At 36.7% G+C, this 71,548-nt stretch overlaps 4 protein-coding genes and 1 long non-coding RNA gene across 26 annotated transcripts; 4 read left to right on the forward strand and 1 right to left on the reverse strand.

Moving 5' to 3' along the window:
* Nucleotides 1–1,899: 1,899 nt before the first annotated feature.
* Nucleotides 1,900–2,696, forward strand: LOC116146650. Its single transcript, XM_031432065.1, has one exon. The coding sequence runs from the start codon at nucleotides 1,931–1,933 to the stop codon at nucleotides 2,534–2,536; it is 606 nt and encodes a 201-aa protein (XP_031287925.1). The 5' UTR covers nucleotides 1,900–1,930; the 3' UTR covers nucleotides 2,537–2,696.
* A 522-nt stretch (nucleotides 2,697–3,218) lies between these two features.
* On the reverse strand, nucleotides 3,219–29,627 carry LOC116146644 (the record flags this gene model as incomplete). The annotated part of the gene is given in 58 exon segments (XM_031432062.1): nucleotides 3,219–3,311; nucleotides 3,655–3,805; nucleotides 3,892–4,123; nucleotides 4,226–4,436; nucleotides 4,756–4,874; nucleotides 5,372–5,518; nucleotides 5,613–5,755; nucleotides 5,930–6,347; nucleotides 6,505–6,569; nucleotides 6,726–6,770; nucleotides 6,935–7,000; nucleotides 7,404–7,469; nucleotides 7,558–7,629; nucleotides 7,738–7,809; nucleotides 7,924–7,998; nucleotides 8,086–8,157; nucleotides 8,367–8,438; nucleotides 8,554–8,625; nucleotides 8,871–9,014; nucleotides 9,445–9,517; nucleotides 9,639–9,653; nucleotides 10,111–11,096; nucleotides 11,421–11,644; nucleotides 12,252–12,347; nucleotides 12,575–12,626; nucleotides 12,759–14,244; nucleotides 14,361–14,722; nucleotides 15,132–15,272; nucleotides 15,471–15,538; nucleotides 15,701–15,888; nucleotides 16,044–16,117; nucleotides 17,656–17,773; nucleotides 18,235–18,445; nucleotides 20,551–20,693; nucleotides 21,021–21,300; nucleotides 21,634–21,784; nucleotides 21,899–22,130; nucleotides 22,234–22,444; nucleotides 22,765–22,883; nucleotides 23,338–23,520; nucleotides 23,625–23,823; nucleotides 23,994–24,370; nucleotides 24,581–24,645; nucleotides 25,147–25,188; nucleotides 25,412–25,477; nucleotides 26,020–26,085; nucleotides 26,173–26,244; nucleotides 26,353–26,424; nucleotides 26,534–26,608; nucleotides 26,695–26,766; nucleotides 26,886–26,957; nucleotides 27,081–27,152; nucleotides 27,473–27,544; nucleotides 27,644–27,715; nucleotides 27,799–27,870; nucleotides 28,245–28,311; nucleotides 28,404–28,607; nucleotides 29,624–29,627. Coding segments are annotated over 58 exon segments (9,489 nt in total), but the record flags the coding sequence as incomplete, so codon positions are not given.
* Nucleotides 29,628–35,576: 5,949 nt separating this feature from the next.
* Nucleotides 35,577–36,483, forward strand: LOC116146647. The gene is made up of 2 exons (XR_004130554.1): nucleotides 35,577–35,714; nucleotides 35,893–36,483. It is a non-coding gene; the product is annotated as an uncharacterized LOC116146647 (long non-coding RNA).
* A 23,623-nt stretch (nucleotides 36,484–60,106) lies between these two features.
* LOC116146640 (15-cis-phytoene desaturase, chloroplastic/chromoplastic-like) lies at nucleotides 60,107–63,618 on the forward strand. Of its 5 annotated transcripts, none has more exons than XM_031432056.1 (5): nucleotides 60,107–60,346; nucleotides 60,490–60,618; nucleotides 62,074–62,162; nucleotides 62,542–62,603; nucleotides 63,031–63,618. In XM_031432056.1, the coding sequence occupies exons 1-5, from the start codon at nucleotides 60,277–60,279 to the stop codon at nucleotides 63,080–63,082; spliced, it is 402 nt and encodes a 133-aa protein (XP_031287916.1). In that variant the 5' UTR covers nucleotides 60,107–60,276; the 3' UTR covers nucleotides 63,083–63,618. The 5 variants fall into 5 exon arrangements, 3 of the variants coding, with proteins under 3 accessions (XP_031287916.1, XP_031287917.1, XP_031287915.1); XM_031432057.1 differs by having other exon boundaries at nucleotides 62,542–62,573; XR_004130536.1 differs by having other exon boundaries at nucleotides 60,486–60,618; nucleotides 62,074–62,573.
* A 171-nt stretch (nucleotides 63,619–63,789) lies between these two features.
* On the forward strand, nucleotides 63,790–69,109 carry LOC116146641 (15-cis-phytoene desaturase, chloroplastic/chromoplastic-like). 18 transcript variants are annotated; one of them, XM_031432058.1, is made up of 4 exons: nucleotides 63,790–63,979; nucleotides 66,327–66,446; nucleotides 67,862–67,885; nucleotides 68,660–69,103. In XM_031432058.1, the coding sequence occupies exons 1-4, from the start codon at nucleotides 63,884–63,886 to the stop codon at nucleotides 68,738–68,740; spliced, it is 321 nt and encodes a 106-aa protein (XP_031287918.1). In that variant the 5' UTR covers nucleotides 63,790–63,883; the 3' UTR covers nucleotides 68,741–69,103. The 18 variants fall into 18 exon arrangements, 2 of the variants coding, with proteins under 2 accessions (XP_031287918.1, XP_031287919.1); XM_031432059.1 differs by having other exon boundaries at nucleotides 66,327–66,353; XR_004130548.1 differs by lacking the exon at nucleotides 63,790–63,979 and adding an exon at nucleotides 67,317–67,437 and having other exon boundaries at nucleotides 64,855–66,446; nucleotides 67,862–67,909.
* The last annotated feature ends 2,439 nt before the right edge of the window (nucleotides 69,110–71,548 follow it).

Genomic DNA, 71,548 nt, shown 5'->3' on the forward strand with positions numbered 1-71,548 from the left:
GTCTATTAAACTTATAAAATATTGCATGGATCTCAAAGATTAGTTAAGTATTTACTCGAACATTTTGATTATAAAAAAAAAGAAAAAACTCATATTTTATTATGACTTAATAATAGGCGAGAAAAAACTCAACATAAACATATACTCCCAAAATAATAGTCTCTACATATTGTACCTATAAAAAGTTTTTTCTATGTCGGCATAAATCTATGCAATAAATCATCGTATTCGTGCAAGTCACGTGTGTTGATGTGAAAGATAGAAGCCTTTAGTATCCATTTGCTTGTTTGTGTATAAATCAAGATTTTAGATTTTATAATTGTACACTAAAAATTGGGTGCCAGCCTGCCGGGCACACTTTTTTCTTTTATAAAAAAGAAAAAAAAAGTATTATATTTAAAAAATTAATCGTCTTACCTTGTGCTCTAAACAATTATTATTATANAAATCTATGCAATAAATCATCGTATTCGTGCAAGTCACGTGTGCTGATGTGAAAGATAGAAGCCTTTAGTATCCATTTGCTTGTTTGTGTATAAATCAAGATTTTAGATTTTATAATTGTACACTAAAAATTGGGTGCCGGCCTGCCGGGAACACTTTTTTCTTTTATAAAAAAGAAAAAAAAAGTATTATATTTAAAAAATTAATCGTCTTACCTTGTGCTCTAAACAATTATTATTATACTATAATTACAATAATGAATCAATAATATATCAATAGCAAAAATATTATGTTTATAACCTACTCTTACAACCCTAACGTGACAGTATAGTTGATATTATCACATCAACTGAAGACTTTAACTAAGCATGAATGACTGTTATTTAGAGACGAATGATCGTTTCTTAGAGACGAACGACTGTTCATTTATAAAAAACGACAATTCTTTATGAAGAATGACTGTTTCTTCGTAAGGAACAATCATTCTTTTATAAAGAAAGCCGTTTTTTTTTTATGAAGAAACGGTATTTCATTCTTAAGAAACGACCGTTCTTATCTAGTCAAAGTTAGTTAGTGTCTTGAGTGTAGTGGGAGTTGACATGATAATTGTTAACTCAACTACCATTAGGGTTATAAGAGAAGGTTGTGAGATTGGATTGTGGACATAGTATTACTCTATGAATAGAAGCCTTAGATAGTAACAATGTAACATCAATTAGTTCATTATCAATTCAGCTAAATAAGTGGGCTAGCTTTAGTCCAAGCTTCTTTAATGTATTGTGGACTTGGACCACTATAATATTCCCTCTTGGGCCTCATGAAAAGTAATCCAATTATTTGGGTCTATCAAAAGTCAATATATATATATATATATATTTGCGATCCGAGAAATAACAAAAATTCTTTTACGATCTATTTTTTGGTGTTGAAATAAAGGATAGAGATACAATTAAGTAAATACTCATTCATGCCATAAACTCTAACTGTATACTAAGTACTAACAACTAACTAATGATAGAAGAATTTGTATTATTATTAAAATCATAGAGAGCTTTGTTATTTGATTAAATTTCAAGGGGCCGAGATTAAAACCCCAATATTAAATACGAATTAAAATTTTGTTAATTATTTAATTTGAAATGTATTCACAATTATCAAATCATCCTGTTGACATGATAATATTAAATATACCATTTAATACGGGTATTTAAATGTATTTCGTATTCATTTGGTGACAACTGACAACCATATCTGAGGGTATATCCGTCATTTTAAACTCCAAAATAAAGCCGTTACAAACTTACGAAAGTTGCCACGCTCCCGTTAGTCGATTCACCGACCACGGGCATTTTCGTCCAACTATAGTTCTTTAAGATTTCTCAAATTTGACCGTTAGATTCAAAAAGGGGTTTAAAAATACACGATTTCTCTTTCTCTTTGTCTAATTTCTCTCTCTCTCAACGTTCTGATTCATTGATTCACATTCATGGCTGAAGATCAGAGCACAAAACCATCACTCATGGAGTCACGACAACCGCACCCTCTTTACCAAATCGCCGAAACTCCAACCCACAAACTCCTCCTCAAGCAATGGCTCAAAGAAGAAGAGCTAATTCTCAACAGAATCTCTCTTAAAGAGACTCAAATCGACTCAGTCCGTAAGGAATTAACACAACTCTACATCTTCTTCTTCCTCTTTCACTCAATCTCCCTCATTCTCCTCTTCAACGCCTCCAACGCTGAAAAGGGTTCCTGCAAAAGGTCATGGATTCCCTCCTTGTGTTTACTCCTCTGCTCTCTGGGGATGATCTGGGCTGTTAGATACAAGTCTGATGTTGAGAGCCACTTGGAGAAGCTCTTGGAGAGAGAAAAGGAGGATGCGAAGTTGTTGGCTAAGTGTGTCGAGGAGTTGAAGAAGAAGGGTATTGAGTTTGATCTTTTGAAAGAAGTTGATGCGCTGAGGAGGGCTAAGAGTTTGAGAGTTGAAGCTAAAGCTGTTAGAAAATGGTCAGCAAGGGACTTCGTTACAATGTTTTTCTTTAGTGTTTCTTGTGTTGTTCTTGGCTTGACTAGAGTCATTTTGTGTAGTTAGATTTAGGGTGTTAGCAGATGGATTTGGGGTTTTTTTGTCCATTAAATTGGGGGAGAATTGGTTTTGGGATGTGCCCACAAGTGCAGAATATTCTGTTCTGCTTTTGCAATTTGGTAATTTATATGGATAACTATGAAATAATATAATGAATATTTGTTTTTTGTTTGATTGCAAATGTTAGTTACTGTAATATTCTGTATTTCTCCCAATAAACTAAAACACCAACCAAATTATTCAACATTGATAGTTCCAATCAGAACAGTTCTGGCAGATTTTCATAAGTATATTCACAATCAGTTTCCTATATTTTGACTTGAGTTTGTTCATCTTGCATGATTTTTTTAGCATTATGAATTACACTGTGTGAAACTATTATGGAAAAAAAAAAAAAATGGAATCTGAAATTGAAAGCAGCAATTCAATGAAGCGGGCTTGAATATCACTTATTGATGGAGTTTTTATCCACTGTACTTGAACTTGTTGAGGAGATGTAATGGCTAATATCATCACATTCTTCTGTTGTTTTATTATCATTTTTTGTTTTATCTTCATTTTTTTATGTTTTTTTTTTTATTTTTTTTGTTTTTTTTGTTTTTTTTTTTATTTCTTTATTTTTTTTATTTATTTCATTTTTTTTTGTTTTCTTTGTTTTTGTTTATGTCTTTGTTTTTTTATTTTTTATTTCTATCAGGCATTTTACTTCTTCCTTGCTGAATTTAGATAATTTTGAGTCCACCAGTTCTAGATGGCGATTGTTTTCATATAGGTGCCAGGCCTGGGAGGAAAGACAGGAATTATGGTATGGGTGAGATCAGGAAGAGAAATAGAAAACAAAAAAAGGTAATAGCATACAAATCAAATCTGGCCTAGGTTGATCCACAGCTTTGCATACAGGACTTGAACCGTGCTGCAAGGGATTGATTCTTTCAAATTTGTTTATCAAGCACTAGGATGAGTTTACTTGGTCTCACATAATTCCTCAACACACTAAATCAAAATCATTCCTGAATTTAAATCAAACCTTTTACAGAAAATATGGACTGTGCAGTAAAAATCCAGTCTTCGTATGCTCTAATTGAATCGTAAAAGGGGGAAAAAATAGTGCCAAAATGTCATACCCAATCAAGAAGATACATCTTGCCTTCATCCAAGCTTGAATCTGAGTTTGGCCTCCCACTAACAACCTCCAGAGCCACAACTCCAAAGGCAAACACATCAGACTTCTCTGTAAGATGTCCACGCATGGCATATTCCGGTGCAAGATATCCACTATGTTAGTGTAACAAAAGCAACATTCATTACAGTACATCCAGTTTAAGAAGGAAATGAAAATATGAATCTTCAAAAATTCTTACATTGTCCCTGCAACACGAGTGCTTATGTGGGTCTTCTTCTCATCATAAAGTTTGGCCAAACCAAAATCTGATATTTTGGGGATGAGATTACTATCAAGTAGAATATTACTAACCTTCACATCTCTATGGATGATTCGAAGTCTCGACTCTTCATTTAGGTAAGCTAGACCTCTTGCTACTCCCAAACAAATATCATAGCGTGTCGACCAATCAAGATCCAAACTTCCATTTACTGCTCACAGAAGTCATAGGAAAGTTTGAACTGTGATTTCTATACTCAATAATGCTCGACTCCAAAAGGAGACATAGTACTGATAATATGCTATAAACATACCAAATAATGCTTGATCAAGACTCTTGTTTTCCAGATATTCATAAACAAGGATTTGCTGTGTTCCCTCATAACAGCATCCATGAAGTTTTACTAGGTTACGGTGCTGCACAGCGGATACGATAGCAATTTCTGCAACAAACTGGCTCTTCCCTTGGTGGGATGCTACAGACAATTGCTTCACAGCAATCACCCTTCCATCACTGAGTGTTCCCTATTGAGTATAGAGTTCAAGTTAACAGGTGAGAGAAATCTGGAAAAACTAGATCAACTTTGGATATTTATTATTTATCTTTTTTCAATGCTCCTATTACTAGAAGGCTCAACTTCATGGACCAAACACTATATTTTATGGATAAAAAAAACATAAATCAAAAGTTTCATAGCTGTATAAAACCAAAAGATTTATGTTTCGTTGAACCTATGACAAAAAGTAATTCTGCAACCTGTATTTAGTTCTGGAAAAACAATTAATGTTAAGGCACTGAAATGTGCTCAGCACTTGTTTGGCACTGATGAGAACAATGACATACCTTATAAACTGGTCCAAATCCTCCCTCTCCAAGCTTATTTGCAGGATTGAAACCTTCTGTAGCAGTCCTCAGTTCAGCATAACTGAAAGAGTATGGTCTAGCATCTATCCCTAGAAGCTCTGAAAATTCAACAATTAACATGGCTTACTGTTGTGAACTTGTTAGATAATCAAATACTTCTGGGAATCTTTTGCCAAGTTAAAGCCGAGAAAAGCTGGAAAGAACATTTGCAATTGCCTAATCAGGGCATAGTAACGTTTTGAGTAACATGAAAGGGCCAGAAAGCAGTTTGGTAAAAAGTAATTGCAATATAATTTAGCAAAACGTAGTTGACCAAACTGCTTGTGTATGTATATTGAATTATTTTGGTTGTTTTTAAGATGCTATTGAAAATAAAACTTATTAGAAAGGTCAAATGTATTGTAAAACAGCTGAACTTTAATTTCTTACTTATGTTCAATCCTATTTATTGCACTAACTTGTACTACATTTAAGAACCTACTAATGGACCTCTGTTTTGTAAATTGAACAAACATTTGTTAAATCCTTTGGTCCCTTTTTCTCTAGGAAATATGATAGATAAGGCGTTAGTGATAGCGAAGATCTTTTTTTTTACTGTCATCATCAGTCTGTTGCCTTCTTCTTCGGACAATGAAGAAAACTGCAAGAAGTAACAGAAATACAACCCCAACACCAACTGTAATCCCCACTATTAGGCCTGTTCTGTTCTTCTGAATTGGAGGTCTTACAGTAGGTTTGAATTCTGTATTGAAGGTAGTTAACTCAATATCTTACATAATCTAAGAAAATCAACCAAAAGAGGAAAAAGAAAAAAAGGAAGTTGGTATTTCTTTAACCTGGGGTAGCACTGATGGCCCAAATAGAAGGTCCATATGTACCTTGATCAGGAATACAGCAAGTTCCTTTCCCAGCCCAAAACAAGTGGATTTCCAGGTAGTTTTCAGATACCTGAGCCTTATATTCTCTCTAAAATGCTCTTCTAGGGACTAAACTTATTATGTCAAAGTCATTTTCAACATGATTTCCTTGGAACAAACAGATTTAAAGATTGAAATGAAAACCTGTAACAGTTGACAGGAGAAAGTTATTGGGAAACAAAATACATTTAAGGTCATTCATCTTGCTTTAACTTCATCATAAACAGATGTGATACATAGGTGAGCTTCGGCTAAAATAATCTGAACGTGTAATACATACCTGAACATATATATCGAAAACATGCCTTGCCAAACTTTTCCATCCGGTAGTATCAAAATCATATATTTCTGCAAATTGGAGAGTCACAGTGTAGTTTCAGTTTTCAAGGCCTAAACCATAGTACCTTAGAGATGAAGCAGAGATTTGAGCTGTTTGAAAAAGTTCTGAGTCCTGAGTATTTGTGACTTCAGAGGTATAAGAACTTTTATACGTTGGATTTTCTCTCCCAGTAAAATATCCAATATTACTAACTCTCTGTCTATCTGCACTCACATAGTATGTAGCTGGACCAAGATTCTCATCATCACTCTCATACAAAATACCATTATAAGATGTAATTTCTTTACCACCACATTTAACGGTGAAGCTAGAATCTGCATACTAGTACAGTGACTTAACAAGGTACAAAATCAAGAATATGCATGTCTAAATGTTTAATTTATAATTGTTATGGTACTCCTCCTAGATATGACCTTATTACTATTAATGTGTTTAACTCTTGAAACCACAAAATATAGAAGTTGTACTTACAGATTGGAGAACCTCGATTGCAAGGAAAATTGCGTTGGAGACAGTTCAGCCCATGTGGCAAAGCACTGAAGGAAGAGGAAGAAGGAATATCGAAATTATGTTAGACAGCTGGAACTATCCACTAAAGCACCCATTTCTATAAGTTGTCCATTATTATTAATTTTCACTGTTGTTATAGAAAGTTTCAAGCATTTCAATAATACATAGAACCAGAGAATCACCTGCTGTTAGAACTTTCTAGGTTGAAGTTGTTGGCAACTAAGTTACTGCACATTGTACCAATAACATTCTGAATGTTAGTTTCATCATAGTGTAAATACTAAAGAAAGATGATATACAGTTAGTTTCATCATAGTGTAGGTACTAAAAAAGGTGAAATATAGTACTAATTTTACAGAAATTATATGTTTAAAAGAATTTAAGAACTTACAGTTGTAAGTTTTCATGGCTGATCCAAGAAGGAAGGCGGCCAACTAGATTATTGTAAGATACATCTCTGGAAGCATCAGGTGAGGAGACTATTAGTTACTCAATGCAGCTGCTAGTAAGTATAAAATTCAGGCATTATCCAATTCACATGAGTGTTTTTGATAAGCTTTTGACACCATCTAAAACTGCAAGTTCCCCATGTTTTTGCAAGAATCCCACAAGTCTATGTTACAAGTTTAGCTAAGCGTGTTAATTTACATTATCCAAAGAGAAGCAATGCACTTGAAATTGTGAAGATTAATCAAAATGCAAGTTTATCCTTTTATGTGAGTGACTTTTGCAGCAAGCCAGGGTTCCCAACAAAACTTGTTAGTAACTATTAACCTTTCCAGTTGATACATCAATTAGTAGAGCAATTCCTTTCTGGTATGTTGAAATGAGATTGATGCACATATGTCAAAAGTACTTACATATTGAGTAGATGTTGACTTTTTTCTGCAGGGAGGGTACCATTTAACTTGTTATTTCCAAGAAACCTGAGTACAAAACCAGCAGTACATTTTTCTATATAATGAGAAAATTCTTGGAGGTAAATGAAACCACAAAGCAAAAATGGTGGATTACAGGTGAGTCAATGAAGTCAAACTGAAAAGTGAGCCAGGAATCTGTCCACGTAGATTGTTAAAACTCAGATCCCTGAAGAAAAAGTAATACAATTACACAATTGTAAGATGAAGAAACTAGCTAACAACCAAAAGTAATGGAGGGAAAGATAAAAGGTTGAAAGGGGAATAAATAACTTACAGATGCACCAATCTCTGGTAATCGCCAATGTTAGATGGAATTGAATCGGAAATTTTGTTATTCCTTAGTTCTCTGCAGTATATAAAACCAACATTCCAGATCAAAGAAAGAAGAGGAAGAAAAACACAAAAGGTATACATGAGGTAATTCAACACAAGATATTAGAACTTGACAGTGTTGCCTTACAAGTAAGTTAGTTTTTTCATATTTGTTAGAAATGCCAATGATGATGAGCTCCCATTGGATAAATCGCTTATTCTCCTACATTTTCATTTTCCAAGAGATTGTTAGCATTGATTATTGGGAAATTCAAACATGATCAATGAAATGTTGTAGGTGAACACTCACAACTCAGTCAGCTTTGTCAACTTGGAAAAGGAGGATGGTATCGGGCCTTCAAATGAGTTTCCTTGAAACCTCCTGCAATAACATTTAGGAAAAGAAAATTTTGAACTGTATTGACGTAGCATTCAAAGTAGAATGTACCTTTAAGTACCCAAATATTCTCAGTCTCAAACATTATAATAAGAGTGTTTGATTCTAGATTCACAGTGAAGAAACTTGAAGCTAAAATAACTTAAGAGTGACTGAGAACAAAATAAAGAAAAAAATTAGGATAGTTTTCTTACAAGGTTTCAAGATTTGATCAATTTCCTATAAAGTTAGGGATCCTTCCTGTAAATTCAATGTTAGAAGCCCACCTGAGCACAATAAAAGAATTTGTTTAAGAACTGATCCAAGCCATTTTTCATCAGCAGGATGTATATCTGTATTAGAGAATTTGCAATTACCAGAACAAAATCAAAAAGTTCTTACAGTTGAACCAGGTTCTGTAGATTAGCAAAGCTTGAAGGAATCTCACCACTCACTCCAGAACTGTCCATATATTTGCCCAAGCAAAGACTTTTTTTTTTTTTAATAAATTTCATCACAATTCAGTAACTTGTCTACCATAAAAGCCATTTCCAAGTAAACGAATTACACAACATATTGTAGTAGAATCTTATGTAAAGTAACAGAAGAATGAATTCCACCGTTTGAATCTTGTGCAAAACATAATAGGGTAGAATATATGCTCAATGTCAGTAAAATTTTGCATTGAAAATGAAACTGAAAAGTCTACAACAACTTACAATTTCTTTAGTTTCTTCAAATTACCAAGCTCAGGTGGCAGAGGACGAGAGAGTCTCAATGCTGACATATACAGTTGCTCTAAATTTGACAAATTACCAAGCTCAGGTGGCACACGACCAGAGAAGTTGTTTGTTCCAATACCTCTACATCCTCAAGAATATAGTTCTTCAGTTACAAAAAAGAGTCCATTCAGATAAATCATTAGAATTTAGAAGTCACATAGTTAAAGACGGGGACAAACTTTTGCTAACTCAGCAACGTTTTTTTTTGGGTGATTTGGCAAGAAAGCAATAAAAAGATCTTTGAAGATAGATGTGAAGAATATATAATAAAAATATATTCATACGCTTCGATTGGGAAATAGTTTTGGGTTGATTTCATGCTATTGGCATGGTTGCTCGAGTTTTCCATTGCTTTTTTGAGTTGGTCAATCTATACTACATAGAATTCTATGATTCATTAAATAGATCTTTAACTTTTGTTGACAACTTGTTAAATCTTTGCAGTTATTTCAATCATATGATATCTAGATATTCTTAAAAAAAAAAGAAAAGGGATATACTTTAAATTTACAGTGCTATTAACTCAGGAAGCATGCCAAGTTTTTTTTGGAAGCTGCCCAGATAATGTATTAACGCTAATGTTCCTGATCAGAATGGAACTAATTAACATCAGTAAAAGAAAAATTGTAGTAGCTTCAAAATCAAAATTTGTTTATCCGCTGCTTACAGGTATTTAATTGCAGTTAGATTGTGTTGCGAACCTACCCAGAATTCTCAGTCATTCACACACACACAGCTCATAACAGAAACAACAGCAGTTTATTGCAACATTAAGAATTCCAGAATAACAGAATAAGTGTATTTCATTGATGACATCAGCATTACACCAGTATGGTTTGTATCTCAATACCAGATCTACTGAATTTAGTTGGTCACCAATGGAAACAATGAAAATAAGAGGAACCAACAATAGAACAAAATAGAAACAGATATGCTGGACTTCGAGGGCCAGCTACCTCCCCTTTTCCTAACTTCTTTCTCGATGCCTATTTACCCTTCTGCTGCTCCTTTTATTCATTTCTTCTACTAACAGAATTTACCCTTCCTCCAGTAATCTTTTGCCACCTGTCCCACTACCTTCAATTCACACTTTAGTTGCTTCTTTTAGTATTATTGATCCCCTGGTGCTCCTTCCCACGCTTCTTGTACACCCGCACTTCGCGTGTTGTATCAATACCCTCCCGAAGGAGAGCCACCTTGTCCTCAAGGTGGAATGAAGGAAATTGCAGTTTCAGGGTGTCATATTCTTTCCAAGTATTCTCATGGTGGGGTAACCCCTTCCACTTAACAAGAACCTCTCTTTGTCCATTGAGTAACCTGCGGAGCTTAAGTACTTCCTCCAGTTCAACCACTAAGACCAGGTCCTCATTTAGTGAATCCGGAAGAGGCTGAATATGTTGTGGTGGAAAATTGGCCTTCTTGAGTGGAGACACATGAAACACATTATGGATACGGGCAGTTTCTGGTAGTTTTAACCTGTAAGCTGTGGAACCAATTTTCTCAAGGACTTGGAAAGGGCCATAGAACCTGGGACTTAGCTTTTCATTGCAGCGGAAAGCTAGAGATTTCAGACGGTAGGGCTGTAGCTTCAGGTAGGCAGATTCTCCAACTTCAAATTGGACATCCCTTCTCTTCTCATTTGCAGAATTTTTCATGCGGTTTTGAGCTTTGTACAAATTCTCCTTAAGCTCAAGTAAAATGCTGTTGCGGGTCTGCATTTGTTGATTAACTTCATCCACCGGAGAACTGTGGTCTGTGTATTTCAACAACGCTGGAGGGTCTCTTCCGTATAAAGCTTTGAAAGGGCTCATACCCGTGGAGCTGCTATATGTAGTGTTGAACCAGAATTCTGCCCACGGAATCCAGTGAGGCCACTGCCGAGGCTGATTTCCCACAAAACAGCGGAGGTAAGTTTCCAAACACCTATTAATAACCTCCGTTTGCCCATCCGTCTGCGGATGATAATCCGAGCTCATATGAAGTTTAGTTCCAGCCTGTTTGAACAATTCTCCCCAAAAATGGCTCATGAACACATGATCGCGATCCGACACAATCGTTCTTGGAAACCCATGGAGCTTAACTACATCTTTAATGAATGCTGCTGCCACGTCCTTTGCTGTTAAAGGGTGTTTGAGTGTGAGGAAGTGGCTATATTTAGTGAGCCTGTCGATTACCACCAGGATAGTGTCCACATTGTGCACTTTTGTGAGTCCCACTATAAAGTCCATAGAAATGTCTTCCCAAACCTGAACTGGAATAGGGAGGGGCTGTAATAATCCGGCAGGTCGCAATGCTTCATATTTATTCTGTTGACACACATTGCAGGAGTTCACATATGTCTAGATATCCCTCTTCATTCCATCCCAATAAAACACATTCATCAGCCGTTTGTAAGTTCGAAAAAATCCAGCGTGACCTCCAATCGGGGATGAGTGGAATTCATGCAAAAGTTTTTGAATATGAGGGCCTTGTTTCGGAACAACCAACCTGTTGTGATACATGAGGTGTCTACCCATTAGCTTGAAAGGAGGATGGCAATGAGGGTCGACCAGGAGCTTTTGTGTGAGCTGCCGCAACTTGTCATCTTTTTGGATGGCCTCTTCCAGTTCATCTAACCCACCGAAAAAGCCCACTGAAATGGCGTTAATCTCCACATTCTCAGGCCTCCTGGATAAAGCATCAACGGCTTTGTTCTCTGGCCCGGGTCGATACTGTATTTCAAACTGTAACCCGAGCAGTTTTAACACCCACTTCTATCGGTCTTCATTCAAAAATCTCTGTTCAGTAAGGGAATGGAGGTTTTTCTGGTCAGTTCTGATGAGAAAGCGTCGGCCTAGCAAATAATGTCTCCACTTCTGGACTGCCAACACAATAGCCATCAGTTCTCTTTCATAAACCGACTTGAGTTTCGAATTGGTGGACAGACCTTTACTGAGAAATGCAAGAGGCTGCCCTTCTTGCATTAAGACAACTCCCAATCCAAACCCCGATGCGTCCGTTTCAATAACAAACTATTTAGAGAAATCAGGCATCCTTAGCACTGGTACACTACTCAGAGTAGATTTCAGAGCTTCAAATACTGACTGCGGTTGCTCACCCTAACTGAAGGCATCCTTTTTTAACAGGTTAGTCAGGGGAAGTGAGATTTTTCTGTATCCTTTTACGAACCGTCTATAGTACCCAGTCAGTCCAAGGAACCCTCTGAGTGTTTTAATATCTGTTGGGCGGGGCCAGTCGACAATACTCTCAATTTTAGAGGGATCCACCGCCAATCTGTCTTCTGAAATTAAATTGTCCAAATATTCCAATTGGGGTTGCCCAAAGGAACATTTTTTTTGGTTGGCCACTAAATGGTGCTCCAGCAGTTTCTGAAATGTCAGACTGAGGTGCTGCATGTGGTCTTCCATTGACTTGCTGTACACAAGAATATCATCAAAAAAAACCAGAATAAATTTTCGAAGGTAAGACCTGAATACCTCGTTCATCAAAGCTTGGAATGCGGATGGGGCGTTGGTCAGTCCGAAGGGCATAACTAGGAATTCGTAATGCCCTTCATGAGTGCGGAAAGCCGTCTTGTGCGTGTCCTCAGATTGCACTTTGATTTGGTGGTAACTTGACTTTAAGTCCAGCTTGGAAAATACCTCAGCTCCCCCAAGTTCATCGAACAATTCATCAATGGCGGGAATGGGAAATCTGTCGGGAATGGTTAGTTTATTGAGTGCCTTATAATCTACACAAAAACTCTAGCCACCATCCTTTTTCTTAACCAACAGCATCAGACTGGAAAAAGGACTGATACTAGGCTTAATAATCCCCGAGGCTAACATCTCCCCAATGATCTTCTCAATTTCGTTTTTCTGGTAATACGGGTATCTATAAGGCCTAAGGTTTGGGGGTTGGGCATCTGGTATTAATCGAATTGCATGATCCTGTGGTCCACTAGGGGGCAATTCCGGCAGAGCCTCAAAGATAGATCTGAATTGTTCTAACACTGGAAGCAACCTGCTACTGACATTGGCCTCTTCATCTGACTGTTTGTGCAACTGTCCAAATTCAACCATGTATCCAGTTCCTTCACTCCTCAACGTTCGGAGCATGGCTTTCAAGGAAACCATTGGTTTGCTAAGTGCAGGATCCCCCATAATTGTCACCGTTTCCTCACCCAATTTAAATTTCATCACCTGCTTCCTCCAATTCATCGTAGTCTCTCCTAATGTTTCCAACCAAGCCATGCCTAGCACCACATCTGCACTACTCATGTCAAAAGGAAAAAAATCTTGAATTATTTGTACTCTCTGGACTTCCAAACATACTGCCTTACACTCTCCCTCACACCGTACTTTATATCCATCTCCAACTCTCACCCCAAACGCCTGTGTTCGTTCTACAGCAATACCCAGCTTATCTACAAACTCTCGGCTAATGAAATTGTGGGAAGCACCACTGTCAATCAAGATAATAACTTCCTTACCCATAATACTTCCCTTTAACTTCATCGTTTTTGGGCCATTGATTCCAACAACCGAGCTAAGGGAAAGTTCAACATTACCTTGGCTTTGTTCTGCCATCGCTCTTTCACTGATTTCCACGTCTCCCGGATCCAATTCTTCTTCTTCTTCTTCATCAACAAGGATTACTTGAAACTGCTTCTCCCCACACTTATGGCCAAAGAAATACTTCCCATCACACTTGAAGCACAACCCTTTCTCTCTTTTCCGCTGTATTTCGGTCTCAGTCATTTTTTGAAAAGGAAATTCACGCCGTGGTGGATAGGTTCTATTGAAGGGTCTGAATGTTGTAGAGGTGTATTCGCGAGGAGAAGAATTTACCGATGAACCCACGGCAGCACCATCTGCGTTTCGTCGCCCGGAATTGGAGAATGAATTTGAGAAAGAGTTTGATTTTAGGGATTCCGTCGAAATTGGGGCTTTCAGTGAATCTCCCGATCGGGTTGAGGTTGGGTTGAAACTCCTGGATCCAATATTGCTTGACCCGACATTTAATCTAGGTCCATTCCACCTATGGGTTCTTGCTGGTCCTGTCTTAAGTTCCTCTAAAGCTCGGTTACGCTCCTCTACTCTGTGGGCTTTCTCTATTGTTTGGAGAAGGGAAGTGGGCTGGATCAGCCTCAGCTCAGCTCGAATTTCTGCCTTTAACCCATTTAAAAACACGGCGTTCAGGATCTCATCTTTCTCTTCCACCAGCAAAGCAGCTACCGCTTCGAATCTTCTTCTGTAATCAGTGACTGTACTGTTTTGCTTCATGGCCATAAGAGTTTCATAAGGATTACTCTCTTGAGATCCGCGAATCTCTGAATTAAGGCAAGTTTGAATGATGGCCACGAAGTTACAGGTGCCCTGACCTCCATCCATTGATACCAATTAATGGCTTCCCATTCCATGCACACTGCCGCAGTTGTTAGCTTACCTTCATCAGGGATTCCATTCAGAGTAAAATACCTTTCAATTCTAAAGATCCACTCGTAAGGATCCTCACCTACAAAAATGGGTAATTCCAGTTTCCTTCCCCTCAACTCACTCTGATTTTGTTCCAAACTCCCTGATCCACTTGCTCTGTTTTGATTTTCCCCCTCTTGATTTCTCACGTTTCTGGATGAATTTTGTTCCCCACGTCCAGCTTCTTCTTCATCCTTTCTCCTCATCCAACTCTGTATCTCTACCATGCATTCGCGAATCGTCCCCATATCCACGCCCAATTTCATCACCTCCCGTTCCACATTTTCAAGTCTAAAGTCCATTCTGGTAGCTACCATAACCCACACACTGGCTCTGATACCAATTTGTTGCGAACCTACCCAGAATTCTCAGTCATTCACACACACACAGCTCATGACAGAAACAACAGCAGTTTATTGCAACATTAAGAATTCCAGAATTCCAGAATAAGTGAATTTCATTGATAACATCAGCTTTACACCAGTATGGTTTGTATCTCAATACCAGATCTACTGAATTTAGTTAGTCACCAATGGAAACAATGAAAATAAGAGGAACCAACAATAGAACAAAATAGAAACAGATATGCTGGACTTCGAGGGCCAGCTACCTCCCCTTTTCCTAACTTCTCTTTCGATGATTATTTCCTCCTCTGCTGCTCCCTTTATTCATTTCTTCTCCTGACAGAATTTGTCCCTCCACCAGTTATCTTTCGCCACCTGTCCCTCTACCTTCAATTCACACTTTAGCTGCTTCCTTTAACGCTATTGATCCCCTGGTGCTTCTTCCCACGCCTCTTGTTATACACCAGCACTTCGCGTGTTGTATCAGACTGCTGACAGATGGAGACAAGGGACCTGACAAAAGATTTCGTTCCACGTTCCTATTAGAAACAGAAACAAGAGGTAAAATTAATGTTTAAGAACACAAAGCTCAAATCATTTTGTGAAGTTGATACAGTGTCATGTCTAGAGATTTAACATTACTAAATAAGAATAAAGTAAAATATTTAATAACCAGTCATCCTCATCTAATGGTCTAAAAATTAAAAACAATTGAAATAATTAAGCATAAACCATACAGATTGGTGAGGAAATTTAAACTCCATATCTCATCTGGGATCACACCTTCAACTTTCAGTTCGTAAACCTGCCTATAATTTGAGAAAATGTAAAAGTAAGAAACCATGAAATCATTGAAATTAAGGTCCTTTTGTGTACACTAAATAAAGAAACATGTGACCCTCAAATACGGAGTTTGAATTTTTTTCTTCTTTTTTCTGTTTATTCAAAGGTTTAAATGTTAAGACACTTGCATCTCGATGATATAGCAGAGAGTGTTGTTATTGTAAGAACAATCACATTTGATAAAACGGTTGTAAGCATCGGCACGAATGGCGACGGAGAAGTCAATGGCAGCTCCACTGCATGGCTCTCCACTTATATTCCAGTGATTTTGATTTGCAGATATCCCCCATTTTTCAAATAATGAATTCAGTGCTTTCACCATTATCAGAAGAATGAAAACAAGTATGTATTAGCTAGAAAATCACCCTCATATGAAAGCAAAGATACACCAATTTGAGTACGTTTGTATTTTCTTTAAAATTTAAACTAAAATAATAAAAAAAAGAAGAGGGAATTTGGAAGCAGACCTTCGTTAGGAGCAGTATTAACTTGAGCTTGAGTTTGAGTTACATGATGTACAAGAAGGTTCAAGAAAATCCAACTCACATAAGAAAAACAAACAACAACTGAAATTGAAGCTGGCGATTTCATCACCATGATCGTACATGCATGAGCCAATATTATGCTTCACTTCAAGCATATAATAGCTGGCGAATGGCCATTTCATCATCACGATCGTCATGAAGACTTACCTTTTCTGGGTCGAAGAGTCGAAGTTGACTTCAGCTATCTACTTTTTTTGTTGTCTCTCTCTCCCCTTTTCTCTGTGGTTTCTTGGTCGAAGACTCGAAGTTGACATCATTTCCAAGTCAATTTGTTTCCAATTTAATTGTACGTTTGAATGCAAATTTCTATACCTAATCCATAGAATAGTATATAAATAAATTTATTTAGCTTTTATTTTATAAATTCACTTTGTTTTTCTTCAATGCAGCCAATATTTAACTTTAGTATATTTTTCCTTTGTAGTTTCTTGTATGGTTCTTGGCTTGACTAGAGTCCTTTTGTGTAGTTAGATTTAGGGTTTTTGCAGATGGGTTTGGGGTTTTTTTGTCCATTGAATTGGTGGAGAATTAGTTTTGGGATGTGCCCATAAGGGCAGAATACTCTGTTTTGCTTCCGTAATTTATTGCTTTATATGGATAATAATGAAATAATATGATGAATATTTGTTTTTAGTTTCACTGTAAATGTTGGTTTCAATCATCTGTTACTTTAATGTTCTTGTATTCCTCTTACTAAACTAAAAGATCAACCAAATTATTCAACATTGATAGTGACAATGAGAATGGTTCAGTGAGACATTATTTTGACATTATGAAGAACACTTTGTGTTGAACTAATATGAAACAGAAGTGGAATCTAAACTAAAAGCCAATCAATGGAGCGGGGCTTGAGTTATCACTTATTTGGGGAGCTTTATCCATTGTACTTAAACTTGTTAAAGAGATGTGATGGCTACCATCATCACTTCCTTCAGTTGTATAATCACAAAAAAAAGGTCGCCACTCGCCACATCAGCAAATGTCCATTCAGTCAAGTTTCCGGGCTTGGAATTTACCGTACTCACTTCAATATCTCCACAAAGCATAGCAATCAAACGGGACATAGATGGCGTTGATGACGGCAATGACTGTGTACACAAAAGTACCACCCCTATCAAGCGTTTTACTTCTTCCTTGTTGAATTTTGATAATTTTGAGTCCACCAGTTCGAGTAGGCGATTCGTCTGGTATAGATGCCAAGCCTGGGAAGCAGGAAAGATACAAGTTATGATATGAGTGGCTGATGGATAAAAGGTATTGGCATGCACATCAAATTTGACTCGTGTCATCAAAAAGCGACAAACTAGACTCATTTAGACTGTTGGGATTCTTCCATTTTTTTCAGGTACTTTGTTTCACTGTAAACATATACCTGAGTTTTCATGAACTGACAATAATAAATGTTTATTGGTGCTGTTATTACGATGATGCAAACCAAAACAAAGGGCTAGAAATCATTTTGGCTCTAGTAAAAGAAGGGCACTGAGGTATAATATTCTACATAATTGTCATTCATACCTAATCAAGAAGATACATCTTCTCTTCTTCCAAAGTTAAATCTAAGTTTGGCCTCCCACTAACAACCTCTAGAGCCACAACTTCAAAGGCAAACACATCAATCTTCTCTGTAAGATGTCCACGCATAGCATATTCTAGTGTAAGATATCCATTATGTCAATTCAACAAAAGTAATTCAATACAGTATGTTCCATGAACATAAAACATAAAGATCTTAACAGATTTAGGAAGACAATAAAAATATGAATCTTCAAATCTCTTACATTATCCCTGTAACACAGATGCTTATGTGAATCTTCTTATCATTATAAAGTTTGGTCAAATCAAAATCTGATATTTTGAAGATGAGATTACCATCAAGTAGAATATTACTAGCCTTCACGTCTTTATGTATGATTCAAAATCTCGAATCTTCAAGAAGATAAGCTAGACCTCTTGCTACTCCTAAACATATATCAAACGCGTTGACCAGTCAAGGTTCAAACTTCCTTTTCCTGCTTCACAAAAGTCATATAAAAGTTTGAATATTGATTTCCATACCCAATAATGCTAGGACTCCCAATAAAAACATAGTACTGACATGCTATTCACATACCAAATAATGCTTGATCAAGACTTTTATTTTCCAGATATTCATAAACAAGAATTCGTTTTGCTCCCTCGTAACAACATCCATGAAGCTTTACTAGGTTACGATGCTGCATAGTAGATACAATAGCAATTTCTTCAATAAACTGGCTCTTCCCGTGGTGGGATGCTATAGACAATTGCTTCTTAGCAATGACTCTTCCATCACAGAGTGTTCCCTATTGAGTAAAGAGAAAGACATCAGTAAAAACTTGATCAACCTTTTGTATTTATTATTTACTTTTTTTCAATGCTCTAATTATTAGAAGGCTCACTTCATGTACGAAATACAATATTTTATGGACCAAAGAGAACATAAATCAAAAGTTTCCTAGCTAAATAAACTGAAAAGATTTGCAGGTTAGGCCTTTGTCTTCTGTTTTGGGCTGTAGCAGGCCAAGGTTTGACTGTGGTGGGTGTGGAAGGAATTGCAGAATCTCAGGGAGCTATAGCAGAAAATTCTGCAGTAGCCCACCTGCAGATTTGCTTGACTCTTCTGGAGGTTTGCTGTGGTTGGCCATGGAGTATTTGTCTGGTTCATTTGGAATTATTTCCTTGTAATATATGTAGAAGCACTGGGATTATGATTTCTTTGTTAAATTTGCACGTTAATCAGCTTCGTAATTGGTTGGCACATTGGAATGAACAATTTCTTGGTAGTGGAACTAAAGTAGCTTGGGATGTCTTTTTGGTCTTGTGGGTTTTGCCTTTTGATCTTTGGAGGGTCAAGAAGCTCCAGCCTTGTTTTTTTCTTGGCTTGTGCAGGCTTTTTTGTATAGACTCTAGGGTCTTGGGTAGTTTATTTCTCTTTTGCGTCCAAGGAGTGTTTTTTTTTCGGCTTCTTTTGGTAATTTGTATGGCCTTGTGCCTTGGCCTTGGGTATGCCCAGGGTCTTGTCTCTAAAGGGGTGATCCTTTTATAGGTTCTTATTCTTTATTCTTTTCTTTTACTAAAATTACCGGGTTTAACAGGAAAAAAAAAAAAAAAAAAAAAAAAAGTGAAAAGATTGTGTTTCCCATTGAATCTATGACAAAAAGCAATGCTGCAACCTAATTTTGTTCTGGAAAAACAATTAATCATATAAGGCAATAAAATGTGCTCAGCACCCTGTTTGGCATTGATTAGAACAACGACTTATTATAAACAGGTCCAAATCCTCCCTCTCCAAGCTTATTTGCAGGAATGAAGCCTTCTGTAGCAGTCTTCAGTTCAGCATAAGTGCATAACTGAAAGTGTATGGTCTAACATCAATCCCTAGAAGCTCTGAAAATTCAACAATTAACATAGCTTACTGTTGTGACTTGTTAGTCTAATCAAGTACTTTTGGGAATATTTTGTCATATTAAAGCTGAGAAAAAGCTGGAAAGAACATTTGCAATTGTCTAATCGAGGCATAGTAAGATTTTGTGTGACATGAAAGGGCCAGAAAGCAATTCGGTAAAAAGTAATGGCAATTAAGCAAAACGTAAGTCAGCTGGTGCCTGGCTGGCTGGTTGGGAGCATTTGGAGACTTTCCGATGACAGTAGGGGTCATTGTAATTAAACAATCTCTTAAGGGGGAATAAAATTTAGCCAATGGAAAACATGGAACGTTATTTTTTTTTTTAATCTTTTTATATATTTCTGTCAAATCCCGGGTCACGGGATTGCAAAAGATTGTTTTGAGTTTTATTAGACAAGTATTATTCCCTTAACCCAAATCTTAAATATATAAAGAGTAAACTACTTTTTCCCACCCAAGGTTTGCCTTAATTACACTTTTTCACTCAAAAAGTTTCAAAATACCACTTTCTCATCCAAAGTTAATATTCCGTTATTACCTAAAACCGATTATAATAACAAAAATTTTCTTCGTCACCACCATTTGAACCTCTGGTCTCCTCTCTATAAAACCCCTCTCACTTCGACATTTGATTTCTCGCTGATTGTTAGCCACCACAAAGTTAGGGTTTCCTATTCTGAGTTGATTTCCGACTGATTTCGACGGTGAATTTTCAATTGGTCGCCACCATTCAATCCAACGGCCTCTACTTTACAAAAATCCTCTTACTCTAGCTCTTGGTAACTCGTCGAACGTCGGCTGAGAAAGTGAAATATATTTTAGGTATTAACAGAATATAAATATTGAGTAGGAAAGTGATATTTTGAAACTTTTTGGATGAAAATTTGTCATTAAGACAACACTTGAGTGGAAAAAAGTCTCTACTCAAATATAAATTCCGAAGTCCAAGAACCTATATAAAGAGCGATACCCATGTGAATGGGGAATGAAATATATTTATACACAAGGGGTGTAATGTGAAGCTTTAGCTCCTTTACTTGAAGAAGAAGTGTAATGGCTGGGAGAATCGCTTGCTTTAGTTGCATAAACAAATGTGGTTACATCATCAAATTTCCAGGTAGTCAAGTATCCTGACATTGAAGTTTCTGCAATTTTTTTATATTCCTCAAAATAGACTAAAAGATCAACTTAAGTTTTCAACATTGATAGTGCCAATCAGAATGGTTCTGGCAGAGGTTCACAAGTAATTAAAAATCAATGCCCTATGTACATGTACATATAATTGACTTGAGTTTATTTGTGTTACATTTTAAAGCATCATCTTGTGGGGAACTAATAAGAAACAGAAATGGAATCTAAACTGAAAGCCAATCAATGGAGAAGGCCTTTAGTAGTACTTCTTTGGGGAGTTTTATCCACTATACTTAAGCTTGTTGAGGAGATGTAATTGCTAGTATCATCACGTTCTTCACCTGTATCATCAAATTCCTCAGCTGTATCATCAGTAACATAGGTGGCCACATCATCAAATGTCCATTCAGTCAAGTATCCTGGTTTGGAATTCACTGTACTCACTTCAATATCTCCACAAAGCATTGCAATCACACGGGACGTCGATGGCCTCAATGAAGGCAATGTTTGAGTACACAGAAGAGCTACCCCTATTAGGCGTATTACTTCTTCCTCATTAAATATTGATAATTTGGAGTCCACTAGTTCGAGTTGGCGATTGTTCTCGTATAGGTGCCAAGCCTGGGAAGTAGGAAAGATACGAATTATGATACGAGTGATTGGATCAGAAGGAAAAAAAGGCGTTAGCATACATATCAAGTTTGACTCGTATCTTAGAAAAGTGACAAACTATACTCATCTAGACTGCTGGAATTCTTCTATTTTCTTTCCTGGGACTTTAGAATTCACAGTTAATATATACTTTAGCTTTCATGAACTCGCAATAATATATAAAATATTCATTGGTGCTGTTATCATGATGATGCAAACCAAAACACAAGGCTAGAAATCATTTTGGACTCCAATAAAAGAAGAGAATTGATGTGAAATATAGTACAGAAATGTCATTCATACCCAATCAAGAAGATACATCTTCTCTTCTTCCAAGCTTGAATCTGAGTTTGGCCTCCCACTAACAACCTCAAGAGCCACAACTCCAAAGGCAAACACATCAGTCTTCTCTGTTAGATGTCCATGCATGGTATATTCTGGTGCAAGATATCCACTATGTCAATGCAACAAAAGCAATATTCATTACCATATACTCAATGAATTAAAAAAAATGGTGGTATTAACAAATGTAAGAAGAATGACTATATGAATCTTCAGAAAAACTTACATTGTCCCTACAACACGGGTGGTTATGTGGGTCTTCTTATCATCATAAAGTTTGACCAAACCAAAATCTGATGTTTTCGGGATGAGATTACCATCAAACAAAATTTTACTGGCCTTCACATCTTTGTGTATGATTCGAAGCCTCGACTCTTCATGAAGATAAGCTAGACTTCTTGCTACTCCCAAACAAATATCATAACGCATCGACCAATTAAGATTCAAACTTCCTTTTCCTATTCACAAATGTCATATATAGTTTGAACTGTGATTTCCATACCCAATAATGCTAGGACTCCCATGAAAAACATAGTACTGACGTACATGCTATTCACATACCAAATAGTGCTTGATCAAGACTGTTGTTTTCAAGATATTCATAAACAAGGATTCGTTGTGTTCCCTCATAACAACATCCATGAAGTTTTATAAGGTTACGGTGCTGCACAGCAGATATAGTAGCAATTTCTGCAGCAAATTGGCTCTTCCCCTGGTTGGATGCTACAGACAATTGCTTCACAGCAATGACCCTTCCATCACAGAGTGTTCCCTATCGAGTAAATAGTTTAAGTTAATTGGTCAAAGAAATCAGTAAAAACTTGATTAACTTTTTGTATTTATTATTTATTTTTTTCAATGCTCTAATTATTAGAAGGCTCACTTCATGAACCAAATACAACATTATATGCACCAAATACAACATAAATCAAAAGTTTCCTATCTAGATAAAGCGAAAAGATTGTGTTTTACATTGATCTATGACAAAAAGTAATGCTGCAACCTGTATTTTGTTCTGGAAAAACAATTAATCATAAGGCACAAAAATGTACATAGCACCCTGTTTGGCATTTGATTAGAGCAATGACTTACCTTATAAACTGGTCCAAATCCTCCCTCTCCAAGCTTATTTGCAGGAATGAAGCCTTCTGTAGCAGTCCTTAGTTCAGCATAACTGAAAGTGTATGGTCTAACATCTATCCCTAGAAGCTCTGAAAATTCAACAATTAACATAGCTTACTGTTGTGACTCGTTAGTCTAATCAAATACTTCTGGGAATATTTTGTCATATTAAAGCTGAGAAAAAGCTGGCAAGAACATTTGAAATTGTCTAATCGAGGGTAAGATTTTTGTGTGACATGAAAGGGCCAGAAAGCAATTCGGTAAAAAGTAATGGCAATTAAGCAAAACGTAGTTGACCAAACTGCTTGTGGATATAAATTGATGTATATTGGTTTCTTTTAAGATGCTACTGAAATAAAATAGCTGAGATTTAATTTCTTATCCATGTTAAATCATATTAACTTGTACTGCATTTCAGAACTCACTAATGGACCTCTGCTTTATAAATTGAACAAGCATTTGTTAAGTCCATTGTTCCCTTTTTCTTTAGGAAATGTGATAGATAGATAAGACGTTAGTGGTAGCGAAGATCTTTTGATTTACCTTTATCATCAATCTGTGGCCTTCTTCTTCTTCTTCTTCTTCTTCGGACAATAAAGAAAATTGAAAGAATTGAAACAAGTAACAAAAATACAACCACAACACCAACACCAACAATAAAGCCTGTTCTATTCTTCTTAGTGATAGGACTTCGTCCACTTAGAGGTCTTACCGTAGGTTCGAAATCTGTATCAAAGCTTAGTAGTTAAATCAATATCTTATCTAATGCTAGGAAATCAACCAAAAGAGGATAAAGGGAAAAAAACAAAAGAAGTTGCTATTTCTTTAACCTGGAGCAGCACTGATAGCAGAAATTGAAGGTCCATATGAACCATCGTTGGGAATACAGCAAGTCCCTTTCCCAGCCCAAAAAAAGTGGATTTCCATGTAGTTCTCAGATACCCGAGCCGTATATTTTCTCTGAATTGCTCTTCTAGGGACTCCGTCTGCTACCCTTGTTATGTCAAAGTCCTTTTCAACGTTAACTCCCTGGAATAAACAGATTCATTTTGAAAGAAAACTAGTAACATTTGAAAGCAGTATAATCGGAAACATAATACATTTAAGGTCGTTTGATCATGCTTGAACTTCAGTATAAACCTGTGTGATGCATGGGTGAGGCTTTTCTGGCTAAAGTGATCCGAGGATGTAAGGAATACCTGAACATAAATATCGAAAGCACGCCTCCCAAGACTTCTCCTCCCGGTAGTACCCAAATCAGCTATTTCTGCAAACTGGAGAGTCACAGTATAGTTTCCATTTTCAAGGCCTAAACCATAGTATCTTAGAGATGAAGCGGAAACCCGTGCTGACTGGAAAAGTTTTGAGTCAAGAGTATTTGTGAATTGAGACTGAGAAGAAATTGTAGACCACGGATTATTGGTCCCAGTAAAATATCCGACATTACTAATTCCCCATCTGTTTGTGTCAGTCACATAGTATGTAGCTGGACTAAGAGTCTCATTATCCATCTCATACACAATATTATTAGAAGATGTAATTTGGGGACCACCACAATTAACCGCAGAGCTAGAATCTGCATACCAATATAGCCACTTATCAAAGCAAGCCCAGAAAAGGTATCCCAATCTACAAAAGCAAGAATATGTCCAAAAGTTTGATTTATAATATCTATGGTACTTCTCCTAGATCAAGCTTATCCCAAAATAGATCCTTCCTTTCTCTTTTGACCTTAGTTACTGTTACTACATTTAACTCTTAAACCACATAATGGAGTTGCACTTACAGACTGGAGAACCTCGATTGCAAGGAAAATTGTGCTGGAGACAGTTTAGACCATGTGGCAAAACACTGAGGGGAAAAGAAGAATACACTTATACGAGGAACTTAATTAATTATGACAGCACAAAAACTTGCCACTAAAGCACCCATTTCTACTGGTTTATTCATTGGATTTTGATATTCAATTGATATAATTATTAAAGAATCATAGTTTAAAAGCAAAAACAAAAGTATATGAAGGCCAAAGAAAATATTGCCAGAAGACATGCAACCAGGATAAAAAAATTACTGCTCTCTCGAAGAAAACGTTTTTTTAACACCTTGTAAACATTTCTGTTAACGCCTTGTTATTAAAAGTTAACCTGATCTCATTAACCCTTGTCTTCAAAGTAAGAGTATGGTTACTTTTTTATACATTAAACTTATTTCTAAAAAATTGAGAGTACAGGTTAACATGCTAAAAGAATCCTCAAATGAACCATCAACAACTTAAGTAGACAACAATGCTTTCAAACATTTGCCACAGAGAGTTTCATGCATTTGAATGAAACGTAGAAATGAGATAATCACCTGCTGCTACTTTCAAGAGTGAAGTTATTGGCGACTAAATTTCTGCAGATTGCACTCATAAATTCGCAATGTTAGTTTCATCCCAATATATAGAATACAATTCTTTACTAGAAATGAAGTTTTCAATGAAATGTTACCTAGGAGCTAACAGAATATATTTCTTGTAAAGAACATAGAATATTAAACTAGAAAAATGAAAGAATTTAACAAAAAGGAAGTGAAATATAGTTAAAAAATCTAAATTTAAAAGAATTTCAGGACTTACAGTTGTAAATTTTGTCTGTTTATCCAAGAAGGAAGGCTGCCCGATAAATAATTGTATGAAACATCTCTGCAAGCACAAGCAAAGAAAAAATTTAGCTACACACTACAGCTACTATTTAGTATTCAGGCATTATCCAAGTCACATTGATTTTTACTGTAATCTTTTTACACCATCCTAAAGTTAAACTTCTCCATTTTTCACGAGAACCCCACAAGTCTACTTAACAAGCCTAGATAGAATTGTTAGTCCATATTTAGCAAAGAGAAACAATGCAATATAACAAAAAAGCAAAATTCAGGATTATGGATTCATATGTTTTCTGTAAAAGAAAGAAAATTGACAAGTACCAATCTGGATGTTAGTCATTATTTTTCTATTAATATCCATATATAAAATTTGGATGGATCAAAACAATATACAGATGATTGATGGTAGGAATATGTTTTACATCTTTGATTTCATAATGGGAAAGCACTAAACAGAGAAACTGGAATGCAAGTTTAGCATTTTGATTGAATGGCTTGCTCCCATTAAAATTATCTGTAAAATTGATATATTAATATAATAATAAGTACGGAGATCAAAGCAAATCTTTTAAAAGTACTTACATGTTGACAAGATTCTCATCTTTATAGGCAGGCAGGGGTCCAGTTAACCTATTATTTCCTAGAAACCTGAGTACAAAAGCAGCAATACATGTTTCAATATAATGAGATTATTCTGGGACGTAAATGACACAACAAGAGGAAATGATAGATTACAGGTGAGTCAACACAGTTGACCCGAAAAGCCAACCGGGAATTTGTCCACTTATATTGTTGAAACTCAGATCCCTGAAGAAAAATATAAGGATTACAAAATTATAAGATGAAGAAACTAGCTACCAACCAAAAAGTAATGGGGGGAAAAATAAAAAAGAGAATAGGGAATAATTAACTAACAGATATTGAGGAATCCAATAGTGGTTAACATCAGATGGAATTGAATAGGAAATTTTGTTATTCCTTAGTTCTCTGCAATATATGAAACCAATAGTCGAGATCAAGGAAAGAACAAGAAGAAAAACGCAAAAGTAGAGGTAATTCAACATAAGATATTAGAACTTTGACAATTTTGCCATACAAGTAAGTTAATTTTTTCATATTCGTTAGAAATGCCAACGATGATGAACTCCCATTGGATAAATCGCTTATTCTCCTACATTTTCATTTCCAAGGGATTGTTAGCATTGATTATTGGGAAATTCTAACATGATCAATGAAATGTTGCAGGTAAACACTCACAACTCTGTCAAATTTCTCAGCTTGGAAAAGGATGATGGTATTGGCCCATCAAAAGAGTTTCCTTGAAACCTCCTATAATAACATGTATGACAACAGAAAATTTAAATTCTCATTGAAGAAGCTTGAAGTTAAAATAACTGAAGGAAATTTCAGCAGAAAAGAGAGAAACAAAAGTAGAATAGTTTACTCACAAGACTTGAAGTTTTGACCAATTTCCTATAAAGTCAGGGATCCTTCCTTTAAGTTCAACGTCAAAAGCCCACCTGAGTACAGGAAAAGAAATTGTTTAGTTAAGATCTGTTACAAGCCATTTTTTATCAGCAGAATGTATATCCACATTAGGAAAACTTCCAATTAGCGAACTAACATAATCAAAAAGTCCTTACAGTGACTCCAGGTTCCTTAGATTAGCAAAGCTTGAAGGAATCTCACCACTCACTCCAGAACTATCCATATATCTGCCAAGGCGAAAAATATTTATAAATTTGATCACAATTCAGTAACTTGTTTCCTACAAAAGCCATCACCTAGTAAACGAACACATCATATATTATAATCTTATGTGAAGTAACTGAGAATTTTGGTTTATGTTAAAGCTAAGACCAAATGCATCCATGTGCAGAACATTATAGAGTAGGATGGATATATGCTCAATATAAGTAAAATTTGCATTGAAAATGAAACCGAGAAGTCTATAACAACTTACAATAGCTTTAATTTCGTCAGATTACCAAGCTCAGATGGTAGAGGACCAGAGAGTCTCAATGTTCCAATATACAGTTGCTCTAAATTTGACAAATTACCAAGCTCAGGTGGCACAGAACCAGAGAAATTGTTCGTTCCAATACCTCTACATCCCCAAGAATTTAGTTCTTCAGTTATGAATTGTAACGTAATTACACAACAGAGTTCATTTAGATAAATTATAGGGGATAAACTTTGAACTTACAATACTATTAACTTAGGAAGCATGCCAAGCTGTTTTGGAAGCGGCCCAGATAATGTATTAATGCCAAAGTTCCTAATCAGAATGAGGATTAACTAACATCAGAAAAGGAGAAAATATTATGAGTTTCAAAATCAAAATTTATATCAGCTGCTAAAAGGTATTTAACTGCAGTTAGATTGCTGACAGATGGAGACAGTGGCCCTGACAAGAGATTTATTCCCACCTTCCTATTAGAAACAGAGAAAAGGTAAGAAGTATTTAAGAACACCAAGTCCAAATATTTTATGATGTGGATACAATGTTTATGATACTGCCATAGTATTACTTACATGAAACCAGAAACTAATCCATACATGTCAAGTTATTGCATTTAATAACAACTAATCACAATTAAAGCAAATATAGATTATAAAGAAAAAAACTCAAATGGTAGTATAAATGATATGATACTCTATGTTATTCTAAATTTTTACTTTTTTTTTGGTCTTTTCATTATGGAGAGAGTTAAAGATCATTAAATAAGAATAAAATAAAATATTTTATTACTCGATAAAATAATACAGAATTGAAATAAGTTTTAATCAAATATACAAAATCATACAGATTGGTCAGGAAATTCAAACTCCATAGTTCATCTGGGATCACATCATCAACTTGCAGTGCGTAAACTTGCCTGTATTTTAAGAAAATGTAAAAGTAAGCAGTAATAAAAGGTTTAAAATTAAAGAAAGGTCCTTTTGTGTACAGTAAAAAGAGAAACATGTAGTACTTACATCTCGACAATGTGGCAAAGAGTTTTTTTTCCTGTAAGAACAATTACATTTAATAAAAGGGTTGTAACCATCGGTACCAATGGCTATCGAGGAGTTAATGGCGGCTCCACTGCATGGCTATCCACTTATATTCCATTGACTTTGATTTGTAGATATCCCCCATTTCTCATATAATGCATTCAATGCTTTCACTGTTTTCAGAAGAACAATGATAACATGTAGATATTAGCTAGAAAATCAGTATCTTTTAGCATTAACAGGTGATAGTAAACGTAAAAAAGACTGATGAAAGAAGTCTATAGGAAAGCAGCAGAAAAAGAGGAAATCAAGAACGAATTCAGTATGAAGAGCTATTTTAGAATATTTTTCTCAGTTCTTTTATCAACCATAAGCATAGTTTGCCTGCATAGTTTTCTATTTTAACTGTTCCTATGGCAAGCTCATTGGATCTTTCTTTCAGAGCTAAAATTATAAAAAGAAAAGATAGAACTTAGAGGCGGACCTTCATGAGGAGCTGTAGTAGCTTGAGAGTTGAGATTGAGTTTGATTATTCTTCTGAGCTTGAGCTACATGAAGCACAAGAAGGTTCAAGAAAATCCAACTCACGTACAACCAAACTACTACTGAAACTGAAGCTGATGCTGATGATTTCATCACCATTATCATATTCATACCAGCATCAACCAAGATATTATTATTATTATTTATATTGATTCAATTACAACTGCTCTTAGTCAAGTCCAATAAATCAAGCCCAAGTAGTTGTGACTTGTGAAGACTTGTTCTGGGTCCCAGTGGACTTGACTGAGTTCTTTTTCTCCTCCTTTCTGTGGTTTATAATTATTCCGCATTAAATATAAATTGGGATATTTCAGTATACCCCCAAAATTTTGCTGACTTTTAAGCTACCACCATTATGGAAAATAAAAGGTAGCCCCCATTTTTGACAAAATTGTCAGAACAATTACACCCTCTGATGATATCATAATGTTTTAAAATTTATGTTAATATAAAGAAAAATGTTACCCTTACAAAGACCATACAAAGAGGGTTACAAAGTAACAATATTAAGAAGAAAAAAACAAAGAAAAACAGAAAAAGAGAGAGAGAAATCATAAAAATCAAGGGTGAGGATTGTCTTTATCTATCCCTTTGTATGTGTCTTTGTGAAACTAGCATTACTTTAATATAAAATAAAGGAAATTACCCATTGTGCTATGTTATGCTATTTGATAGGGGTGTGCAAATTTTTAGGTAGAACCTGAACCAACAGGTACCCAAGGTGTCAGTTTCGGTTCCAAATTTGGTGGAACTAACACTATACGGTTTCGGTTCTGGTTCCACTACTTTAGGAATCGAAACCGAGGTCTAGGTACCCAGGATGAAACCAACAGATACTTAAAATATATTTATAATTTATGTACATAGTTGGGGCTGTATTGTAATTTTCATAAGATATATTTGTTGAAAGACTTTTGACAGGCTCTAAATGAGCTTTCCAACGGTATTTTACAGGCCCCATAACTCTTCCCGGATCAAAAGTTATGGCCGTCTGAATGGGACTTGCTCATTTAAGCCCTTTAGGCTTTACGCACGGAATTCTAACGTTCAACCCGCTGCATGAATTCATCCCCCAGACGTTCTACATTAGTCCATGTCAGCAGACTTTTGACGGGCTCTAAATGAGCTTTCCAACAGTTTCTTAAAACCCCATAACTCTTCCCGGATAAAAAGTTATGGCTGCTAAATGGGGCATGCTCATTTAAGCCCTTTAGGCTTTACGCGCGGAGTTTTGATGTTTTTCCCACTCTATGAACTCATCTGTCAGACATTCTATATCAATCCACGTCGACGAGCTCTGAATGAGATTTCCAACGGTGTCTTACAGGCCCCGTAACTCTTTCCGGATAAAAAGTTATGGTCGTCTAAATGGAACATGCTCATTTAAGCCCTTGAGGCTTTACGCACGGACTTTTAACGTTCAGCCCGCACCATGAATTCATCCACCAGACATTCTACGTTAGTCCACGTCGATAAACTTCTGATGGGCTCTGAATGAGCTTTCCAATGGTATCTTACAGGCCCCGTAACTCTTCCCAGATAAAAAGTTATAGCCGTCTGAATGGGGCATGCTCATTTAAGCCCTTTAGGCTTTATGCACGGAGTTTTGACGTTTAGCCTGCTCCATGAATTCATCCGTTAGACATCCTACATAAGTCCACGTCGACGGGCTCTGAATGAGATTTCAAATGGTATCTTACAGGCCCCGTAACTCTTCCTTGATAAAAAGTTATGGCCATCTGAATGTGACATGCTCATTTAAGCCCTTTGGGCTTTACGCACAGACTTCTGAAGTTCAGCCCGCTCCTTGAATTCATTCACCAGACGTTCCACATTATTCCACATCAACGGACATTTAACGGGCTTTGAATGAGCTTTCCAACGGTATCTTACAGGCCCCGTAACTCTTCCCGAATCAAAAGTTATGGCCGTCTGAATGGGGCATGCGCATTTAAGCCTTTTGGGCTTTACACATGGAGTTCTGACGTTCAACCTGCTCCATGAATTCATTCGTCAGACATTCTACATCAGTCTATGTCGACAGGCTCTGAATGAGATTTCCAACGGTATCTTACAGGCCTCGTAACTCTTCCCGGTTCAAAAGTTATGGCCGTCTGAATGAGACATGCTTATTTAAGCCCTTTGGGCTTTACGCACGGACTTCTGATGTTCAACCCGCTCTAGGAATTCATTCGCCAGACGTTCTACGTTAGTCCACATCAAGCAAGTGGAAAGAATTGCTCTTGCGGGGAAAGACAGGTAGGCTATGTATATATATACATTAATATTTGAGTTAATATCATGAATCTCTATGATATAGTCATAAAAATTATCTTGAGATTTCAAAAATAAAAGAAATCTTTTTGTCGTTAAGCTATACGTATTAAAGTAATTATAGGAAAGTATCTCTAGGTAATCGAACAATTCAATAAAGATTCTTAGGTTTATTACTCAAGAAATTATGAGTTGAGTTTGAATCCCTTCTCATTTGCNTCACCAACCGTTAATCCATACCAATGCCCTAGTGACATGACTATCATCGTCATCCGTACTTATATCAACTCATGATATCTTTCGGAAGCATCCGGTATGCCTACTGTACAATATAGTTGCCCAAATTTATATTGCTTCCGTAGGGAACCCTTTTCGATAATTCATTTACCTATTAAATGAATCATCTGGACAATTCATATACACACTTTATTTTAAATGCATGACTGAATAAAGGAAGCAATTTACATATATGAATTGAAGAACTCTTTCTTCTATTATTTATGATATATATAGATACAAGACAAAATGCTCTGAAACCGACAACACGAATGGTTTCTAGGGCATACACTAATATACACTGACACCTGTAACTCTTCTCGGATCAAAAGTTATGGCGTCTGAATTGGGCATGCTCATTTAAGCTCTTTTGGCTTTACGCACGGAGTTATGACGTTCAGCCCGCTCCATGAATTCATCCGTCAGACATTCTACATTAGTCCATGTCGACGGGCTCTAAATGAGACTTCCAACTGTATCTTACAGGCCCTGTAACTGTTCCCAGACAAAAAGTTATGGCCGTCTAGATAGGACATGTTCATTTAAGCCCTTTGGGCTTTATGCACGAACTTTTGACGTTCAGCCCGCTCCATGAATTCATCCACCAGACATTCTACGTTAGTCCACGTCGATAAACTTCTGATGGGCTCCGAATGAGCTTTCCAATGGTATCTTGTAGGCCCCGTAACTCTTCCCAGATCAAAAGTTATGGTCGTCTGAATGGGGCATGCTCATTTAAGCCCTTTAGGCTTTACGCACAGAGTTCTGACATTTAGCCTGCTCCATGAATTCATCCGTTAGACATCCTACATAAGTCCACGTCAACGGGCTCTGAATGAGATTTCAAATGGTATCTTACAGGCCCCGTAACTCTTCCTGGATAAAAAGTTATGGCCATTTGAATGTGACATACTCATTTAAGCCCTTTGGGCTTTACGCACAAACTTCTAAAGTTCAGCCCGCTCCTTGAATTCATTTTCCAGACGTTCCACATTATTCCACATCGACGGACATTTAACGGGCTTTGAATGAGCTTTCCAACGGTATCTAATAGGCCCCATAACTCCTCCCGGATCAAAAGTTATGGCCGTCTGAATGGGGCATGCGCATTTAAGCCCTTTAGGCTTTACACATGGAGTTCTGACGTTCAGCTTGCTCCATGAATTCGTCCGTCAGACATTCTACATCACTCCATGTCGACGGGCTCTGAATGAGAATTCCAACGGTATCTTACACGCCTCGTAACTCTTCCCGGTTCAAAAGTTATGGCCGTCCGAATGGGACATGCTCATTTAAGCCCTTTGGGCTTTACGCACGGACTTCTGATGTTCAACCCGCTCCAGGAATTCATCCGCCAGATATTCTACGTTAGTCCACATCAAGCAAGTGGAAAGAAAGGAATTGCTCTTGCGGGGAAAGACAGGTAGGCTATGTATATATATACATCAATATTTGAGTTAATATCATGAATCTCTATGATATAGTCATAAAAATTATCTTGAGATTTCAAAAATGAAAGAAATCTTTTTGTCGTTAAGCTATACGTATTAAAGTAATTATAGGAAAATATCTCTAGGTAATCGAACAATTCAATAAAGATTCTTAGGTTGATTACTCAAGAAATTATGAGTTGAGTTTGAATCCCTTCTCATTTGCTAATATGAATAGCTACTATAACTCTTATTCGACCGATAGTTTTAGGGTCTGGGAAGATTAGTTGAAGTACGCGTAAGCTGGTCTAAATACCCTCGATCATAAAAAAAAAGTTAATTATAGGAGGGTAATTGATGATACTGTATTTATTAACTCATAACACTGTTAGTTTAAATGCCTTACTAATAGTTTATCAACATCATAGAGATTTTGTTATTTTAAAAACCTCAAAAGGTTTTTTTTATTATTATATCATCCATAAGAGGAATTAATGTCAATAACTTTAATATTGTTAAGATGCTTTGTGAATTTTATTTTATTTTTGAAGTTTAGTTATTCTTTGAAGATTTGATGTGTAATCCAGCCAATAATGTATTAGATTGTTCTTAATTATATAATTAATTTTTTTGAGAATATAAGCATTTTAGGTATGGAAAATGATAGAGCCACTGAATCTGTGTATCGAATGACGTGACAAAACTTGACCGTTGATTAATATTAATTGATAATGAATCAACGGTCAGGATTTTGTCACGTCATTCGGTGCACAGATTCTGTGCGCAACCTTCGGTAACTGTAACATTCCTCTTTTAGGTATTGTTATCAGCGGTTGAAGAATTGATCCACGGTTAGGCATTGGATTTTATAATCATATCCCTTCAAAAAATTATATTAATAATACAAAAATTTTAAGTTTTGATGGATATAAACATATTAAAAAATAATTTTTTTACCATCTCTTACAAATAATTAATGTGCATAAGGGACATAAAAACAATTTTTCCCTATATAACACAGCAAGCTGACAAATATCCCCTCTTATTTTGAGGCGACATGTTGGTCCCTTTCTTGTAAATCAATTCTTATTATCACACTTTGTAAACAATTTTTCCCTTTGCCGATCCTCACGTTCTTATTCATTTTCCCCACAATGTGAATAATTCTACAAAATTCAGAAGTTTACCCCTCTTTAACGGCTACATTTCTCTCTCCTCTCCTCTTCTTGTGTCCAATGCCCTCAATCTCAGCAATCTTGCCCAAATTAACAAACCCTACTCTCTCTTCTCTCTCTGTAGTTTACTGATCGGAATGAAGCACTTCATGCAGCCAAGAAATACAATCTTGAGAGAGACCCACTCAAGTGAGTCGCCATCTTCGTCGTCTCCAAATCCTAATTCAAAATTAAAGTCATCGTGGAAGCAAAAATCATCCAAAGAAAACGCTCCGCCGTCAGATCTGAACTCACTTCTTCCACCTTCTCCGGCATCTTCCAAGATTAAGAGTCCGCTGCCCCCACGCCCGCCCAATCCCCTCAAGCGCAAGCTCGCCACTGATACTCTTCCCGAGAACGTAATGGTTGGGGTCCCAAACTCGGGTGTTCAAGTAATTTTTTCGATTTTCTTCTTTTCAGTTGATAGTTGATTTTATCTTTTTTAAGTTTTGACAGTATTTGGGGAAAAAGTGACTCAAGCTTGAGAAAATGTAAATTTTAAAGCATCTGTTTTGTTACTGAGAGGAAGGGGGAGAAATTGTTGAGTTTCTTTGTTCTGTTCTGTATTAGAAGAGAGAGAAATTGGAAATTTGCGTACATTGTTAAAAATAAATACTAGGTTATATATTGTTACTGAGAGGAAAGGGGAGAAATTGTTGAGTTTCTTTGTTCTGTTCTGTATTAGAAGAGAGAGAGAAATTGGAAATTTGCGTACATTGTTAAAAATAAATACTAGGTTATATATTGTTACTGAGAGGAAAGGGGAGAAATTGTTGAGTTTCTTTGTTCTGTTCTGTATTAGAAGAGAGAGAGAAATTGGAAATTTGCGTACATTGTTAAAAATAAATACTAGGTTATATATTGTTACTGAGAGGAAAGGGGAGAAATTGTTGAGTTTCTTTGTTCTGTTCTGTATTAGAAGAGAGAGAGAAATTGGAAATTTGCGTACATTGTTAAAAATAAATACTAGGTTATATATTGTTACTGAGAGGAAAGGGGAGAAATTGTTGAGTTTCTTTGTTCTGTTCTGTATTAGAAGAGAGAGAGAAATTGGAAATTTGCGTACATTGTTAAAAATAAATACTAGGTTATATATTGCTGATATTCTTGAATGTTATTAAGTAGCTTTACTGCCCAACTGTATTGAAATTTTTTTTTTTTTTTCAAACGATGATGATTTAACAGAGGGATTTAGCACACCAGAATCCGTTTACCATAGCTTCGAAGAATTTTGGTGTTATTACTTGTAAGGAAGACAAAGGTAATTCTTATTTGCAAATTGTAAATATGGGGCTAGTTTTAGTCAGTTTATTTGAATTGTTACACTATCTTCTCAATGGTATAATTTCCAAATTTGCAGATATCAATGTTGAAATTTATAGAGCTGGAAACCTATAAACTCCTTTGCAACTGGAAAAGGAATATCAAGACTAGCTTCTGCAGATGTATGATCATTATGATGAACAAAATAACTTTGGAGCAGATCAACCAATTTTTATCATTAGCCCCAAAAACAAAAAGTCACTGGGCATTTCATTTGATGGTAGGCTTTGATTGATAAGGAGTTTAACTTACATAACATTATTTTCCATTTTGCATAGTTTGCTTTTCACATACTTTGTTCAATTCCTTGGGTCTCTTTTTTATTCTTTTGTTGCTGATTTGTTTGTTTACCTGCTGTTTTTATCTGATGAGATATCTTATATATTATTCAACTATAGTTGCAAGGGTGCACCAAGTACTAAAGAGGAAGGGTTTAACAGGGAAAAGAGGTCAAAGAGTTAAGGTTTTCAAGGGAGCATGTGCTGGAGTTCATAAAAACAATATCTATGCAACAATAGATTATTTTTTAATTGAAGGTCTTCGTGGGGATGCTGCTGGTAGGCACTGGTTTTAAGACTCTTAGACTTATAGACCATGACTATTAGTTTGCTTTTTATCATTTCGTAATAGGACAAATGTATTGTTGACATGTTTACATAATTTAATCTTCTTGCAAATTTGATAAATTTCACCCTCCCTTTTTTACATTTCTAATAGGTGATGCTCGAATTATATGCAGGTATGCTATCTTGTGCATTTGTGGCTCTAAAAGTTCTATTTTTAGTGTATAAATATAATCCTTGTACTTGTTGTTTCACAAACATGTGATGTCTAATATCTTTTATTGTCTGAAAGGCCAATAGGTCTCATGGATAAGGAAGGATGTGTCCTCGTGGAGAACAATGGGACTGATAGCTTGGATATTTTTGGCAACTTATTGTTACCTATTGGCATAATTGATTTTGGAAAAGTTTTCCATTTAGTTTCAATTTTCTCTTTATTGCTACGTACATTTATATTTCTTTGATATTTGCAAAATTTTACTTGAAAGTATTTATTTATTTTTTTGTCATTGGCATTGGCATTAGTGTGTATGTATTGACAATATTGATTGGGAACTACAACTAGAGTAGCAACGTAAAAAAACTCCTGCTTTGATTGACTTGTTGAGTGCAACACAATGTCAAAAATTAGATGTTGATGGGGGTTTGTATTCATCAAACTTATCTTATTTTGGTTTATCAAGGATGAGAACAATGATTAAGTTATTTGGAAATTCATAAATATAGAATGTCACATCTTGAATATATGTAAAAATATTCTCCATTTCTTTTGGCACTTAGCTTGAGAAACAAAAATTCAATCCCTTTCTTTTCTCTTCCATCAAGATATTTAATCACAACTAATGAGTTTTTGTTTCAGGCATTATCTTTCAGTGCTAAAGATGGAGAAGTACCTCCTAGAGAAATTGTGGCTGTTGTTCGGCCTGCCAATGCTGTTTCTTCTAGTCCTTCAAAGAAGTTGGACCAGAAGCACATTGTTAAGAATAATTTATAGATGATCATGGAAGTCGGATTCATAGGTGAAAGGAAGAATCTTCAAAAGAGAATCAACATCTACACAGCTCATGTACCACTTACTTCTACAAAAGGGTATCAAGGTTTCTATATATTTGAATTCGAGTGTAAGTGACCTATTTCAGAATGCTGAGATGTATAGGTTTTCATTTCACCTTGTAAGTGATACAAAAGATTCTGATAGAAACCTGGCCTACCTCTGTCACGCTCAACTCACAGACACTTCCCAGATTATTTCAATTTTGCTAGTTATCAACCTAGAATTTTTAGTCAACCAATTCTAACCAAAATACTGCTCTCAATGGAACATAACAATGTTGGATAGATTTGATAATTGTACTCAATGACAGATCAAAGTGAATTCTATTAAGATTACAATTCTTTACAACTCAAATAAAGCAATAATCGATTAAATCAGAAAAACAGCTCATCCAGGATGAGTTTGCCAACCATAAGAACCTATTGGACTTCGAGAGCCAGCATCTCCCCAAATCCTTTCCCTCTACAAAATTCCCTCCATAGATCCTTCCTGCTGCCTTTTATTCTTCATGCTCTATTGTTGTAACTGAATTCAGCTCCCCAATCACTTAGCATTTGCCACTTGTCACTTTCCCATAAACCCAAAACCACCCTCCATCACGCTCAAAGCCTGACCTTAGTCCCTCAATCATCTATTTGTGCCGTTATTTTTCCTCCTATATACCAAGGTACACAACCACCCCCCACCCAACCCCCCACCCCCCCGCCAAACAAGGAGAGCCACCTTGTCCTCAAGGTGAAAGGAGGGAAACTGCAGTTGGATGGTGGAAAACTCTTCCCAAGTACTTTCAAAATCTGGTAGGCTTTTCCATTTAATTAAAACTTCCCAACTCCCATTCAGTAGCTTTCTTTTCTTTAGTACCGCTTCTAGTGACATTGCTGAAATCAAGTCTTCATCTAGGCCAGTTGGCAGGGGTTGGACATTCGAAGGTGGAGAAGTAGTCTTCCTAAGTTGGGACACATGAAAGACGTTGTGAATCTGGGTTGTGGATGGTAGTTGTAGTCGGTAAGCGATTGATCCAATTTTTTCCGTAATCACAAAAGGCCCATAGAACCGTGGACTCAACTTCACATTGTAACGACGGGCGAAGGAGCGAAGGTGGTAAGGCTGGAGCTTGAGCAAAACTGAATCTCCCACTTCAAAGTTTACTTCTCTCCGTTTGGTGTTCGCAAACTGTTTCATTCGATTTTGAGCCTTGACCAAATTATCTTTTAGTTTTTGAAGGATATTATTGCGGTCATGCAGTGGTCAGTTGACTTCTTCAACATGGCAAGGACGTTCAGAATGTTTCAGGATGACTGGAGGGTCTCGACCATACAGTGCCTTAAAGGGTGTCATGCCAATTGAGCTGCTAACAAGTGATAAACCAAAATTCTGCCCATGGAATCCATTTGGGCCGGGGTTAGCACTAACAAGCAACGGAGAATTTTGAAACAGCGGTTTACTACTTCCGACTGACCGTCTGTTTGCGGGTGATAGGCTGAACTCATACGGTTAGGTTCCAGACTGCTTGAACATCTCACACCAAAAATGACTAATGAACACCAGTCGCAATCCGAGACGATAGAATGCGGGAACCCATTGTAACACCTGCTCTTACTACTATTCTTATAGTTCATACTATGTAAAATATAGATATATATATGATGGGAATGCAAAATGTCATATTTAACCCCCTTAAGTTTAGTCTTTTATATGTATTTGTTTCCTAATTGTACTCATTATTACTTTATTTGGTTAGAGACAAATGGAGGTGTTAATTGAAAAACGGAATTAATTAGGGGAATTCGGACAGTTTCGCCACTGCTTCTATTCTGGGCATAATTCTCTCATCCAGCTCCGATTGAGATGATTCAAAATGCTGTGGAACTCTAAGAATAGATCTACAACTTTCATGTTTTGAGTGTTTAGAGATACTGCTGAATAAAGGTTTGAATCGAGCTGAAGTTGACGCACCTGCATTGCCGACGTCCTGGAGCGTTCTGACTTGTTATGCAAGTCAGTCTATTTTTGCACGTTTTGAAGACACATGCTGCACGAAAATTACAGCTGGAAACACCACTTCCTATTTTATTAGACTCTATTATTTAGTTCCAATTAGAATTAAATTAGGATTAATGTTATTTTAGGATAGGAGAATATTTCTTTTAGGAGATTGAGTGGGATTTGAATTCTAAAATTGGATTTTAAAGGGAGATCATAGGTTTGAGGGACGACGCCTCTCTCTCTTTCCTCTCTGGAATTTTCTTTCACTGGAGTTTTTGTTATGCCATGACGGCTAGAACTTTTGTAACTTGGTCGAAGGAACGGAAACCTCGGAATCAAATAAACTGAGATCTTTCTTTTTTAGTGTTAAATCATGTTTGAGTATTGAATTTTATTCTGTGCATATTTTCATGATGATGCATTTAATTACTAGGAGGCCTACTAGTATTATTTGTTGAAATCTACTGCTAAGTTTGATATCAAATCCATAATTGTTTGATCCCTCCAACTTGTGAAGCAATTAGGTTAGTAATTTGCTGCATCAGGAATTAGTAACCTTACGAAGAACATTCAACTAAATTAAATCAAACCGCTTGTGTTTGTGTTGTTTAGCTTCATCGATCTCTCTAATTCTTAAGGCTGCCACTAGATTAAATCTTGAGCACTTGTCTAGGGTTGTTTAGGGGTAAGATAATTAGGATCGCTTGTTTCCTGATTAATTACAATTAAGGAGAGATAGGAAATTAGTTCCAACGGTGAATATTCAATGTGTGAATTGATTATCTTTGCATCAATGATCAGTAGTAAGATTCCGATGGTGGATGTTGACAGAGACCAAGTTCGTCATTTTGATTGAATCGAATTAAATTGTTTTTGTTTTGCTGAGATTGTTTTTCTGTTTTACACAAACCCCCCAGCCTTTTTCACATAACAGCAAATTCAGCTAGACCACTATTTGTGGGATCGACCCTGACTTACACTACTACGTGTATTTTTAGGTTTTAATTCTGGGTGCCTACGACAGCACATCATATATCATATGAAAGATAGTGGGCCCAAATTTTTCTTTACTCATAAAAACATAATTCTTTACAAATACAAAATACTATGTATGAAAAACTTTCTAATTAATACAAAATATCATAACTGGTGGACAGTGATGCCAATACTCTCCGCTCCTCGACGTCCATCCAACCGCTGCAGTTTTTTCCTGCAAAACAGAAAGAACAACGAGGGGAGCACAACAATGCTCAGTAACTAAATCCTCTACTACCTGTCCCCGCAACTCACTCTTTGGTTCTTTCCTTACTCTACCGTTCTTCTATTTCTAATTCTCACTGTTTTTCTCTCATTTAACTGTTTTGCTCTTTTTCTTCTTTCTTTCTCTCTGTTCTTATTCTCTTTTCTTCTTCTCTTATTCTTACTCACCATGAAGGACAATCATGGTTCTCTCTTATTCTCATCATACTCACCATGAAGGAAAATCATGGTTCTCACCTGTATAAGCTCTATATGCAATTAATACAAAAGAACTGCATGTTTCTTTCTTCTACTGTCTATTCTTATTAGCTCAAACTTCCGCATTCTTTCTCATACTCTCTCTCTCTTTCTATCTCATTCTTTCTCTAGCTTTCTCAAGCTTTCTCATTCTTTAATTCTTTCTATTATCCCATTCTCATTTCTGTTTCTCTTTCTCATAACTCTTTTCTGTTAACTCTCTTTAGTAGTCATGGCCTCATCTTACCGGAGGCACGGCCGAGACTTGCTCCCACTCTACGTGACTTTTCCTCATTCTAGCCGATCGGACTTGGTTATGCATGGATTCGAAACCTCTGGCCATGTGAGTGTATAATCTCTCTCTCGGGTACTCGGGTATAGCCCTCATCCGCATGCACTCTCACGGGCTACACCACTTCTCTACCTCATACTCATGCCGCCCTCTCAATGCGGCGTACATGCAGGAATAAACGGGTTCCCCATTGCATAACCTACTCTATACTCTTATCTCTCTCTTATTCTTTCTCATGTTTGCTCATCTCTTTCTCAAGCTAGTACTCATAATATAGCTTAACTCTTAGTTTTTCTCATCTCTATTCTTTCTATTTCTTTTCTTTCTCATTCTTACTCATTGAAATGTCACGACCTCATCTGACCGGAGGCACGGCTGGGCGCTACCACTCTACGTGACTTCCGCTCATTTCGCTACTGATCGGATTTAGTCATGCGTGGATTCGGAACCTTTGGCCATGTGAGTGTATTCTCTCTCTCTCTAAATGTCACGGCCCCATCTTACCGAAGGCACGGCTGTAACCTCATGGTCCACTCTGCGTGACGGTCACGGCCTCATCTGACGAGAGGCATGGCTGGGGATCACAAAGCACCCACTCTCGTGATTCTACTCATTACTCACAGGTTCCCCATTGCACAACTTACTCTATTCTCTTCTTTAACTCTTGAGCACAAGATCTCTACTCTTTCTCTAGCTACTCATCATAATGTAGCTTAACTCTTAAAGTAATTCTCTACTCTTTCTCAAGCTACTTCTCAATGCACAATTAATTCATATGGATGGTTCATACTCATTAATGCACTTATGAAATGCCAAATGCAATATTGCTCTAAAATCGTCATTCTGCACAGGTCACACTAAAAAGGGCATAACTTGCGTTATACACATCGGATTGCTACGGTTTTGGTCTCGTTTTAAAACTTAGAGACAGGGCTACAACTTTTATGTTTTGGTCTAAATCCAGTTCAATCCGTAACATGCCCAAAAATTACTCAGAAAGTCACGGCTGTGACAGGGCAGATTCCACTTAGGCATTTCATCAAACAACTCATGTGCATACCAAAAACTCTAATTATCACTAACTCTACTCATCTATTTAATCATCCAAAATGGGAGAAAAACTCCCTCATATAGTCATAATTCCTGCCAAGGAAAACACTCCCAAAATATTCATACAAACTCCTCCAACTTCAACTCAATTTCCATCTCTCATCACACATCAAAAACACTTCTCATAACACATATTCATCTCAACTCAATTCTCAACAACATAACATACTTATACAAGCATACATCTCTACTCAATCTCTAAATCTCTACTCAAAAGCTTATTCAAAACTCAAGTTGGTTGGATTTACTTACCTTATACTTGAGTAGTCTCCACTGAAGCTCTCTACTCTTGTTGGACCATAGCTTTCCCTTATTTCCTAAGCATAAACTTAGTAAGAACTTAACCCTTACATGAATAAAACTCATCTCTAGAGTAGGGATTCTTACCTCTTCTTGCTTAGGATCACTTCTTTGTCAAATTCCAACTCAAAACTCTCAAAAATCCCTTGGAAGATTGAGTGAGAAATTGAGAGAAAATGGGAGACGAAGAGGCGGTGGAAATGGGTGAAAATGAATGGGTTAAGAGAATTCAACCCCTATTAGCTCATATAATATACACTCTTTCCCATTTTGCCCTTACTCTTTCTTGAAATTTCCACCTTTATCCTTTAATTTTTTACAAACTCACCCCCATTTTACATTATTCTCCATGAAATTTCCTTACATTTTACTCCCCACTTTTCCTGCTAATTAGGGGTAGAAAGGTCATTTTACCCCTATGGAGAATTCTCTAGAAACTTCAAGGAACTTTTCCGCCGTCCCGTTGCCGCGGCAAAGAACTTTCTGTCGCCCTGGTGAAACATTCCAGAACTGACACCGCCAACACAGAACCAACGTCGCCGCGGCGAAGCTTCTCCCTCGCCCCGGCGAAGACTGCACTCCTAAAATCTGCCAAGTCTTGATCAATTCCAGGGTAAACACTCAACCAAGGGCCAACCAAACAACATGAACAATATACAAACTCATTTAGGGGCAATTCGATAACCTTTTAGGCCATACCATAAACAATGGCTACGTATCTCAAGTGGGGTGTTACACCCATGTAGCCGGACAACCTCTTTAATGAATAAATTTGCAACATCTTGAGCTGTATATGGATGTTTCAAGGTGAGAAAGTGGCTATACTTGGTTAAACCTACCATCACCACAATGGTGTCAACTTGAAAAGCCCTTGGTAAGCCCGTGATAAAGTCCATCGAAATGTCTTCCCACACCTGATTTGGAATAGGTAACGATTGCAACAGGCTAGTCGGACTTAGAGCTTGATATTTACTCCTTTGGCAAACCTCACATGCCTCAATAAAGGTGCCTATATCTTTTTTCATACCCTCCCAATACACTACATTGGCCAAGCGTTTGTAAGTGCGGAAAAAACTTGAGTGACCACCCATAGGAGACGAGTGAAACTCTTGTAATAACATCTGAATATGCGCCCTCGTGCATGGCACAACCAACCTGTTATGGTACATCAATTGGTTCCTTACTAGTTTATAGGGCAGTCGGCTGGACGGGTGATCAGTCTCAGATCATTTAAGAAGTGTAAACTCTTCTGATCTGTCTTTATCACGAAATGTCTGCCCAATAAATAATGTCTCCACTTCTAGATTGCCATGACCACAGCCATAAGCTCCCTCTCATAGACCGACTTAAGTCGGGACTGTAACGACAACCCTTTGCTCAAGAATGCCAAGGGTTTATTTTCTTGCATGATAACAGCCCCTAACCCATGGCCAGATGCATTTGTCTCAATCACGATTTCCTTAGAAAAATCGGGCATAGCTAAAACTGGTACTGAAGTCATAACCTGTTTCAATTCTTCGAAGGCCCTCTGTGCGTCACTGTTCCATTTGAACGTATCTTTCTTTAATAGTGCAGTTAGAGGAAGTGCAATCTTACCATACCCACTGACAAATATCCGATAATACCCTGTCAAGCCTAGGAATCCTCTGGGAGCTCTTAAATTTTTTATAACTGGCCATTGCAGAATGCTATCAATTTTGGAAGAGTCAACTGCTACTCCGGCTGACGAAATGATGTGTCCTAAATACTCGAGTTCTCGCTGCCCAAAGAAACATTTTTTGTGGTTGGCGACTAACCTGTTCTCGTACAGTGTCTGCAAGGTGATTGTTAAGTGTCACACGTGATCATCCATATTTGCACTGTATACTAGAATATCATCAAAAAACACCAGAATAAACTGCCGCAAGTATGGCGGAAAAAGGTCATTCAATAGAGCTTGGAAAGTTGCCGGTGCGTTGGTTAGACCGAAGGGCATGACTAGGAATTCATAATGGCCTTCATGGGTTCGAAAGGCGGCCTTCGGAGTATCTTCTCCTCTCATGCTGATTTGGTGGTACTCCGACGTCAAATCTAATTTGGAGAAGATTGTAGCCCCCTCGTAATTCATCAAATAACTCATCCACTACTGGAATTGGGAATTTGTCCAGGACAATGATTTTGTTTACCGCTCGATAATCGACACATAATCTCCATCCACCATCTTTCTTCTTGACTAATAACACGGGACTAGAGAATGGGTTGATACTTGGTTTGATAATGCCGAAGGCTAACATTTCTCTGACAATTCTCTCAATCTCATTTTTTTGGTAGTAGGGATAGCGGTAAGGTCGGATGTTTAGTGGTTGTGCGTTGGGTAAAAGCCGAATGGTGTGTTCATGGTTCCTAATGGGAGGTAGGCCTGTTAAAGGTTTAAAAACCCCTTGGAACTGCTCCAAAATTTCTCTCAATCGACTGTCTACATCGTCCCCATTTTCTGGTTGTTTGTGCAAAGATCCAAATTCTATAAAATAGCTCTGCCTTTCCCTCTGAATTGTCTTCAACATTGCCTTCAGAGAGACCCATGTCTTGCTCAGAGCTAGGTCCCCACAGAGTGTCACCGTCTTACCTTTCTTCTTGAATCTCATTACCTGATTTTTCCAATCTATCGTGGTTTCTCCCAACGTTTCTAACCAGGCCATTCCTAACATTACATCCAAACTGTTCATATCAAATGGGAAGAAATCCAACACTACAGTCACTCCTTAAAGATCAATACAGACTCCTCGGCATTCACCTTCACTTCTCACCCGGTAACCATCCCCTACCCTCACTCCAAACGACTGTGTTCCAGTAATAGGAATTTTTAATTTCTCCACAGCTCCTCTACTAATGAAATTATGAGATGCTCCACTATCAATCAAAACAATCAGCTCTGTATCCCGAATCTTCCCCTTCAATTTCATGGTTCTTGGCCCATTGATTCCCACGATAGAACTGAGTGACAACTCCACGTCCTCTTGGTTAGCTTCCTCAGCTTCCTCGTTCATCTCTTCCACTTTAACAAGCCGAGTTTCTTCCTCTTCTTCTTCCACAAGGATGACTTGAAATTGTCTTTCTCCACAACGATGACCAGGAAAAAATTTTGCATCACACCTAAAGCATAAGCCTCTCTCTCTCTTTTCTTCTGGATCTCGTTCTCAGTCGTGTTTAAAGGGAAACTCTCTGCAAATGGGGAGATTCTGCTCTATGGGTTGATTAACGGTGGAGCTGCTACTTCGTTGGCTGTTGTTTGAGTTAGTATTTGGAGTTGGAAATCGTCGCTGCTGGTCATGGAGGTAATTAGATCTGGGTATATTTGTGAATGAAGGCTGGAAATTATTATTATATTTGAATCCTTGGCTTGGACCCAATTTGACGACCTGACCCCACTCCACCAAAAGAGTTTTGACTTTTATTTGCCAAACTAATTCCCCCAAAACGTGTCACTCTATTCATTCCATTTTTAATTTCCTCTAAGGCCCAATTTTTGTCTTCAATCCTTTGGGCTAATTCAATTAATTGGACCAATGTTTCAGGCCTCCTCAATCTTACTTCAGCTTTAATTTCGGGCTTAAGCCCATTGATAAATGCAGCCCACAAACATCTTCCCTAACCTCACGAAGAGGAGCAGATGTTGCTTCAAATTTTCTGTGATACTCCTCCACAGTTCCTGTCTATGTAATCGCCATTAACGCCTTATAAGGTCCTTCCTCTTGAGACCCACTAATCCTATGAATAAGCGCAAGTTTGAAAGTGGCCCACGACGTCATGGGAGCTCTAATTTCCATCCATTGAAACCAACTAACAGCATCACCTTCCACGCAAACCGCAACAGTGTTTAATCAATCCTTTTCCTCCTGGATTTTGTACACGCCAAAGTATCTCTCAATTCTGAAAAGCCACCCATATGGATCGTCTCTTGTAAAGATTGGTATATCCAATTTTTGGCCACCATACTCCGGTCTTCCTCGCTCACGGTGGTTGTGATTGTCATCTGCCTCCCCTTGGTTTTGGTTGTTTTCCCCATTAACTCCAGTTGATCCACTCCCTTCTCCCTTTCCAGCTTCTTCTTCATCTTTTCGTCTCATCCACGCTTGCATCTCAACCAAACACTCTCTAATCGTATCCAGTTCCCTTTCAATCTTATCAACCTTGTTCTCCATTCTTGTACCAACCATAACCTTGCTCTGATACCACTTTGACAGAAACCTGGCCTACCTCTGTAACGCTCAACTCACAGACACTTCCCAGATTGTTTCAATTCTGCTGGTTATCAGCCCAGAATTTTCAGTGAACCAATTCTAACCAAAATGCTGCTCTCAATGGAACACAACAATATTGGACAGATTTGATAATTGTACTCAATGACAGATCAAAGTGAATTCTATTAAGATAACAATTCTTTACAACTCAAATAAAGCAATAATCGATTAAATCAGAAAAACAGCTCATCCAAGATGAGTTTGCCAACCATAAGAACCCACTGGACTTCGAGAGCCAGCATCTCCCCAAATCCCTTCCCTCTACAAAATTCCCTCCTCCACAGATCCTTCCCGCTGCCTTTTATTCTTTGTGCTCCATTGTTGTAACTGAATTCAGCTCCCCAACCACTTAGCATTTGCCACTTGTCACTTTCCCATAAACCCAAAACCACCCTCCATCACGCTCAAAGCCTGACCTTAGTCCCTCAATCCTCTGTTTGCGCCTTTATTTTTCCTCCTATATACCAAGGTATTGTTAGTCCATCAAATTCTTATCTCTTTTTGTTCGTTGCAGTATAATATGATATCGTTTCTTGTGTTTTATGATTATATAACCTGATATGATGGAATTTTTTGCTTTAGCCTCAGTCAAGCTGTAAGAGTTGTGAGAGATGTGGTAGTTTTAAGGTTGGAAATTGGAGACTTCTGATTTGTAAACAGAGCCCAAAGTTCTGTGTTAGGTAAGAAAACTTTTAACGAATCAGCTTATCAATTTTTTTTGTTCATGAAACTCACAGTAAAATCATTTCCATCTTCCAGCTGAGATAACTCATTCATACAAAATTTTGAAGAAACTTCGGATAACATTATTCTTTGCTAGTCTTAAGCCTAGAGTACAAAATAAGGGGTGATAAGTATCCCAAATAATTTATCACAAGATGCTTCTTGTATTGCACAGGAATGAATTGCACAATTTCCCATCCAAGGTTTATTGTAGAAAGATGAAAAGTAATTTTATTGGCTCATTCCTAGAATTAAGTATGATACTCTTTATCATCCACTCAATCTCAATACACTCTCTAAATAGGATTAATGACTAATAAAGCCTCATCTTTTCATCTTTTAACCGGCATTACGCATGGCGAGACTTTACAGCTTAAATATTGTCATTGGGCCTAAACCTATAAGCTTAAACTTTTGGTTTAAGTAGTTACTTAATAAATCTATTTACCTTTCACATCAATTATCATGCATATTTTAATGCTCTTTGGGGAGTTTCTTTGTCCTATTATTTTTCCCTTAACTAGCATTTCTAATTAGACTTAATAACCTTTTATATTCCCCCTTTTGTCATAAAATAACCACTTTCCACATAGTTGGTTCGTGCTTTCCACATTTATCCATTGTGTGCTATGACATCTATGATAATCAGATTCCATTTGCATCTGTTACGAGGGTGATAGTATTTTTTTGGTGTGCATTAGCTCCTTGTTTAAGTTATCCTAATTCTATAGGATATTCTGATTGAAAGCTATGAGTTGGACAAGATCTAGCCACATTATGAAGCTACCTTGGTGATATCTCCACAAGATGAATTGGCTTTAGTTTCAATTCCATGTCAAGGTATTCCAGTGATCTTTAACAGATTTGCATCTAGAACCTGTTTCAATCTTTTTTCTAACATCATCTTGCCATTGTACTCGTATGTTTATATATGATTTATATATATGTATCAGTTATTCTTGGATCTTTAAAGCATGTCACTATCCAATCACCAAATTTTGGAAACAATTTGCTTCTAGGCTCTGTGGTTATGCACCTTAAATTTGAGGTATTTTGGGGATGTTATAATTTTTATGGCTAGACTTATTTTGGAAAATTTGTAATGTCTTATGATTGTAATTAAGTATATTGTAGATTAATGAAGCAAACTAGAGTGGTTGACAAATCATTAGTCTCAAAGATTAATCTTATAAACGGAGGGGCCTAGCTGAACTCAATTTAAAGTTAATTATTATATACTAACATCGTATATGTTGTGCTGGGAACACAATTGATTATACAGATAATTATATGTTATTTGACAACCTAAGCATATCAACTGCATCAATGGGGTAGATTCCTTAATATTGCATTTGGTATTTCACAATGTATTTTCATTTAACCCATGGTACTTAGTGTATGCTGTTAATCTTTGATTTTAGTGCAGAAACTTGATGTTATTAATTTCCTTTTAGCATGATGGAACCACTTGTTCAAGCAACTCATCCCAACACACACACAAGAGCAGAATCAAAATAACACTCAATTGGATTAAACTGAATGTTAGTATTGAAACTGAATGAAATAACAGTAGCATGAAAAAAGAGACCCTAGAACAATTCCCAGCAATTTGAGGAGCTGGAGACCTCCCACAACATTATCTGACCCAACTTGATACCTCCTTTACCACACCTTAGCTATATATACCCAAATACTTCCTATACTACCTTTACTCTAATAACTTTATTCTATCCAACCACATGCATGCTGAATCCCGTAACAAACTGTAACAACCCTTATTCACACTCATTTCCCCTTAGTGTAACAACCCTCACTCACACTCATTTCCCCTTAGTGCTCCCTTTTTATGCCCCCTTGGCTTATAGACTATATTGACAGGAGGTCTATGATAATCCGTAAATTATACAGTTTTATTTGATCTTTTTGTCGGATTTCAGGTACTTTCTAGTGCATTTTTACCTGAATTGGTGCTTAATTCTTTACTTTTCGTGTTTCAGGTTAAAATGGACTTTTTAAGCAAATAAAGACAAAATTGGATAGTTTTGACTCAGAAATTAGCGGATCTCAGAAGATAGGAGAGTTCCGGAGCAGGACAAAGCACGATAAAGCTTGTTCCTAAGGAAGAGAGCCGAGAATCGAAAATCGAACGAAGAAGCAAGCAGAGTGGCAGTTTTGTAATTTTTAGAACTTTTGAAGGGGCTTCGCCCCGGCGAAGAAATTGTCTTCGCAGTGGCGAAGTAGGCCAGGGACGAACTTATCTGTTTCATTCTTCGCCGCGGTGACAGTCAACTTATTCAGTTTTGTAAACGCACAGTTTCGTGTTGTGCGTGTTTTGGCTGGGTTTTTGGACTAAGTATAAAAGAAAAACTTAACCTTTTGCCAAAGTGGATCTAGAGCTTTTTAGGTTTAGCCATTTTTACACTTTTCTTAGAGTAAAGCTTGGAGTTTTTCGGATTGTTTAAAGAAAGATTCAGATTTTGACTAGAAGATTCATCTTTTGGGGAGATTTCTTATCTTTCATCTCAATTTCATTATGTTTAACTTGTTTGTTTCTATTTTTCGTTTTTGTAGTATTAATTTAGCTATGAACTAATCTCTTATGGGTTAGGGTTTTGATTGTAGTTTGGATTCTAAATGGGTTGAGTATTTGATTGTGTTATTTCCATGTGAATAAGCTTTGGTTGTGTGTTACTCTGAAATTGAATGTTGTATGTGATGAACATGATGAGATTGAGAAATAATTCATGTTAGGCTTCTTGGGTAATCACCATTATAGTATTGGATGCTAGAGATAGATTCAAGAATTAATGAAATCAATTTAGGATTCTTGTGCTTAATGAATTCAGAATTATTAACCTTCAATTTGTTGGGTGCTGAATGTTAATAAGGATGAATAGGAAAACATAGCCCGAGAGGGTATGTTTAACATATTAGTGAATTCGATTTACAACCATTGCGCATGAATGTGAATATAGTGTAATTTTAGGTTTAACTTATAAAAATCCAAACGAAGTCAAAACCCTACCCTTTTTGCTTAAATTGATATTCCGTGTTTAATCTTGCTTTCTTAATTAAGAGTTAATTCTTTGTTTAATTTCATTGTTGTTTTTAATTTCAATTTGCTCCCACCAATCCAAGATTTCAATTGCTTCAACTTGATAACGTTAGGAAACTTAGTGCTTTGCTAACAGTCCTCGTGGGAACGATATCCTACCCATCACTTTATTACTTGAGTGACTAGTGCACTTGCTAGTTTTGCATGTTGTAAGAAACACTCCATCAGTCTATCAATACCCTTCCCTAGGAGAGCCACCTTGTCCTCAAGGTGGAATTGAGGGAATTGTGTGTTGATGACGTCGAAGGACTCCCATGTAGCTTCAAAGGGGGGCAGATCCTACCATTGAATGAGGACCTCTTCGGTGCCATCGAGTAGGGACTGCGTTGCCAGGACTGATTGTGGTTGAATCAGGAGTTCCAGCTCTTCGGTGAGAAAAGTGGGGAGTGGCTGAACTGGAACGGAGTTATGCACACTAGGTTTGAGCTGGGACACATGGAACACCGGATGAATATGGGCAGTGGGGGGCAGATCCAGTTTGTAAGTTGTCAGACCAATTCTGTCTAGCACCTTGAATGGTCCATAGAACCGAGGACTGAGTTTCTCATTCAGTTTCCTGGCCAACGACCTGAACTTGTAGGGTTGCAGTTTTAGGTACACAGAATCTCCCGGAGAGAAACTGATGTCTTTGCGATGTTTATCAACCTGCTCCTTCATGTGTCCTTGAGCAGATTCCAGGTGGTGTTTAAGTTTATTGATAATGGCATTACGGTGAAGGAGCTGTTGGTTCACATCTTCCACTGAGGAAGGGTAATCGGTCATCTTGAGGAGTAGGGGGTCTCTGCCATAAAGGGCCTTAAATGGTGTCATTTTTGTGGAATAATGGTAGGTTGTGTTATACCAAAATTCAACCCAAGAGAGCCAATTTGGCACTGTTTAGGCTGGGAATTGCAGAAGCATCGCAGATAAGCCTCTACACACCGATTGACCATTTCAGTTTGGCCATCCATTTGTGAGTGGTATGCAGAACTGAACTTTAGAGAGGTCTCTATTGCCCTGAAAATTTCCTGCCAGAATTGGCTCATAAAGAGTAGATTTTGGTCCAACACTATGGACTTGGGAAAACCGTGGAGCTTAACAATTTCCCTCATGAATATCATAGCAACCTCTTTTGCACTAAAAGGGTGAGACAAGAGGATGAAGTGGCTGTATTTAGTGAGCCGATCAACCACCACAAGAATACTATCGAACCCCTTTGCTCGTGGTAATCCTCTAATAAAATCTATTGTCAAGTCGTCAAAGACTTGCTCCGGTATAGGCAAGGGCTATAGAAGCCCGACTGGCTTGAGGGCTGAATATTTATTGACTTGGCAAATAGTGCAAGCCTTTACAAACTCTTGAACATCTTGCCTTATCCCTTCCCAATACACAATGTTTGACACCCGCTTGTAAGTCCTAAAAAACCCCGAATGCCCCCCACCTGGGCTGGAGTGGAATTCTGTCAGAAGTTTAGCTATAAATTTGGAGCTTTTTGGTAAAACAATTCTGTTTTGGTACAAAAGACACCCCTGTCTAAGTCTGTAGTGTGGGCGGCTATTAGGGTCAAAGAGAAGATCCTGAATGATAGGTTGTAACTTAGGATCTTGGTGTGCTTCGGTGGCTAGCTCATCGTACTCTGTAAACTGTACTACTAAAATGGTATTCAAATCTGGTCCCCCCTTCTCCGTGATAAAGCATCTGCTACTGTGTTTGTTTTTCTCAGCCAGTAGTGAATGTCGAAAGAGAACCCCATTAGTTTGGATAGCCACTTTTGTTGTTTTGGAGTTTTTATTCGCTGGTCCGTGAGAAACCGTAGACTCCTTTGGTCAGTCTTGATGATGAATCGTTTGCCCAATAAATACGGACTCCACTTATGCACTGCAAAAACGATGGCCATTAGTTCCCGTTCGTATACGAACTTCTATTATGCTTGTGGTGAAAAGGCTTTGCTTAGGTAAGCTACGGGTTTGGACTGCTGGACTAGAACTGCGCCCATTCCGTGACCTGAAGCGTCAGTATGAATTTCAAAGGGAAGTGTAAAGTTTGGGACTACTAGGATTGGAACTGTAGTCATAGCTTCCTTGAGTCTATCAAATGCCCTTTAAGCTCCCTCATTCCAACGAAATGCATCTTTTTTTAGCAAATCAATAAGTGGTTGTGCAATACTGCCATATCCCTTGACGAACCTCTTGTAATACCTAGTGAGGCGTAAAAGCCCCCGTAAACCTTTCACATTGGTCGGCACAGGCCACGACATAGGCCACTTAACCATTGCCTCAATCTTGTGTGGATCTGCTTCCACTCCCTGTGCTGAAATTATATGGCCTAGGTAGTCTAGCTTCTGCTGACCGAACATACACTTCTTCCTGTTCATTTCCAGTTCGTTGTCCTGTAGAATCTTAAGGGCTTGTTCTAGACGAATCACATGAGAATCAAGATCAGGACTGTAAATCAAAATATCATCAAAGAACACCTACACAAACTTCCTTAAAACAGGTTTAAAAATAGCATTCATAAGTGCTTCAAAGGTTGATGGCGCATTAGTTAGGTCAAATGGTATTACTAGGAACTCGTAATGGTTATCATGAGTTCGGAAGGCTGTTTTGTGAAGATCCTCCTCCTTCACTCGAATCTGATGGTAACCAGATCGTAGATCAATCTTTGAAAAGAAAACAGCCCTAGCTAATTCATCAAGCAACTCCTCGATGGTGGGTATAGGAAATTTATTGGGGATAGTTATCTCATTGAGTGCCCTATAGTCAACACAAAACCTCCAACTCTCATCCTTTGTTTTTATTAATAGTACTGGGTTGGCAAAAGGGCTAGTGCTAGGCTGGATGATTCCCGCTACCAACATTTCTCCCACCATTTTTTCTATTTCATTTTTTTGGAAATAAGGGTATTTATAGGGGCGTATATTGGGTGGTCAAGCTCCTGCCTTCAGGACTATGGCATGGTCATGCTGTCGGTGTGGGGGTAGTTTAGTGGGTTGGTCAAACAATTGGTCATATCCTTCCAGTAATGACAAAATCCTAGGATCGGTGGGTTCTCCATCTAGTTCTGGCTCCCCTTCTATAGAGCAGAATTCGACTAAATAGCCTCCTCCTGTGGACTGGCTCTTAGAGATATCACTGTCTTACCAAGGATGGATCTCCTTGCAGGTTCACCCTTCTACCTTCCCATTCAAATTTCATTGTTAGGTTTTCCAGTTTGGGCAGATATCTCCCAAGGAACTCAACGATGTCACCCCTAGAACAACATCAGCTCCACCCAACTCAAAAGGAAAGAAATCCTAGGTAATCCTGGCACCTTGAACTTCCAGTGGTACTGCCCTACAAACTCCTTTCCTCTCACCGTGACACCATTACCAACCATTACCCCAAACTTTTTTCCTGTTTCAATTTGCATGCCCAGTTTGCGCACCAAGTCATGTGAAATAAATTGTAGGATGCCCACTGTCAACCAACACAATAACTCCCACCCTTTCAATCTCCCCTTTCATTTTCAGAGTCTTGTCAGAGGTGATTCCCATAATAGAATTCATGGATAGAGCTAGAGGATTACCTTCAGTATTGGGTTCTTCGTCGTTATCTGGTACTGCTTCGCCCTTCTCTGGATCCTCATCTTCCCAATCTAACCGCAGAGATTTGCTCCTACATCGGTGATTAGGGCTAAATTTTTCGTCACACCTAAAGCAAAGCCCCTTCTCTCTTCTGAGTTGGATTACTGCTTCTGTTAGTCGACGAAAATTCTCGCCTCTAGAGCTTGAAGCTATCGTCGATGGTGGTATTTATCTCCTGTCGCTAGATCGCGTTGACGTTGAGTGGCTCTCGCCTAGGTTTTTGGCTATATTGAACCACAAATCGGGTCGCCCAACTTTTGGGCTTGGAGTGACCCGTGAGTATCCTTCCAATTTAACATTTTGGGCCTAATTTTCTCTAGCACCCAGTTTTTTTCTTCAACCCGATTGGCCTGCTCCATCATTTCACCTAGATCCTTGGCCTGTATAATACGCAACTCAGCCCTGATTTCTTCTTTCAGCAATTGCTCTCCTATTTCCTTCAACGGAGCTGTATGTGCTTCAAATTCTTCACGGTACTCTGTCACCGAAGCAGTCTGCCTTAGTGCTACCAGTGCCTCATAGGTTGTCCACTAAAAGGATGGTCTAAATCTGTCAATTAGAGCCACTTTGAAGTCCTTCCAACTTTGGACTGGTCTCCAGGATTCCAGCCATTAATACCAGTTTAAGGCTCTTCCTTCCATGCACATGGCTGCTGCCTCCACCATCTCCTTCTCTTCGTATCGATTTATGGCGAAATATCTGTCAACCTTAAAAGTCCAGCCAAACGGATCATCCCCGTTAAAATTGGGTTGCTCGAGCTTGCAAATTTTTTTGTCGTCTTTCCCGTTATCCCCACTGTGATTTCATTCACATCCCTTATCTCTGCTGGAATTCTAATTTTCTGGAGTTTCAGTCATTTTCTCCTGGTAACGTTTTTCCTCCCTTTCTTCCTTTAGCCTCATCAATTCTCGCATCTCTGTTAAGTACTCCTTGATACTACCCAAATTAGTCTTCATCGTGCCCGTATCTTCCTTTACGTTCCTCATCTCTTTCTCCATATTTTCTATTCAGTTTTCCATTTTGGATTTTACCATTACCCAACCAGGCTCTGATACCAAACTGATGGAACCACTTGTTCAAGCAACTCAATCCCAACACACACACAAGAGCAGAATCGAAATAACACTCAATTGGATTAAACTGAATGTTAGTAGTGAAATTGAATGAAATAACAGTAGCAAGAAAAAAGAGACCCCAGAACAATTCCCACCAATTCGAGGAGCTAGAGACCTCCCACAACACTTATCTGAATCAACTTGATACCTCCTTTACCACACCCTAGATATTTATACCCAAATGCTTCCTATACTACCCTTACTCTAACAACTTTATTCTATCCAGCCACATGCATGCAGAATCCCGTAACAAACTGTAACAACCCTCATTCACACTCATTTCCCCTTAGTGTAACAACCCTCACTCACACTCATTTCCCCTTAGTGCTCCCTTTTTATGCCCCTTTGGCTTATAGACTATATTGACAGGAGGTCTATCATATCATAATACATTTGTTAATCTTTGATTTCAGTGCTGAAACATGATATTATTAATTTCCTTTTAGCATAATAAGAGATTTAGAACACTTCATGGAATACCGAGGTACTTCATAGTAACATTTAAAGAAATATTGTTTTGGATCAACCTGCAACAATCAAACAAATGTATTATCTTTTAAGTTAGATAATTGGAAACTTGTATAGCTTTTGAGAGTGGTTTTAAGGCATACTTGCTAACCTATTTAACCATTCATTTCTTCCAGATGTTTGATGCATATAGTAATCACGTCAACAAAGGTTTGGAAGTTCAATTGAACTTGGATGGATTTCGATTTGAAGACCAATTGGGCATAAATAAGGTCAAAATATTTCCTATTTTAGGATTGTATTTTTGACAGATAATTCATTCATCTCCTACGCATTGGTTCTTTAATGACTGCTAATACAGTATGGGAGTTCTAATTTTGCTAATACAGTATGTCCCAACTCCTGCTTCCCATTCACATTAGCGCATTTGGGATTGTATTATGGGTTGATTAAGTTCACAATGAGTCTGTAACTTGGCCAAGCGCTGGGCCATGAAATGTTAAAGTTTTAATGTTGTGCAATATAATGTAACAAAGACACCCTAAAGGCCCATATGAAAGTATGTATGTCTAAATTAGTAATGTTCAAAAGTTCAAAGAGTTAATCAAATTCTTGTTCCCTTATACGACAATATGATGTGCATCAGCTTGTTCTTATTGTTTATTTGACATCTTATCCATGATAAGCTAATACTATGACTGTGCTTTGAGGTTCTATTGCATTTGGAGTTTACCATTTTTGTCTGTTGCATGATCTGAATGTCCTGAAAAAGTTTGTAAACATAGGTGGACAGTTATGGATGTGTTGACCTTATTGGCCTCTTGAAAGTAACGGCTGGTTATGGAAAAAGTGGTATGTGTCTTTATCTAACTGCATTTTTTTTTTGTTTTGGATGTTTACTTGCAAGGACGAAAAGGAAAATGATATTCTTTTTTTTTTTTTTACTAAAGCCTAATATTAGTCCAGTGAAACAGTAACATAGTAAAAGCTTACTGTTATCTAGTACTGGTTATCTCATATTTTAGTTGTGTACTGTAATTTCAAGGATGCAAACATTGGTTGATGGAAAATTCTTAGTCACTCATTACTTTGTAGCTTTTGGTTTTATTTGTCTAGCTAGAAAGGAAAAACATGTGACTTTTTAATTTAACCATCTCTAGGAACAATCTTTAGATTTTGCTTCTTGTGGATAATTTGATTGATCATGAAAAGTTAAATATTACAATCGTTAATTGTATCAAAAGAAATTTTTTTAGAATGTTGAGAACATAATCATGAACAGTTAAATGTTACATTCGTTAATTGTATCCAAGGAAAATTTTTAGAATGCTAAGAACATAATCATGAACAGTTAAATGTTACAATCGCTAATTGTATCAATGGATTTAGGTTTGTCTAGAGATTATATTCTAACATTTCTTGCCTTGCAGTATCAATTTCTATTTTATTTGATAATGAAATCATTTTCAATCAAGAGTTTCGAACTCAGAATAGGGAACTGAGACTTGTATCTGGGGTTAGTGTGCTTTACTTTTGTCATCCCTTTGCTTAATTATTGGAAGTTTAAATGTCATTTTTACTAATAGTGTATAGAATTACGAGCCTGAATGTGTTACCCTCTTGGTTCTCAACTTGAAAATATAGTTTTTAAGGTTGGTGATTGCAATGGTGATGTTGATGGAAGTATCCATGATAATGAGAAAGGTGGTCAATCCCATACACTCACAATGAGGTAAAAATCTATTGGCACAGAAGATTCAGTTTGGTATGTGATAGGAACCCACTCCAATAACTCAACAATGTGGGCTGGGCCATGGGTCTTTCATGGCCTTGGGTAGAACTCTCCTTGGAAAACCGGCTTGCTAAGGGAGGGTGCCCAAGCCTTTATAACCCTCATGCCCACCCTTTTCCCTTTCAATGTGGGATCCTAACATTTCACCATGCTTCCGCAACCGACGTCCACTTTGGCCTCTTTACCCTCGTCGGCCTCTTTACCCCTTGGGTGACTACGTGGATCCCCTTTCCCTTGGGCCTCCATGCCCTTTCTTGGGGTAGCAGCCCGGGCCCAAGGTCAGCCTGCCAAGAGTCAGCCTGCCACGCGTGCGCTGCCACATAGGCGCAAGATCATGCTCTGATACCAATTGATAGGAACCCACTCCAATAACTCAACAATGTGGGATGGGTCATGGGTCTTTCATGGGCTTGGGTAGAACTCTCCTTGGAAAACCGGCTTGCCAAGGGAGGGTGCCCAAGCCTTTATAACCCACATGCCCACTCTTTTCCCTTTCAATGTGAGATCCTAATAGTATGCTTTCAAGCATGGGCACTGCACTGTTCCTGTTGTTCCCCTTTGTGAGTGTAAGGGATGCTTTTGCTTTGTGGTTGTGCATTCTCGTTACACAGAGCTGCATCTAAGCATCAAGGTTGCAACAAATTTTATGTTAGTGATTAAATACTATATAGTTTTATCTATTTATGAATGGGTTAGAAAATAAGAGTCCTGAAATCTACCAAAAATACTTAGCAAACTTCTCTAATTGAATGACTGTTGTGTACACTGTTGGGTGTCTATATCTTAAGAGCTTAGATTTAGTATTAACACTTTATGATGATCATTTTTCAGTGACGAATGCTACATTGTTAACTATTGGTTTGCATGTGCAGATTCCTCTTTTGCAAAGTCCAAAAATGGAGTCCAGTGAGATACCCTCATATTCTGATGGAAAGTTACAACTTCTCGAGGGCTCAACTCCCCTCAAACATGTGGGAAACCTTGCGGTATCTATCATAAAGACTGAGAAGGTATTGTGTCAAATTCCATCTCCACATTATTTCTAAGATGTAAATGCATTTTTTATGCTAGAATAGATGCTTTATTGTCTTTGATTTATATGTTCCATGTAGAGATTCTTTTCACTTGTTCTTTTGAGTGTTTGTTGTGGCTACTTGTTATTGGATATATAGCGATAGTGGTTCGACGTTCCACCACAGTTGTAGTGGATGATTAAATTAAAACTATGCATCTTTTAGTTGAAGTCCCCAACATATTTACAGTACTGGCAATTCCATAACTTTTTTACGGAAGTACAATTCTGAATTTTAAAATTATAATCCCAATTTTAGATATATTAACTGATATAATTACTAATATAGTAATATTATTTTGATAATTAAAAATAATATAATTATTGATCATTTATTTAATAATTAATTTCGTATTACCACTTGAGATAATCTCAAGTGTAGAATTATCTACTTGCCAAAAGAATTTATTTGAACTCATAAACACTTTTAATTTTTTTTAGGTTATTCACTCATTAGAATGCATTCTAAAAGTACTTATAAGATTTAAAATAAGCTATTTTACTGCTTATAGATTTGAGCTTATTTAAAATGTTAAAATTTCAAAAATATCTTATTAGACTTTTATTTATTCTGGTAGTTAGAGTCTTTTTTGGTAAATTAATACAATAAATCTTTTTTCTATTTTCCTAACCAAACAATTAAGAACTTTTTCATAAATGCTATATTTTCATAAACTGTACTCTAATAAACTACTTTTCTATAAGTTCTATACGAATAAGTCATATCAAACCAACCCTTTATTAGGCTTTTATTACAATCTTACTTCATTAGTGAAGTTGAATTGATGTTTGGGTTAGCTGGTAATGGTGGGTTAAGAAAACCCAATTAGTGAGTGTTTTGAAAACCAGATTGGACCTTTTGGATGGATCGGTCCGATTGGTGACCCGTGCCTTCTTTGGTTCAGGTTACCATTTTTAACTATTCACAAAATCCCTAATCTAATTGCCAGCGAACAAAGGGCTACCAAGTGTCGGGGTTAGAAGGGTCTTGTAGAGTGGAGGTTAGTGGTTCAAGGGTTAGTGTCAGATTGAATTTTGGACACTAGAGTCTGCCAGAATTTGGCCAAAAAAATCAACCAATACGCTAGTCACGATCGGCGAATTGGTGGCTATCAAGTGCTGAGGTTAGATGAGTTTTGTAGAGTGGAAACTAGTGGTGGTGTTGGGTTTAATTTTGGACTTAGAAATCAGCCAAAATTTGGTTGGAAAAATCAACCCAATCATGACAGTGTTAGAGAGTCACGTCGGGGAACAAGGGCCAACGAAGTTCCAGAGTTTGAGGAGTTTTGTAGAGTGGAGGACGGTGGTTTAGGTGGTGGCCTCGAATTAAATTTTGGCTATCAGAACCAATCGTAATTTGGTTGGAAAAATCAATTTAGGGTCAGATCGTAGGATTTATTTGCTAGATTTCAAATCTATAGAAACCATTGCGTATTTTTTAGGGGTGTATTTACCAGGATTCAAACTTGGTGGATCAGTGGGACTACCAGTTTAACCGGTCAGACCTAGCAACTCGAGACCCAGCCCTTGGCCAGGTGACACTCGAAGTCAGGTTTCAGAACCTTGCTTAAACTATCTAGATGCGGTCTAAAGTTAAGTTGCTAAAAAGCTTAAAATTGGGCATGTTTGGCTCCATAACCAAAACTGTGGTGAATTAAGTTGAATGTTCCCATTTCCAAATTTAAGCAAACCGCCAACGCCACGACAATCTCATTTTATCACCACGCCTTATATTTATATTATGCTTATCACAATAACAACTTAACTTCTCTCAGCTTCCACCAACGAATTCAGATTCTTTCACTAACAAAGAAATGAGCGTCACCTTGTGTGGAAGTGCTTCTGCAAGTGCTTTAATGGCGTTTCATGGGAGTGAATTGATGGGTAAGGCCACCAAAATTCATGTTAAAACAACCCCTAGGAAGGGATAAAATCCTTTGCAAGTTTGTTTGTAATTTTAAATGGTTAATTTTGATTTGTTAAATTGAATTATGAAGTTCTAAACTTGGCCTAATTTTTACAGGTAGCTTGTGTGGACTATCCGAAACCGGATATTGATAATACGGCTAATTTCTTGGAAGCTGCTTACTTATCTTCTTCCTTTCATGCTTCTCCTCGTCCAACCAAGCCTTTGAAAGTTGTAATTGCTAGTGCAGGTGGCGTGTTTTCTCTTTTTATCTCACTCAGTTTTAGAATCCTCATGCTTTACTTTTGGAAATTTAACAAAATTATGAATAAAAACGTATTTTCTAAGTCAATGAAATTAAAGCAAAGATTATATCGAAAATCAGAGCTAGTAAGTTATCAAAACAAATAATTTCATTTTAGATATTTTGTACTTTTTAAGATTCTAATGGATTTATTTTCCCCAGCTAACTGTTAGTAGAATTTAGTTGGTCTTCAGAGTTAACTACAAATCTTAAACTCCATTTCACTACTTGTAAACTCTATATGGCTTGGCATTGTTTTTCTCGTTTCTAGGCTAACGGAAGCATTTGTCTGAATGGCATAAGTTATGGGGTTTTCCCAAACCGTAGATGATGCTGAATAGAAATGAGGGAGTGTGTTTATGGTTGTGCTGACTATTTTTTTTTTTTATGAAAATGTACTCATAATTTAGTGTAAGCATGTCAAGGGAGTTAGGTTCCTTAATTTTTGTGAATCTTGGTCTCCGTTTTCCTTTGGTCAATCTCTTTCAAAAGATGCACCCAGAAATATCAGCTTGAAGGGAAAATCCTGTTATCTATTATAGTGTTTCCTCTACGGGAAGAAGTTAAAGACCAAAAATACTGTTGATGAAATAGGCCAACCCTGTTAAGATAGTTTTAATAACTTAGAATAATGACAAAACACCCGATTTCAAATAGGATATGAACTTATGCGCATTATCACGTTGAAGTTTTGACTTATGAATTAAACCATTCTGTGAAAAGTTCCTTGGTGACTTGTGTTGACTCCACAAATGTCAGAAATTAGAATAATGACATAAAGTACGTTGGTTAACTTGAGAGAACACTCAAATTAGAGTGAGCTGGCCACCTTAAAGATAATGTTTCTTCCACCTAGTCAATTTGTTCTCATGGGTTTGGATAATTGAATGCAGCACTGACATTATATTCAAAGTAGAACCAAAAGGCAGGTCTAAATTAATGAAAGAGCACCGGCTCTGCATACCCATTGTATTTCCTAGAATTAGCAAAACTAAAGTTCCCTATTGGAACCAACTCATCTTAGTCAAACTGTCTTCTGAACAAGATTGCTTCAAGACAGAATATTCACTTTGGTATCTTCTCTGTGGGGCCCATCTCCTCAACAGATAAATTAAAACCCCTGTGGTCACCATTGTAATTTTTTTTTTTCAAATATGTACTATGGGAACTACTTAATCCTTGAATCTGTTAGCAAAGGTTCTCAAATTTGCTTGTGGACAGTGCAATTTGAGCATCCAAGACAATCTTCTGACATAATCCTCTGTTATTCTTGTGACACTTTAGCCAAAAGCTTTTACACTACTTAAACTAAAATAAACTTTCCATCTTTCCCATTTCTCTTTTAAAAAGTTTTTCTTATTTATGTTATATTGAAACTTCTAATTCTCAAAATTATCGCAGGTTTTGCTGGTTTATCAACTGCAAAATATCTGGCAGATGCGGGTCACCAACCTTTGTTACCAGAAGCAAGAGATGTTCTAGGTGGAAAGGTTTTTGTGTTGTTTTATCTTTACCACTTTCCAATTAGTTGACGCCAAACTAAAGATATATATGTATACTTTTCTGTTGATTTCTTAGTCTTTTGTTAACTTCTAGAAACTTACAAAAGCTTGCTAGTTAGTGATTAGAAGAGAGGTCTTTTTTCAGCATCATTGAAAAATAGGTGATTTCTATATGGATGACAATCTAGAAGAAGTTTTTCATTCTGGTTGATATTGTGGCATTAGTACTTTTCTGTTTATAGGAGCAAGGATGGACACAATTGCATGATAATTTTTGTTTCCTTCTTGATATCCATATGTAATGCAGGGTTTTATCTTTTCAATTTCTTTGTCACTCAACATTAAACTTTGGTCTTTTTCCTTATAGGTAGCTGCCTGTAAAGATGATGATGGGGACTGGTATGAGACAGGCCTGCATATATTTTATGAGTTGATATATTTTCTTTTATATTACTTTTAATTATTATTTTTTTGTATTATCATTTTAGTTCGTGATGCTACAACATTATTTTCTATTAACCATCATTCCTAAGTTCTACTGCATTTTTTACTCGGATAAATTATGCAAGTTTAGAAACTAATTCTTGTTTGCTGATGTCTTTGATGTTTGACTCAACAACTTCATTATTGTCTTCTAGTGATTGTTCTTTTGATGTTATGAATGTCTTAATAAGTTCTGATGCACTTTCACTTCATAGTGATGATCTAGTGGGTATCTTTTACCTTATGCAGTTTTTTGAATTTTGCAATAACAAACTTTGATGAAGTCACCTTTTTGTCTTTTCCTTTCATAAAGTAGGGCTAATCTTATGCATTTCCTTTTAATTGATAAATATTTTCTTTTCTTGCTGGCAAGTTTGGGCTTGCCCAAATATACAGAACTTGTTCGGAGAACTTGGTATCAATGACCAATTGCAGTGGAAGGAGCACTCAATGATATTGGCAATACCGAACAAGCCAGGAGAATTCATCCGATTTGATTTTCCTGAAGTCCTGCCAGCTCCTGTAAATCGTTAGATACTTGTACCTACCACTAAAGAAAAAAAGGAAACCCCTCGACCATTTTTATATGTTCAGCTTTTTTAAAAAAAAAGTATGTGCTCTTTACATAGATCTGGAAATGCATGTTGAAGAACCAAGGTTGGAAACAAAGAGTAAATTGGCTTGTTGGTTTATGTAGTTTTTACCTGATAAATATTTGAACACAAGTTTAATTCTTCCTACCATGTCTATGACGTAGTGGCCCGTAATCAATATATGTATTATAAGAAACAAAACATGTTACTAATTCATTAAAATGTTATTAGTAAAGGTGAACTAGAAGTTTAACTTATGAACAGAGATTTGCAAGTTAAACCTTCTCATTAAACAAGGAAACGAAGAATAATCTGCGCAATAAAGCCAAATCTCATGAATAAGAGAAAGAAGACCGCTGAAGGGTTCATCACTTATCTTTGTAGTTGTAAAACTTCAATGCTAACTTTTGTTTGTTAATGTCATTTATAATTTTTTTTTTTTCAAAATTTAAATTTCTTCAAATTTCCACAATTTTTGCAGTATATTTTTCCAGAATTAACATATTATCTCTCTTTGTTTTTTTTTTTTAGATGGAATTTCTTCACTTATGCGACACATTCAATGCTTATTCATTTTGACTCTACATTTTAATGTAACTGTAACGAATATGGGCGATTTTAAGGAATAATGAAATGTTGACTTGGCCTGAGAAATTCAAGTTTGCGATTGGACTAGCTAATGTTGAAGCCCAAGATGGTTTAACTGTTAAGGAGTGGATGATAAAGCAGGTACAGTGGTAATTTTGATTGCCAGTATTATGTGCATAGTGCATACAGGAGTAGGTAACACGTTTCGCTTGGTTAGCATACGACTCATTGCATGCCCCGTCATTGAAACTTTAGCTAAGAGAATATTTGGTATCTTAGATCTTACCTGATGTTTTGATCGTTAAAAGTTTTAGACACTTGACAATTCTGCTTGTTTGTGGATTAGTCTTTTAGGAACTTTAATTGTGGCATATGATACCTGTTAGACACTTAAAAATATTATCTTTGTTTGCTTGTGAAATTGCAAGATAATTAACGTTAGTTTGTAGCCATGGCCCTCATATTTCACTTTTTGAACAGCTGACCAAGTATGACATATATGTGTATGTATGCACAATGTGTCTGTGTGACTGTATCTACAAACTTAAGCATTGCTTTGTCTTTGACTAAAGAAGAATGTATCTTACCGACAAAGAGGTCCGAGGTGTTGTTAGTTGAGACTTGTACATTAGTGAAGTCACTCATGGGAGCAATGTTTTAAAAACCGATCCGGGCAGATAACCGGATCCCGGGTTAATAGATTGAACCGGTTCGACCGGCGGGTCAGACCGGACATCATTTTCTTGATCTCATTACCCAGTCAATGTTTTCTGTCTCCTTGTTCTTTATCTCATTAGCTCATGAATCTCTCATCTCTTATACGATTGAAAAGTGTCCACCAACAAACAACTTTTTATTTATTTTTCATTAAATGCAATACAGTACAATCTTCATCTTTTTTAAAGACATTTAATATTTGTTTTTTATTTTCAATGAAAGCTCATTAAATGCAATATAAGTACACCTTCTTTATTTATTAAATTAAATTATATATTTTCAATCTCTTCTATCAGGAACGAAGAAGAGTAGAGAGAGAAAGCTTTAACTTCTTTCTCCAACTCTCTTTGTTGTTCTTTACTCTTTCATTTCTTCTGTTTTAATTATTAAAGCTCTTCCGATTCTTCAGCTTTCCTCTAATCAAAAGGTGCATGCCTTCTACACCAAAACACACAAAACACATTCACTCTTCCTTTTTGAGAAAATCCTCATTTTCTTCTCTCTTATTTGCTATGTGCCGCCACTGTTATCTGCACCTCCACCATTCTCCACCACCATCGCCACCGCAGCAACAACGGCCTAGGGTTTCAACTCCTCACTTGTTGTTTCTCCTCTTCTTCGAGTTGGATTCTCTCTTCTTCTAGTGGCTTCGTTGATTATTATTATTTTTTTGGGTTGATTAGCCTCATGTCTTTAATTGAAAATTGTAAAAGGGATCTGAATCTTGGAACTTAGGAATTTGAGTTGACAAAACAGGTTGGACCGGTGGGTCGCTACAGTAACACCAGTCCAACCGCGAGTCAAAACGGATTAATTCTCATTTCCGGTTTTCTACCCTAACCGGCCCGGCTAAGCCACCGATTCCCGGTCAAACCGGTTAAACTGGTCGGGCCGGGCCGGGTTTTAAAACCTTGCATGAGAGTTGATGCAAGCCTCAAATTTCAACCATCTGAAAGAAGCCGCACAAACTTCCAGAATGCTAGAAACGGACAGAAATTGGGATACTTTATTCTTGGAAGAGTATAAGTAAAGAATTTGAAGTTCCTCCAAAATTTTGTGGCTTTGTTAGCTGCTGAATTCTGTCTCTTTTTGGGCGTTTATATTGCACAGTTTACACAAGATTTTGAGTTATTGTGAAGATCTAACTCTCTTGCAGTGGACATCTAGTCCTCCTCTGTATCTTTGTTCTCTTTTTCAGTATACTGGTGTTGCAATAAAAAATAAAAATTAAATGGTACCTCCAAAATATAGTCTAAATTCATGGAATAATTTTCCCGTAGAAAACTTTATTGATTGTGTTTGCTTTTGAAAGTTGTTAAAACTTTATTTATATTGTTGGGTGCCCTACCTATTAAATCTAGACTTTTGGGATTTTTTGAGTCTACAACATGGTATAAGTATCTATTTGACCTGGATGTTTTACCTCGTACTGTAGATTAAAGCCATGAGGAATGTGTTTGAACACAAATATTGTTTTTTTTTTTAATCTTTGGGAATTAATTCACTAGTACTTTTTATAGCCAGTCTAACCTAGGTTTATATATAAATCAGCTTCTGAGTTGAGTTGGTTATTCTGTATCGTTCATGTTAAATTTATTGAATGCTAGTGCAAACTGCAAATTTAGCAGGTTAACATGTATATTAGGTCGAGTTGAGTTCTATATTCTCTATCTTCAAAGTTAAATTTTCATGCTTTGTGCTCATTTGGCATAAACTTTGCAAATATTTCAAGCTGAATGATTGACTAATTGTTTTGTCTTTTAAATTTTAGGGAGTACCTGAGCGCGTGACGACAGAGGTATTTACTGCCATGTTAGAGGCACTACATTTTATTAACCCTGATGAATTGTCAATGCAATGTGTATTGATTGCTTTAAATCGATTTCTTCAAGTACAGTAATCCTCTTTTTTTTTTTCATAATTTTTTTTAATCTCTTGATTGTCCTCTAGAAACTTTATATTGACATCAATATCAAAATAATTTAAATGATCTTTGGTGAAGTCTGGCTGGCGATCTAATGTTGGATTAGTGTATAGATGTAAAACTAAACATATCAAGTAACATATCACTTCTATTTTGTTTACCATGACCAAATTTACTCCCAAACATTTTTTGCTGCTCTCTTTGTGTTTGAAAGGTTTTGGGGTATGGTCGCATTTTGCGAAAATGATTTCTCATTTTCAAAGTATAGAACATGGAGACAATGTGTTGATTAAGAAATTTTAGAAAAATGTTTCATAAAATGCAAATCATTTTCTAACTTTTGTAAAGGAAATGACAAATCTTTCATAAACACATGCACAACAATGTACCTCATTTGCTACGTTCAACTTCTTTAAAGATCCATCTACATAATAATTACTTTCCATTTTACAAGACGGATATCAATTAGAATATAAATCAATATTTCCCTTTTTATTTAAAGAATGCTTTCATTCTCCTTTTGATTCTATTTTAGATTGACATAGGTTGAATGATCTATGGGTCTTTTATCAAATTAAGCGAATTACTTTTCTTTACTTTGTTTTACTATCTGATCAAGTCAAATCGGGACCTAATTTAGTTTTCTCATGATAACAACTAACATATTGTTGTGAATATTATGTGTGTTTTGGTCATATCTGTGTATATGAAAATAGGTATAATCTGAATAAGCATTGTTGTTGATATACTATTGGATATACGTTTCCAATTATTTATACTTAATATACATAAACGAACTTCTGTAGAGAATGGCTGATTCAGAATATATTTTTGTAGACCTTGTGTATGGGTGGTCTAACAAAATGAGGCCTGGAAATTTCATAAATGGAAAAGAGCTACTTCAGCGTATGTGAAAATCATTTAATCTTTAAGATTATCTGAAAATGCAAGTACTGAGGTAACATGGGAATATCATATTACTAACACTTGTCCTATATCATCGCTATCAATTTTTTTGTTCAAATGTCTTTGTCCGTGAATTCCTTTAAATGGAAAGGTAAGTTGATAGAATGTAAAAATTTATTTCAATCATTAAAATGCTTTGAAAATGCAATTATTTAGGTAAATTGGGAAATTCATATGAATTGCTCTTTTTATATTATCAATTCATCACTACTTTTCTTCATTTATTTACTTTCAATTTCATTGTCATTTGCTGCTAATTAACTCCTTCACAAATGAATACTCATTCCTTCTTTGAACAGTCAATTGGATTCTTATCGTATATAATTAGCTATCTTTGGGAATTGTTGACAACTTCATTTCTACAAGCTAAATCATGAGTGCAGTGATTAACTGATACAGATTATTTTCATCTGCAGGTTCGACAGGAAACTGAAAAACACGTATGATCATCTACTCTTCAGCAGGTCCTGCTCTTAGTTAATGCTTAATCCTCAGTTCTGTTTAGAGAGATGGTGCTGTTTGTGCAATAGTTCATTAGTGATTCAATGCAGATTGGTTTACAAAGCTAATAGTAATTGGACTATCTTAATGCCTTTTAGGTTGCCCATGGCTGAAGAAGATTTTGTCTTTAGCTTCTGCTTGATGTTATCTTACAGTATCTAGTAATATTGCTTTTTGATTGTGTATTGAGTTTCATCTATGTGTCTCCTTCTTTTACGGAAGTCCTCTCTTGAGTGTGTTGACATGTCTGTAACATGTAAGATAAAGTTCTAATTTATAGACTACCTGTTGGCTATTTTTCTCTCCTTGTTGAATGCATATATACTGAACCACCGGATTTGTTTGTTTGCCCGTACCTTTAAATTCATTATTTCTACCCTACACCCTACCGTTGATTAGTGGGAAATAACATAAACTTTTGGATTCTGACCTGGTAATGGTCAGCTTTTGCTTAACATATTGCAGGCATGGGTAGCTGTGATGGTGAGGCACCACATGAAGGAACTACTTTGTTATATTTAAATATTTAGGAAAAAATTGATGTTGATAGTTAATTGTATGCTCTTCTCTGTTTAAATATGTTGGACAATATATAAGTCGATGTCTATCTTTTTACCCCTTTTTCTTATTCAAAGTACAAACCAACTGCATTAACCTCATCTTTCTTTGATTTTGCATGAACTGGTTAATTCATGATTCCTTGTTTTATGTAGGAATATTACAACCCTAACCAGTCCATGCTAGAGTTAGTTTTTGCCCCTGCTGAAGAATGGATCTCACGCAGCGACTCATAAATAATTGATGCGACAATGAAGGAGCTTGCTAAACTCTTTCCTGACGAAAATTTTGCTGATCAAAGCAAAGCAAAAATTGTGAAGTACCGTGTTGTAAAAACACCAACGTTAGATGGCCAACCTTTTAAACCTTTCTGTAAATTTCAAAGGTTCCAATTCCTTGATTTATTTAACATAGTAAGTTTTCGTTGATGCAACAAATTATCTTCAATATCACTTGAATTTGTGACATCCGCATGGATTGGGAAAGAGAACTTCTGATTGGGTGATTGTGACATCCCACATTACTTGTGAAGTATTTGATGTTAAGAAGGGATGAAGTTTCTTACATATTTAAAACAGACGTTGGGTTATAAAAGCCCAAAAACAAACTGCACGGTTCTCTTAGTGTGAAATAACTTTTGAGATTAAAAGTAGACTGTCTTGTAAATTGTGAGTATGATAGATGGCATTAAGGCCAATCCTGATCAAAGTGTCGGTGGTGTGAACAAGTTTCTAGCAGGGTATTACAAGCAAGGATGCTTGGATTGCAAGAGGGCTTGATTGTGACATCATAAATCAGCCAGGAAGAGAAGTTCTTGATTTTTAAGGAAGTTGCTTGCATATGCTAGACAGGTTTGGGGTAATAAAATCCAAAAACTAAGCCTTGTGGATCTTGACTGCAGAATGATGTTGGGATTCAAAGTAAACATTATCGAACATAGTTTGGCTCATAGTAGATGGTAGACCTTGCATTCCTAACTGGCGATAACTGAATTGTTTGAAGGGCCATATAAGAGAAACTCCCACTAGATTGCTGCATTTCTCTGTGGATTAAACAAACTGAAAGGGCTTATAGTGAGAAGGGCCAGGCACTCAATTATGTTCTGCCACTCCAACAGTCAAACCCCTAGGTCCGGTCCGCTTTCTTCACCTGTGTCTATCCCGTTTCTTGCTCACACTCATCGTATAAGTAAAAAGAGAAAGAGATTGCCAAGAGGTGTATACCAAATATTATACCTAACACCTTCCGAAAATCAATTGAATTCAAAAAATCCCAGGATTAATTAAACCCAGTTGGATGTGTAGGTGCTGTGCAAAAGAAACTTTTGAGGGTCTTGCTAGCAAAGACACTCTTTGGTACCTGGTAGGGTGGTTGTACATCCCTCAGTGCCTGGGAATGAGGAGTTCTTGATGTTTATAAGGGGTGAAATTGATTACATTTGTAAGACATTTAAGACAGTTAAGATAAAAAGTGGACGATCTCTTGCATATTGTTTATGCCATGACAGAAGCGGTTAATGGTCATCTAGTGCTGGACAACAGATAGTTGTCTAATTTGATTTTTTAATTTAATTAAAAATTTGTCAATCCTGCCTAGTACTTCTCACTACTATATATTGTTTAACCTTTAGCAAATGCTTCTGCATGTAGTGTCATAAAGATTGTCAATAACTACATCGACGATTTCCATTCTTGTACTTCATTTGATTTGTCCATTTCAAAGCCTAACTTATTATTTCAGGTCTGTGTACAAGACTGTCCCAAATTGTGAAACTTGTCCCCGCAAAGATCTCCAATAGAGGGATTCTATTTAGCTAGGGATTACACAAAACAGGAGTATCTGGCTTCGATGGAAGGTGTAGTGTTGTCAGGAAAGCTTTGTGCTCAAGCTATCATACAGGTACATTTTGTCTGGTCAAAATGTTTATATCTACTTTCATTACCACAATTTCTTCCTTAAAAATGGCCTTAGTAGAAGTTCTTTTTGTGAGAAAGCTCAAACTAAGCAAACCTGTTTTAGCGTTGAGGGGGGAGCGCACAAGGTTTTGATTGTTAGTGTAAGGTTAAATGAATATAGTTGATAGGAATATGAAAGATTTGAAAAGTAGATATAGTTGATAGGAATATGAAAGATTTGAAAAGTAGATAAGTAAAATGAAGCAAAAGTAGAGTTCTATGTCTAGTTTGGTTATGTGGTTAGCCCTAATTTATAGAAATATGCAGGATTATGAGCTGCTTGTTGCACGACCAAAAGGAAGATTGGCTGAGGCAAGCATTCGCTAAATGCCCTTTAATTGGAGGCAAAATCGTTGATAGATTGAGTGACGATTGTATATCAATTGTAATTAGCATGTAATGATAGAGATATCTTTTTTTGAACTTATAAAAAGGAAAAACATAGGAAGAACTTGTCAGTTATTTAATAGTGAATCTATTTCTCCAAATGAAGCATTCCATGTTTTCTTTTTTGATTTTAAATAATGATCACTTGGAGTATAATATCATTGTCTTGAGAGAAGAGAGTTGATATTCAGTCGCTTCTACTTTCATTAGGAATAATACAATGGAATTGATACTCAATTGGTATAAAGGTGATGGTCTGATGACGCTAAGCGAATAAGCTTAGAGGCGCAGGCGTGGGCAAGTTAGAGCTTAGCCACAATAAAATTGTTGAAGTTTCTAATCTTCTTCCCCCAATCTTTTTAACTGTTATTTTTTCAATAAAGATTGATTTGTAACTTATTTTTAACATTGTGTAATCCTGCTCATTTTGTCCCAAAAGAAAAAAAAAAAAAAAAAAATTATAAAAGATGTATATACAATCAACAATTTATAAAATATTATGTTTGTATATGTAATTTACATTGATGCACCAATCTCATGATTAGTTGATTGTAGTATGCATTAATTATATGAAACCTTGTTAAATTATAAATTGTTGGTAACTTTAGTATTAAACATATACACCAAATTAGGACTTAGTATATTAATAAAGCCTTCTTCCATATGAGTGATGTTATTGAGCTTTGCCAATGGGTCAAGCTA

Source organism: Pistacia vera, unplaced genomic scaffold, assembly GCF_008641045.1.
Source record: "Pistacia vera cultivar Batoury unplaced genomic scaffold, PisVer_v2 Contig480, whole genome shotgun sequence".
NCBI classification, from domain to species: Eukaryota; Viridiplantae; Streptophyta; class Magnoliopsida; order Sapindales; family Anacardiaceae; genus Pistacia; species Pistacia vera.

Excerpts from the sequence above, each read along its gene's own strand:
- LOC116146650 (XM_031432065.1), top strand. The coding sequence starts at position 1,931 with ATGGCTGAAGATCAGAGCACAAAACCATCACTCATGGAGTCACGACAA.
- LOC116146640 (XM_031432055.1), top strand. The coding sequence starts at position 60,277 with ATGAGCGTCACCTTGTGTGGAAGTGCTTCTGCAAGTGCTTTAATGGCG. Across the intron at positions 60,619-62,073 it reads AGTTGTAATTGCTAGTGCAG|GTTTTGCTGGTTTATCAACT; the intron begins GTGGCGTGTTTT and ends AAATTATCGCAG. Across the intron at positions 62,155-63,030 it reads AGAAGCAAGAGATGTTCTAG|TTTGGGCTTGCCCAAATATA; the intron begins GTGGAAAGGTTT and ends CTTGCTGGCAAG.
- LOC116146641 (XM_031432058.1), top strand. The coding sequence starts at position 63,884 with ATGTTGACTTGGCCTGAGAAATTCAAGTTTGCGATTGGACTAGCTAAT. Across the intron at positions 63,980-66,326 it reads AGGAGTGGATGATAAAGCAG|GGAGTACCTGAGCGCGTGAC; the intron begins GTACAGTGGTAA and ends TTTAAATTTTAG. Across the intron at positions 66,447-67,861 it reads CTTTAAATCGATTTCTTCAA|GTTCGACAGGAAACTGAAAA; the intron begins GTACAGTAATCC and ends TTTCATCTGCAG.